At 42.5% G+C, this 72,089-nt stretch overlaps 1 pseudogene; it reads left to right on the top strand.

Moving 5' to 3' along the window:
* The first annotated feature begins 31,985 nt into the window (after nucleotides 1–31,985).
* Nucleotides 31,986–42,209, top strand: LOC128628199 (zinc finger protein 597-like; annotated as a pseudogene).
* Nucleotides 42,210–72,089: the final 29,880 nt, after the last annotated feature.

Genomic DNA, 72,089 nt, shown 5'->3' with positions numbered 1-72,089 from the left:
CAGTCAGGATCTAGCAGGATAAGGATGATACATCAGACATGGTAGGGGAGTCTAATAAAGGAATGATTTACAAAGGGAACCAACCTTGGGTCTAACAACAGCAAGGAGCTATCTACCATGTAGCTGAAAGGGCAAAGGGGTGGGGGGCATCTATCTTAGTCTGGAGAAAGTAGGTATTTCTTGATAGGAGCTGTGGTTATAGGTAGATGGACACAGCCAGCCCACAGCAACCTAGCAAAAAGGGAACTGAGGAAGTAGGTGTGCTGATCTTACTCTCCCCCTGCCCTCCAGTACACTGTAGCTGTCTCCTACTGCCGAATCCACTAGAAGACAGAGGGCAAGGGAATGAGAAACCACACACACACACACACACACACACACACACACACACACACACACACCGTCTTTGGACAACAGAGGCCACATAATTTAGAGGTTTTCTCTAACAATAAAGCTCAGAAAAGTAAAATTCTAACTCAAGAATAGTATTTCCTTCTATTTACTTAATGAGAACATGTCTAAATAAATTTAAATTATGATGGAAACTGGGCACCAGAAAGTCAGAAGTTCCAGAACCACCCCTGTGGCTCCAGAATGTCTTCGTCTCCACAGCAGAGCCTGGCAGGGCCCTCTCAGAACGGGCAGTAGAGGAGCCAGGGTGCCTCAGAGGCCTTTATGACCACTGCCGGCTGGTTTTCAGTGAGCAGATAAGAATGGCAATGGGCCTTTCATCTTTAGATCAGTTAAAAGCCCTGCATCACTAAGTCAAAGTTGAAAGCTGTTCCTTCTGCTGATGGGAAATGAGTGGGTGCACTCAGCCCACCTCTTCCCAGATGAAAGCTGCCTAACAAAACTACCTCAATACATCTGGCATGAATTAATCAGTGCAGATTCCTGTGGTGAGGGGAGGAGAGGCTTGGAAGAAGCTCTGAACTCCTAAGATCTGGGAAAGAGTATGACCCAATTATGGCAAAACTGAAAACAACTTACAGGATCTCAAAGCATTCACATTATACTGGTAAGTTGGGACCACATAAATATTAGCATCCTCTCTTTGTGAGTGAGAACCTTTTAATGGAGGTATGATATTCTTGATCAAAATGATAATGTTAAAGTTTTTCACCTGCTCAGTAGGACCCAAGGCTTCCAATATCCAAAAACTCAATTGGCTCTTTTTCTAGTTTTGCGTCAGGTGCTGACACAAACAGGCAGGTAGTATCTAGTTATAAAATCTTGGCAGAATTGTTCTGCATGTCTTCCTAATGACTGGTGCTAAATCATCACTCAGATCACCACTATCACAAGCCCAAAGGGACAGAGAATATGGATAAAACTGGGAGGCAAGTGAAGAACAGAGCATGGCTAATGTCAATGTCTGTCTGTCTGACAGGGGCAAGCCACGGGGCCACCAAGGAGATCAGTCTAAATAGATCAATGGTTGCCCATAGCTACAGGTCAGCAAGACCCAATGGGCTAAAGCACAGAACAGTCTGTTTCCTCTTGTGGGTGAGTCCTGTGGGAAATGAGGGAAGGGTCGAATGGAGGCGATTCCAATAGTAGACACCATTTGTTTATCCTGGCCTTTATTGGGTAAAGAAAGGCAGAAGACTTCACTGACTCATAAATCTTTTGTAAAATCCAGAAATTATATTGTATTCCCTCAATGGCATATTTTCTCTCTATTGGGGAGAATAGAGAAAGGATACTCAGGGAGAAGAGTGCCAATAAGGCCTTAGCAAAGTTTTAACCTGTGAGATGTGATTGTGTCATTCATTGAGTCCTACAGTTGATGCCAAAGATGCTCTCAGATCTGGCAGAAAATATCTATTGGTATTTTATTTGAACTAATCTCTTACTGAGTAGGTTGGAAAAGAGTGTTTATATTATGGTTTTATGTAAAATTATAAATATATACATAAATGCAGAGAGAGATGCCAGGAAGAATGTTATAAAAATGTGCACAATAGTTATTCCTGGATGGTAGGCATTCAGGGGGCTTCATAATTTTCAACATTTTTTAGTTTCTACAATAAAGATGTATTATCTTCATATACAAGAAAGACAATTAAAATTATTTTCCTTAAATTAGTCAGAAACCAGCATATTCAGAAATTTTATTATATAAGACAAGAGAGAGAACAAACATCTATTAAATGCCTCCCTTGCACTCAGGACTAGTTTTGGCACATACTCTGTGATTTATTATTTCTATTTTACATACAAAAAATGAACATTCAAAGAGTTTTACTAACTTGAGCAAGACTTCTACAAGTGTTATCATTCCTTCAGCAAAGCAGAAATCCTACAGCATCTACTTTTCCCCTCAACTTGAGAAAGAATCCCAGGCAAAGAGGAAGTTTGGGGTACAAAGCACCAGCCTGGGAACTAGCCCTCAAACTTTTTCGAGCCTCCCTCAAACTAATGGCAGAGTTGGGCTTTGCAGGTCCATCGACACAGAGGATGTTGCCCTCCTAGCAGAGATGTGGCCACAACAAATGAGAGCAAGATGCTTTGTGATCTTTGAATAGCAGTGGTAGCTGTGAAGAGTCGTGTGCCCCCCATGACACGTGTTCTGGGAACCATCCACAGCGGAGAAGCAGACCATTATCTGAGGTCCATTTGACCCCACATCAAAACACAGTGCTATGAATCAGGACACCTAAACTCCAGCCACCAGGATAATCATCTAACTAGCCAAGCTTCTCTGAGCCTGTTTCCTCAGCTATACAGCAAAAGGATTTCCTTAGAAAATCTTTAAAATCCTTTCCAGTTCTAGGAATTCAACCACTGCTCTCCCTTTCATTCATTAAACAATTGCCCTAGCATGTTCCACTGGTCTACCAGACATTGCTTTGGGGCCTGAAATTATGTGTGCTCATACAGAGATGCAAAACGTCTTTTGTAATCTGCATAGGATTTTACTACCTACTTAGTTTTGTTTCATAACCCATAATTATCTTTGAAAAGCAGACAAGTCTATTTATTCTCTTTCATCTATGTTCCAAATGAGGCCAGTCCCTCCCTCCCTCTTCTTAATAGAAAATCCCCACATCTCAGGTGGGTGTCAGGACAACTCAGGAGATTTGGCAGCACCAGCTCGGAATCTCTCCCACTGGATTCCCAAATGCTTGATTTCCTAAGAGCTCCTTTCATAAGGCGGGAGGTAAAAGGCTGAATTAATAGCTTGAATTTAGAGATGATTCTTGCAAATTAAACAGAATTTCATATCTGAAAGGCAGCTGGTAAGCAGTTCTGCACTCCTATATTATTTCCTCACAAGCAAAAATCCAAAAAGTCATTAGCAGCCCCTCGATGTGGCAGGTAGGCACTCTCCTATGAAAACAGGCCAGAAGATTGAAACGAACCACCCAGAAAATCATATATCCACCTCTTAATAACATTAACTGGGAAAAACCTAGGAGACAGTGATAAATATGGGATGCTGATGGGTGAATCATAATAGCCAAACTCAACTGCTATTTGGAAATATTAAGCCAGAAATGAATTTAAATATGTGGTTCAGAGGTCAGGTACTAGTATTTTGTCTGTTGCCACCCACATCCTGCTTTCCAGGGTAGGTGGGCAAAGACACAGTCTTTCAGGCAGGGGAGCTGCCTTCTCTGATTTGAAAATTCTGCATAGGCAGCATCAAGCCATCATCCAGCCTCCCTGGCATGTCCTTCTGTTCACTGCGAGGGCACCATGGGCAAGAGATCTACATCTCCTTCTCTTATCCTTTGCAGGACAACTTGTGGCCCAGGGGATAAGTCAAAAAGTTCCCTCTTTGTAGTCTCTGAATAGTCATTTTCAGTGGTATTTCCAGAAAATCAATTTTCTAAAGTCTATTCTTTATTAAAAACAATCTTTGAAACTCTCTATTCAGATCTATTTCATGCATTTCTATTGAGTCATTCATTTGATAAGCTATGTGTTATCTGCTTTTTAAAATATTAATTTTAGTTGGCTCAAGGGTATGTGTGTGTTGTATTTTGAGATAATTTTTATTGAGGTATAATTGGCATAATATTATATTAGTTTCATGTGTACAACATAATGTTTCAAGGTGGTTTTTTTTCCATTTCTAGAGAAGTGTTATATCTAAGGGTACATCTTAATTCAAATTAGTAAGAGAGTTCATTTATCTTCCCTGTCTTGGCATGTTCCTCCTTTTAAAGAGGCTAATGAGTGACTCATTTTTTGGCTGACTTTTTCTTGAATATCAGGTCTTCTCTGAGTAACTCACCTTCTACACAGATACTGCACACCCATCCACCCATCCCAGCTTAAATACTGTTTGTCCTGCTTCCTATGATAAGAAAAACTATTTGAATTCTATCTTCCCACTCACTTCTTGAGCTGAGAGAATGGGTGGGGTTGAAGAATTTGGTGACACCAGCTCCAAGAGTCATCTTTATTGTCTCTGCTTTTGAACTTGTCACCACTAAGCACCAGAGACCCTAATTCCACTTAAGACTTACTTTTGTAACCATGTGTGCTCTCAAACCTGATTCTAAATACCAACATAATGCAAGAAAATGAGCATACCCAGGTATTTAGGAAGAAAAGTCAGGAAACTATTGATAATTCCATGTATTTACCATATACTGCTTCTCGCTTCCTCACTTTGGCCGGTAACGTTCATCTTCCCCTTCATCCGACTACTCCCCAATTCCTTCATCCTTAAGGGTCTTACCTGCTCCAGGAAGCATCCTCTGGCCCCAACACTGCTCACCTTGATGATTTATTGCTCTTCTAAGGCTGTTTACATCTCTATCATTGCATTTAATTTCACTGTATCATAAATATCTGTTTATAGATCTATTTCCTCAATGAAAACAGGAACTTGTGTTTTTCATTTTCAGTGACCTATACTTGATCCAGTCTGGCACATAAAAGGCATCCAGTTAGAGTGAGTGGATTGGCATTAATGTTATTTAACAGTTCTCTGACTCGTTTAAGACTGTAAGAATTTTAGACTCAGAAGCAAAAAAAAAATGTATGCTATTAGCAAGAAAAATATCTGGAAACGCTGATATTTTTTTAAAGTAGCACACAAGACTGCTCATTCTCTGATGCACTGGGACATAGATTTCACTCTGCCTTGTATTAAGATTGCATATTTATACAACCCAGGTGATTCCACTAACTCCACCACCTTAGGTGCCACCATAAATATTTCCAATGCCAAGCCTACCACCTTCTCAACCTCCTGAACCACTCTTTCTACCTCCTCCATTACCTTCAGTACATCAACCCACCTCCACCACAATGTCCACTAATGTTTTCACCTCCTCTACTACCTCAATCACCTCCTTCACCTTTTTGGTCTCTATCTCTACTACTGCCATCCCCTCCTCCACCAACTCTTCTACCACCACCTCCACCTTCACTACCGTCATGACCATTTCCATCACCTCCACACACTATCCACCATCTCCTCCACCACCTCAAACATAACCTTCACCACCACTTCAATTATCACCACTACTTCCACCACCATCTCTACCACCTCCACCTTTGCTCTTTCTCCCACCATCTCTTCCCTGCCTTTCACCTCCAACTCTACCAGTTGTTCCATTCCCATAACCTCCTGGGTTACTTCCTCCATCATCTCCACTGCGTTCTTTACCTCCACCTAGACTTCCACACCTCCCTCTCCACCTGCACCGTCATCCCCTCCACCTACTACCACCTCCCATCACCACTAGTATTTCTCCTCTTCAGGGATCACCTTCCTCAAATATATTTGGGGAATATAAAGGAGACTGATTTTGTAATTCTTCCTGTTTTTCCCCTATCTCTTGCTTTCTTTTCTGTCCCTGCCACTTTTGTTCTCTTTTCACACCCCTGTGTCCCACAGGTTCTGCTCCAAATGGATCTTTGAAAATGAAATCAGTTTGCAAAGCTTTGCTAGAAGTTGAGGAAGCTTGGGGAGAGGTCAGAGAAGGAGGAGAATAATAAAAGTATATCTTCTCTGTCCTCTACCAGTGAACACCTCTGTCCCACAGTCTCAGACCTCTTTCTACTATTACTTTCAATCCATCACTAGAAAGAGTACCATCTGCTGGCAAGAGGATATCACGTAGGATGACTATTTCCTCTCTTTTAGGCCTTTGAATCCATATTCTATGCAAGAAGGTACAGCACAAGCTGTTTCACCCTCTGAAAATGACTTTAGTCAGGTAAAAACCACCTAGAAACAACATACAGCATCAACTGGTCATGCTACCTGCTCAGAGATAAAACTGGAATTTGAACTGCAAGTCTAAAAAATCCAACCACTCCCAAGTGATTGCGTTCCTTCTGTCATAGACACATGAATAGTACAGCAGAAAAAAATAGCCTTATGTGCACGTGTTTGGGTTGAATAAGAAAAACATAGTAAGAATTCAAGACATAGTGAGATATAAATACACAAAGAGAATTTACCTTAAAATTCCAACTCAGCAGGCCCTTTGTCTCCTTTAGGAGACTTTCATGGAAAAGCATGAGGATTTTTAGGTGTTCAAGTGGCCACAAGAGGGAGGTAAGTTTGAAGAATGAGCAAACCCTAGATCTATGTAACCCCCTGAAATAGACTCTACACAGATAAAAAGAACTTTCATAAAAAGTCACCAGAACTGCTAATTCCAAACCTACCAGTTTGGTTCCTTCTTGTTACCACAATTCTGAATCTTAGCTTTAAAAAAAAAAAAAGATGAGAAATACAGACTTTTTTCAAACAAATACAAAAGCTTTAGTCACTGAATGTCCACTTCCAAACTTAAGAAGATTCAGAATAATAAGTCATATTTGGCTGTTGTAATCTCTCACAAGGTGGGGCAAAAAAAAATGAACATATAAAAGAGAAACTTCCTCAAGTTATAATGATCATCAACATATTCTAAGAAGTGACATACTGAATGTTACAGCCCTCAGTAATAGATGTGACTGAGGTACACACAGGGAAAATCTTGTTTCTAAGGAAATTCTAGGTGTTCTTCATCTAATCTCACCTGGTGACCATGCCAAGAAAAACTTTTGTTTGTGTTTCCTTAATCTCTTTCGATTTAGTAATGTTGTTTCGAATCAAAGTTAATTCTAAAAAAAAAAACAAACGAACAAAATAAATAAAGAAGCAGAACAGAAACAGGCTCATAGATACAGAACATTTTTGTTGGTTGCTAGATGGGGGGTGGGTTTGGGGGAGTGGGTGAAAAAAGTGAAGGGATCAAAAAGCACAAACTGGTTGTGACAGAAGAGTTGTGGGGACACAAAGCGCAGCATATGGAATATAGGCAATAATATTCTCATTCCTAGGGTGTCAGATGGGTGCAAGATTTATAGGGATGATCACACCTAGTAAGTTATGTAATGTCTAATCACTGAGGTGTACAACCGAAACTAATATAATAATGTATGTCGACTGTAATTGAAAAATAAAAGTGATTTTTAAATGGGAAAATAAATAAATTGAATTGAATTTTTTAATCTGACTTTCTGTCTTTTAATTGATCACATTAACTCACTTATATTTGTTGCAACAATTGTTATATTGGCACTCACTTTGCTGTCTTATTTGGTGCTATTTGCAATGCTTTCCTTTTATGTCTTTTTTCTTCATCTTCTTTGGTTTCCTTTAAATAGTTTACATTTTGTTCTGCTGGCTTAGATGTCCTACTCCCACAGTCATTGTTTTAATGGTGGACCTAACTCATTAAGATCCATACTTACGTTCATTTTCCCTAACAATGCCTAACATTTATAGATATCTACATCCTCCTATAAACAAAAACTTAAATGTCTTATCTTCTGATTTCTCCCTATACCACTCCCCAAGTGTCTGATGAGTTTCATACTCATGCATGACTTATAAAATTTGTTTTGTTACTTACAAGTCATTATTCATACACATTTGAGTTTTAATTTCCACAGAATAAAACCTTAAACTTTGGAAATCAGATATATCTAGTCATCTGCCTAACCATTCCTTTCCTGCCAGGAAACATGTCCAATATAGGTGCATTATATAGAGTCAAATCATTTTTTACTTTCCCTAAATCCTTGAGTCTCTCTAAATGCTTTAACCAATCACCCCTCCAGTGCCTGAGGTCCCCTGGGATTCAGGAAGGCAAATAACAACTTCAGAACACTATGCAAGTTCTCTCTTCATAAGTTATTCAGCCCTAATTAGGCCAAGCCCAAAGTCCAGTGCCTTTCTCTATTTCCTATGCCCAGCCTATGTCCTGCATCTTATTGCAGAGGGGAAAGGAAAGGGCCAAATAAAGGACAGATGCCAGACCATGTCACAGATGCCAGAGGACACCAGGTGGCTATAAGGGTCTGCCTAGTGCCAAGCAGGCATAAGCTGGGGGACAGCTGCCCTGAGCCACAGAACAGAGAGAGTTAGCTCACCACTCTAAGCACTGAAGAAACAAAGTGAGGCCAAGCCCATGCTAAAACACTCCAGGCATTCAGCCCGCACAGCACCCCGGATGTAATTTCCTACCTCAAAGGCTGAAATGTTTCAAGTGCAGAGTTTGGGATGAAGTATGATGCCTGCGAGGTGTGGCTCAAACACTGTATTGGCCACCAACTATCAGTGGAAAAACATGGATGAACAAGACACCACCACTGTCCCCAGAATGCTCACAGACAATAAGAGAAGACAGATGTATATAAGACTACGAAATATGCATCGCGCCCTGGCTGGCACAGCTCAGTAGATTGAGTGCCGGCCTGAGAACTAAAGGGTTGCTGGTTTGATTCCCAGTCATGGCACATGCCTGGGTTGCAGGCCAGGTCCCCAGTGGGGGCCACATGAGAGACAACCACACATTGATGTTTCTCTCTCTCTCTTTCTCCCTCCCTTCCCCTCTCTAAAAATAAATAAATAAATAAATCTTTTTAAAAAATAAAGAAAAGAAATATGCATCACAATAAAAAAGTTCTCAAAACTCAGCAACTCCCAAGAGCAGTCACTGGGACTCATCATCCTAAGGGTACCAACCACTATTAGGGAGTTGAGAGGGAGAGAAAATACCTTTTCTTCTAGATCAATCCTCTAGCATATAAATCATTAGAATGGCTTTCCTTCCCCCAAATTGTGCCTTTCGCTTTTTCCTAATGCTCAAAATTTCTTTCAGAGCACACAAAGCCTATCTTTCTGCAATTAGAGAAAACAAGCTGAAATAGAACTGTTGTGGGACAGTAGCCTAAGTGGAAATCAGGTCAAACCCATGTGTGAATGACTCATATCAATCACTGCCCATCTTGATAGCAGACAGAGGTTAGTAATTCATAAACTCCCGGACCCTGGAGGGCCCAAGAACACCACTGAAACCAAACTTGAACACCAAATATGTGTAGGCATGTGTCACAATGCTTCTCCGAGTTTGCTCTGTCGATTTCTATTTGTGGGAAAACAAACAGAACCCATCATCTCTCTTTAAGTCACCTCAGAAGGACTCTGTGTTAAAATTCTAGGCTTTGTCTTATCTCCCAGCATCTGGCCTTCTGAATTCATATTATGAATCGTACAAATTATAAATACCTCTAACCTAGCTGTACCCATACCTCTGCCCATTTCCCTCCATGTTCTGGCTCCTTCCTCACCAGGCTAACTTGATCGTGTTATCTGCTGATCTACAGAATGGCCATTAAATTCCCTCCAAGGTGTCCATCGGTCCTTTGAGGACAATGATCCTCTCTCATGTCTCCCCTATGATTATCTGATAATTCCTTCATCATATTAACTTTACCACAACTGCTCTTACGATCCCCCTCATTTATCCCTTTCTCCAAACAATAAGATCTTCACATGGGTAGACAGTTGGGATAGAAGGTTTTCTAGGGGGAGGGGTGAATCTGCTGCCTTGCATGTGCCATCCGAGCTCAGGCTGGTTTAATAATCCCTGAGCACCACTTTGCGTGAGGCAAGGTATAAATATATGCTAATAGGAGGTCTGGCTCCTTGTCACAACACATTGCAGGCTGCATTCGTGCAAGATAGAATGAAAAGATTAGATGCAATCTCGAAGTCAATCAGAAAGCAAGAGGAAACCAAAAAAATGGAGCTCAGATTGTCAACAAGGAGAGGCAGAAAAATGACTTGAATCAAATTGCAGTTTATCTCGTTAAGCATTAAAGGAAACCAATTTCTTTCAGAAATTGGAAGGCAATTTATACATTTCTACAGTTTTACTAAACTTCGAAATTTTCCAGTGGGAAAAAAATGAGGTTTTCTTTATTTCTGCATATCTGACATTTTCCCTGTATTCTCAGGCTCCAGAAGGCCTTAGATAAGAGAATATTTAAGGTAAAGAGAGCACAGTCACCAACAAGGGAAAGAACCTATTAAAGAAATACTCACTTGATTTCTTTAGCCCTTTCAGATTCCATGCCAAAAGACCTAAGGAGACCAGAACTGTGTAGGAAAAAGCCAGGCTACAAAATCTGGCCTGGCTCTGGATAAATCACCAGGCTGCATTAATTGACAACCATAGAAATTACATTCAATCTATGAAGGTCAAATAAAATATATGAATTTCAAGGCCAAGCTACATTCCATTGAAATTGAAGACACCAAGGCCAAAGGCACTGTTCATAATAAATCTAGATCTTTATTAATAACCCCCTTTCCCCATTTCTTGAAGTATGAGCATACTGACAGTGGCCTCTGCTTTGCAAACAGCGTGATTATTACTGCTCTTTTCCATGCTGAGTTGTGTAATTCTCTCCAACTGTTGTATTCAATAGAAGTCAGTAACTAAACATCATCTTTAGAGTTAAAATTAGGCCTTTCCAACCCCAGAGTCCATCCGGAAGTGATTTGCTGACCAACAAAAGCAGACTTCTTTTTTCTTTTCCTATGTCATCCTGGGCAATGAGTTCTCAACGTTGTCTGAAACACCAGGACTTAAAGGATACGTACACTGTTAATGGCCATGACCTCAGGAAGAGAATCCATTAGATTAAGCATGTTTTACTCAGCACACAGGTATTGTTTGAATCTTTTACAGTGAAAAAGTCAAGTACTTCTCCTGTGATTTTTTAAAAACACACTTTAAGGTATTCTGAGATGAATATGCTAAGACTTATTTCAAAATAATGCTCTGAAAAACTGCCAAGTCCAACCTCTAGAGTGAGCTAAATGTGCACTTCCATTGTCAGCGTTGGTATGACCTGGACAGATCTCCAGCGTAACGTGCTGCCACATGGCTTTGTCTGCATTCCTTCCTTTCCTTACACATTCAGTCAACAAACATTCACTGAGCACTTACTACCTTGTGGACTGAAAAAATAAAGAATGATATGAAGTTAAATTTATTTTTTCTTAATAAATAAATAAGATAACAAATGGCATCTAGGGTGGCCAGTCTTCTATTATTATGAAAAACAAATCTCAGATGGATTTATCAGGGAGAATATTCAGGAACCAAATAAGTGCCTTCCATGGTTTCTCACTTCTACTGACAACTTTTCCCTTTCAAGAATTCGTTATGTGCCAGGAGCAAACAATACGAAATCCATTCCTAATGAGCAATAATTATAGCTTTAAGAAGCTGTACAATCAGTGTTCAGTGATTTCATTATTAGATAGTACCATAAATTATGCTAATGCCGATAACAGTTCTGGATGAGAGAGGTCCAGATCCAGGAGACTGCACTGAAATTATTTACATCCTCTATTTCTGAAACAATAGACCTGGCAATTTGAAAATCAGATGATCCAATTTTTTTCTGGCAGGACACATGTGTAACAAGTTGCATCAACCATGAAATTAAACAGGCTTATTTTCTTTTTTCTCTTTCAAGGTTTTCCCCTCAGTCTTCTCTTACCTTGCATATTACCAGTCTCCTCTGAGGAAATATTTATGATTATTATAAATCCTGTTTCTAAAATTACTCAGTGATAGTGGTTGATGATGTCGTGTGACAAGGATAGCTTTAGCACATCTGTGATCATAGGAGCTAAGGCCAAGAATTCAATGCCTGAAAAGTCACAGCTGCCTACCTGGGTGCAGAAAGGGGGTACGGGGCCTTGGCAATAGGAAACTATTACCTCTTTAATCAACTTTTAAGGGTTAGATGTGAAAGGAAACATTCCAAATGGATATGAGAAGCCTGGGTCTCCCAAACCAGTTCTCCTGTTTAACCCTTCTCTTTGCAATTTTCTTACTCTGGTAGTATTTAGTAACACAAACTACCATTTTTTGAGTACTAATTATATTCCTGGCCCTGTGCAAAAGGGCTTTATGTACACTAACTCATTCAATCCTCATAAAACCCCTGTGCGATGATTCTATGATTCCCTTTCTGTAGATAAAGAATAAAAAAGCTCAGCAGGCAAAAAGGAAAAAAATACCTTGCCTAAGAGTGCAGTTAGTAAATGGAGTAGCCAGGCTTCAATCCAGGGGAACCTGGGACTGCTGCCCTTGGCAGGGAATGTGAGGAATCCAGCACAAATCTGACTACAAAGGCAGGGTCTTTCCTAAAGCTTCATAAAGGGCAGGAGAGGGGGAAATGGCATTACATGATGCCCAGAAAGACTTTCTTAAAGTTCTGGTTCAGTGTTGCCAATGACATGGAGCAGCTGGAGCACTTGAGACTACTTCGGGGGATGCCAATTGGTACAGTCACTTCGGGAAACTATTTGGCATTACCAGCTAAGCTGAACATACTCTTATACCCTGTGGCCCGTAATCACGCTCTGTGGTGGATGCCCAACAGAAAGGACGTGTGCAGTATCGTTCACAATGGCACTATTCAAAATAGTCTCCAAATCAAAAGCAACCCAAATGTCCATTAACAGCAAAATAGGCAAATTATTGAGGGATGGTCATTCAGTACACAAGAATAAAAAAGAATAAACTATTGATAGACGCAGAAACATGTCTGAATCTCACAGACATAATGTTGAGTGAAAGAACTTAAATACAAAGAATACATACTATATGCTCTCACACAGAGAAGTTTAAAAAGATGTGCAACTACTCTATGGAGACAGACACCTAAATAATGATCACCCTTGGGCTGCTCTCTGGGAGCGGACTAAGGAACTCAGCCTCTAGAGCGATGGAAATGTCCTATATCTTGATGTGGGTGGTGGTTACAAAGTATATTCATATGAAAAAATGCACTTAGCATTTGTGTACTTTATATGTTATATATCAATTTTTTTAACAAATAAAAATTCTCATTGGCTATCTCTGTCCTCCAGTTGAGTCCTCAAACTTTTTCTCTACTTCTTCAAACTTCAACCCCTCCCACTGCTCTCTCCTCCTGCCTTGTAGATTTATTGTCTTCTGTCCCGCTGGCAACTTCATGTCGTTTCCTATATAAACCAATTTCACTCTCTCCAGCACCTTCCATTTCTCCTCTCTACTCATTACCCTAATCAGCACAACGATAATCCCAACAGTTAGTCAGAACAAACAATTCTCTTTAGAAGACTATTAGAAGAACACAGAGATGGATCTTAATCATTTATATCTATCTCCTCTGAAGATGGTTACATTCACTAACAGTGGGGGTATCTATTCCCATATGCTCAATAAATGTGAAGTTGTATTAAATAGACATTTAAAATTTTTTTTTACAAATTTAATTATATTTAGAGAGGGGGAAGGGAGGGAGAAAGGGAGGGAGAGAAACATCAGTCTGTGGTTGCTTCTCGTGCACCCTCTACTGGGGACATGGCCTATAACCCAGGTATGTGCCCTGACTGGAAATCAAACTGGTGATGCTTTGGTTCACAGGCCAGCACTCAACCCACTCACTGAGCCACACCAGCCAGGGCTAAATAAACAGTCTTACTGAGTGCTTAAAGTTTTAAAACCTAGGGTGTTCACAAACTTGTCATCATCCACTCCAGAGCCAGCAATAGATTAAGGTAATAAACAAGGACACTTGGAGTTGAGGTCACAAAAGTGTGTGTCAGAGGCATTTGCCTTAGAATTACAAGAAAAATACAAAATGGCTGACTTTAATCATCTTTGGTCATTTACATTACTCTTCATCTTTTCATCTCTCTCTATCTTATTGACTTTTACTGACCACAGTTAATCAGGCAATTCCATGGTCAAAAAAGAATAGAATAACAATAATTCCCTTACAATCTGTGGAGGAGAAAAGAAAAGGCAAGAAGTTGAAGCACGTTATTAAATTGTCTGACCTCTGACACATAAGAAACAGGCCAGGAAACCAGACTGGTGCCTATTTTCTTCCCTTTGAATACAGAAGAGCTGAGAAGGGGGATTAGTTCCCATTCATTACGCAGGTGAGTCATTCGTCTCTCTTTTCGGGAAGGTGCTCCATGGTAGGCATCTCATAAGAGTAGTTGTATCTTTCAAACTTGGGGGGCACCAGCTGCAAATCGGTGACAGAACCTCAAAGTTCAAAACCAGGAGTTCAAGAGGAAAAATAAAGATAGAAGGATGAATTCAACCTGATACTAACCAAGGAAGAATGGCTTGCTTTCCAGTCCATTTTGAAAGGCCAGGGCAGATTTAACACAGAAAAAAAGAAATCTTTTGTTCAATTCCTTCACGCAAATGTAATTAAATGGAATAAATGTGTGAGGTCATATAAAAGGCCTCAATGCTTCAGCTATCAAAAGCCTTTGGGCAGTACAAGCCATTTTTCTGAGGATTGATATATTGCAGGTGTTTATGGAGAATCATATCAGGCAAAACATTTCCATGTTTGGAAAGGAAATGTGCCATTCCTTCCTGGTTCCCACAGGACAGCCACCTTAAGTGGATGACTCTTATATAAATACAGAAGTTAGCTGCTACGAAATGCACCTTCACTTCTTAGAAAAGTATTCCTGTGTTTATCTTTTGGTGGAGCTGGGCTTGCTAGACATAGAACCATTCTTCACCAGCAACAAGTCGAAGTTTATTTTGTCGTTCATAAAATAAACCAGGACCCAGCCAAAGGAAACGACTCTTGGAGGCGGCCTTGTCAGAGAAGTGCTGCGGAGGTTACAAATGGCTCTGTGGCCCAGGCCATAAACAGTCTTTAAGAAGGCTGGTGCTGAGCTGTTGATATTAAAAATCACCTCATTAATTATGTTTGTAAACAATGCAGCTGTCTGTGCTTGCAAACTGGCTTCCTCAGCATAATGATATTTGTAACAATAATAACCATCATCTCAAGCATAGCAATAAATAGTCAATCCAAGAAACTCAAGCGAAATTGCATCTGGGAACTGCCACCTGGTCATTCAAATTGCTTCCCCAGAAGGTAGGCTCAGAGGGCACTTTATCAGGATCAACTACTCTGCTGGAATTGCTCCCACCTCACTTTTTGAAAGGAGCAGCTCAGTAGTCAGTGTGAGAAAAGTAACCACCCCAAGAGAAAAGCTGAGAGCCAAAAGAAGTGGGAGAGTGAGCCAGGAAAAGGATGTCATGTGATAGAACCACCAGAGAGGATGATGGGAAAGGGGCCCAATTCTTCCTCTGGTGAGAGATTGGTGGGGTCAGAAATGTACCTCAGCATACCAGTAGCCAGCCATACCTCCCCAGCACTCACTCAGTTACACATTTTTTCTTATTAATGTCATTGCTTTATGTTTAATTATATTTTATTGATTATGCTATTATTGTTGTCCCAATTTTCCCTCTCTGCCCTTCACCACCCAACCCCCTTTCCCTCAGGCAATTCCCACCCCATTGTTCATGTCCATGGGTCATGAGTATAAGTTCTTTGGCTACTGTATATCCTGTACTGTACTTTGCATCCCCATGGCTATTCTGTGACTACTTATTTGTACTCGTTAATCCTTTTATCTTTTCACCCAAGCTCCCCACCCATCGTGCAACCATCAAAATGTTTCCTGTATCTATGATTCTGTTTCTGTTCTGCTTGTTTATTTTGTTTTTTAGATTCAGCTAATAGATTTATATTTGTTGCCATTTTATTGTTCATATTTTTTATTTTCTTCTTCTTTTTCTCCTTCTTCTCCTTCTCCTTCCTTTTTTTTTTCTTCTTCTTCTTAAAGAAGACACCTTAACATTTCATATAATGCTGGTTTGGTGATGATGAACTCCTTTAGTGTTTTTCTAGTCTGGGAAGCTCTTTATCTGCCTTTCGATTCCAAATGATAGCTCATTCAGTTACACTTTTATCCTACAACTATTTATCAAATGCTTGTTATGTGCCAGGTGTATACCAGGTGCTGGAGAAAATTCACAAGCAAACATGCACTTTAGATACCTGTTGGTGATATAATTGGGATGTACCTAGCAAGCTAAGTAATTACATAATCCAAGTGACCTAGCATTTTTCTTTAATGTCATATTCATGGAGCACATATTTCTAAAGTTAGCCCAGCAGCTGTAAGCCCTTAAAATTGTTTTTAAAAAAAAACAGGAGAAAAATATGTTTTCTGTGTAACAAAGGTAAGCTAATATAACTAGACCTCTTTCCACACGAGAGGTCAACACCTTCATACTTCATGTATGTCTCCTCTGCATGTAAATTTTGATCCTGAACTTCACCAGAGAGAGATAAATGTGGTATCCAATTCCAAAGCATTACCCATTTTCTCTGTTTCTGTCCCTCTCTTTCCTCTCTCACTCTGTGTATATATTAATTTTATAGATCTTTTTATTGTCTGAACTACACTGGTTGCGTGAGAAGCAGAACAATGGGCCAAGAAGTTCCATTTCACACATGCCATCCTTATAATTCAAATAGGACAATAAAAAGAGAGAGAGAGAGACATCTATAAACTGGTGATAAATCAGTGTCTTGAACCAAATTAACCATCGAAATAGATTATCGTAAAAATAATACCATGAAAAATATTCTTCACCTTCCTGGTTCAGCTGCCTGTAATGGACAGAGGGAGGGTAAGCGTTTGTGACAATGCACACAGGTATACACGCCACACACAGAGACATGCACACAGATCACACACACACACACACACACAGATCACACACACACACTGAGACACCCAGCGGCCATGCAGTTCGTACACGCCGCCTGCCCCTCCAGGAACAGCCGAGGGCTGAGAAACCCAGGACTGACCAGAAGCATTTTCCAGTGTCGATAGTTCAGTGTTCCTCCAACCTGGTAAATGACAATATCGTGAGTCAAGTGTTGTGTTAGACCCCGAAGATATAAGATTAACTAAAGAGAACACAACACTTGTCCTTCTAAAACTTCCAGTCAGGGCAGAATAGATAGCCATTAACCCGATAACTACACAGATAAAATTTTCGAAATTATAAATCCTGATAAGTGCTTTTGAGAAAAGGCACTATAAATCTTGAGAGCATGTACCAGGGGAACCTAATCTAACGTGAGATCAGGAACAGAGCTCTGAGCTGTGGAACCGTGGGGCTTGGAAAGATATAAATGGCCCACCAGGAAGCAGCATCCTGCATCAGCAGGAGGAATGAAGCCCTCTTTCTTTCACAGAAGAAAGCTGAGAAGGAAAGGCCAAGGAAGCGTGAATGGGTCCCAGAGGCAAAGACAGGAGGGGGGCTGTTCCAGTCAGAAGGACCACATCTATAGAGACTCTGAGGACAAAGGAGAGGTGACATATCCCCAAACTGAAAGAAGGTCACAAAAATCAAGGGCAGGGTGGTGCCACCTGAGACAGGAGAGGGGGTGGGGTAGACAGAAGCCAGATTGTACAGATTACTAACATGTGCGGAAAGGGAGGGTCATGAAAGGAGGTGTTGGGTTTCCCTTTGCAAAAGCTCATGTTGTTTCGTGTGAAGAAGGGATTAAGCTGAGGGAAGCGAGATACTGGGAAGAAGTTGTCAGTCTCCCTGCCAGTCTGCCATAGGAGTCTGGGAGAGAGATTAGGCCTGACTCTAACGCTAATTAGCTGTGTGACCTTAGATAATTTGCTTCACCCCTTTAAGCATCAAATTCCCCACCTGTAAAATGGCAGTAATAATGGTTTTAGTGGGGATTAAATGCGATCATGGCTGCGGAGTGCCTGGCCTGCCATAAGCCTTCAACAAATGTTAGCTGCTGGTGGTTCTGGAGATGCAGAGAAATAGGTTAGAGAGATATAAATAGTCCACCCGCAAGCAGTCACCCCACCTAACCACCTCCAGAAGGAGTGAGGCCCCTTTTCTCTCCTAGGAGAAAGGGGGGGGCGGGTAATGAGTGAGGGGAAAGCAACTGGTATCACTACAACAAGCTTCCCAAATCTGAAACAATTCGTGTCCTTATTATAAGTACTGCCAGTAATATGTAAGCCATGAAAGGTATCCAAGGCCATTTAGAAAAATAATTACTAAAAACCGCTCTAGTATTATCTTAAACCAGCTTTAGGACAACAGCAAAAAAAAATTACAGAAATATAAAAAACTTGCCCAAGGTCATAGGGCTGATATTGGCTAAAGCCAGGAGCTGAACCCAAGTTGAACTCCATGATTGTGCCTCTTCCAGGGTGGGAGGGGGCATGGCCTCCTGAGGAGTCCACACCCAGCCTCTTCCTTCCAGAAGCTTTCAGTCTAAGCAATTGTTATTTACTTTTAAAATGAGATGTTTGATGGGCTATTTACATATTCAAAATTTCTAATGCAGTAAGAAAAAAATCCTCCTGGGTATTAAGCACAGCCTTGAGAACGGGAGACTTCCTTAAGTCAAACAAAAGCTTTAGGTAGAACCCACTTGTGGGAAGCTTGAGGTAATTGATTCTGAAATTAAGCATGCATTTAAAAGCCGAACATAGGACTTTTGGTGTACCCCCATTAAAAAAAAGCTCACTCACAAAAACCAGAACCAGTTTCCCCTAGCTGATCCTTCAGGGTGTCCCCTTTAAACGTGCCAGCCTCCTTCAGTAGAAGATAAAATCATGCAGGGGTATGGATTAGCTATCATGTCATTATAGCAGGCACAGCCGTCTGTTGCAGGTAAATTGCTAGGCAATGTAATAACAATGCAGTTTATTTACTGTGCAGGGTGCTTATCTACAGAAATGTTCCCGACAAACAAAGAAAGGCGCAGCTAAATGCTCTTTCCTTAGAATCACAGACTGTAGCTATGCCAGCACCTTCAGAAAATAAAAATGCTAAATAATCCCTGTATAAACCTAAAAACCCAAAGTCTTTTTTTCCTAACACAGAAAGCAGAAAATGGCAATTGGCAGATGGGATGTCCACAAGGTCTTTCCCATACTCCCGTTACTGCCCAACAAATCGCACCCCTGGGGGAGGAGACGTGGGGACCAAAGACCAGTCAGGCTGATTCCAGACACTGAGCACTCACTAGATGATGATGATGATGATGATGATGATGATGATGATGATGATGATGATGGTGGTGATGATGACAACAGTGAGGTAAACTACCATTTTTTGCATGCTTACCACCTGTCATTGCCCTTTTCAACATTATCTCTTTTACTCAGCAGAACATCTCTAGAAGTTTGGTCCTGTTACCCCCATTTAACAGTTAAAGAGATTCACAGTAAGGAACTTGTCCACTAAGCTGTTAACTGAAGATTTGAAAGCAAGCCTGCCTCCCTCCAAAACTGGGGCTCATAACCTAATACTGGACTGTTCCCAAGAACTCAGGGGAGTCCCCTGAGGCTGGGCTCTGCATACACGTAGGACTCCCACCCTCGCCTGCCACTGGCTCCCATCTCGTGCACACATCCCACCCAGTGGGGCATCCGTGGGACTCCCACCTGGTGCTCCACAGTGACGGCTGGTAATACAAAGTGCACCATTCTGCTGAAAACCAAGTAGATACCTTTTTTAAACATACAGCCTTCCAGATTAGAATAAATGAACTAATGAATGAAAGCATGAAGAAACCCAATTAAGGAGTCTAAGATGCAGTCCAGAGAGACGTGACTGGAATGTGCTTGCTCCAAAAAGAGAACTATAACTTAATCAATAGTATTAATGTATCTGAAGAAAGAATGTATCCACAGAAGGAAGGTGGTGTTCTCAGAGTTCAGAACAATGGAGCACTGTTGAATGTGGCAGAGTTTATCCACTTGTGCCCAAGGGAGAGAGGGAGATAAACCAGGATTGTTTATTCACTTCAATAGGCTCTGTGTGCCTACTATGTGCCCGGGTGTATAACAGATGCTGTGATTAAACACACACACAGTCACGGTTCCTGACACAGAGGAAACACCAATGACAGTGACGGAGACCAACACATAACCACGGTACGCTAAGGGCTACACTGGAGGTATGTGAAGGGTACCACGGAGCATGCAGAGGAAAACCAAGTCCAAGGTCCAGAAAACTTCCCTGAAGCAGCCCCTGAGCCACGTTCCAATGAAAAAGCAGGCGCCGTCTAAGCCATAAGGGACACAAAGGAATTCCAGGCAGGACCCGCTGTTCACATCACAGCAGGCTGGGGGTGGTGTCTGTCCAGTAGCCTGAGATTTATCACTAAAGGATGTTAGCTGGAGCGTGACAAGTTCAACTTGCACTCAGAAAGATCATTCTGGCAGGAATATAAACAATGGATGTAAATGGAGGAAAGCCAAGGAGGCCTGGAGACCAGTTAGGAAGCTGTTGTCAAAGACCATGATGAGGATACTTCCTAGGTCAGTGGTAGCTAGGATAAAGAGGGGAGGTGAGAAATCTAGGATGACTGCAAGTCTGGCTTCAATGATGGGCAAGATGGGAAGGATGAGGGGAGGTGAGGAATCCAGGATGACTCCAACTTTCTGGCTTGAATGGCCAAGTTAATGGTGATATCATGAACTGAGATAGGAAATACAGGAATAGAGGAAGAACAGCATTTTTGCATTTGGAAAATGAAAAAAATAAGTTTGGTTTTGAACATGTGGAGTTTTCAGTGTCCCTCGGACATCCAGGTGGAACTGTCCCGTGGGCTGTTGGACTGATGAATCTGAAAATCAGAAGAGTCACCAGGGTTGGAGGTACATAATGGAACATCATGAATGTGTAGGTGATACTTAAAGCTATGAGAGTGAAAGAGATTAACCAAAGACGGGTAGAAAGGTGAGCGTCTGGCCGGCTGGCTGGCTGGATGGTTGGATGGATGGATAGACAGGAAAACAAGTTAATTACAGTGAGATACACAGTCAAGTTTTAAAACTTACTTTCAGTTGAACTTAGATGAAAAAGAAGCTAAAGAAGGTGAAGGAAAATAAACTCCAGATAGAAGTTTCTTTGCTATAAATGGCACTATTTCTTAGCAGACCCCTCTAGGTTAAGATAAAAAGATTATTTAAAAAGCATAAAGTGACGAGTTATTTTTAAAAAACCAACCTCCTGCTAAGAAGGATGAGAAAGATGGTGAAAGTACTCTGTCACCTACACCCCACCCCCTGGTGCAAATTTACCCCTAGTCCTCTCCTGACCACTCCATTCCTGAGTCCTTAGTTTGGGTTTACCTCTTACATGGCTGAATCTTGTCGCTGAATACTTTTTTCCCCAAGAAGTTTTAATGCATTCTGTATTTCTTGAGTGTGTTGGTGTGTGATAATGTTTACCTGCTGTCTTTACACTTAACCAATACTTTGGCTGGGTATAATATTCCTGAGTAACTTTTCCCTCAGAACTCTGTAGATATTAATTATTTTATTGGCTTCTGGGATTCAGTGAAAGTCCAAAGCCAGCCAAAAGTTCCTCTTAATAACTGACCAGCAAAGCTCATGTCGTTAACCAAATGGCAGGGGGAGGAAGACTCAAAGGGTCTCCCTCAGCAGGCTGGGCTCCTTCAGCTTTTCAGGCAGACAAGGCTCTTCCCAGGTCATAATGAAAGGCAGTGTTGAAAGCTACAAACCCATCTTTGCCTCATTAAATCTTCTCACCCCTGGACACTCTGCTCACATGTCTTCTGCCACACTTTCAGGCTTTCCTCTCCCTCATTTCTAGGCAGAACTATATTTCTATAGCAGTCATTACATTTATATTTGTAGGTATACCTCCTTCCCCACTCAATTATAAACAGCCTGAGAGGGGAACCACATTTTCTCCCTTACAACCGCAGCACTTATCACACTGCTAAAACCAATAGGGGCTCAAATATTTACTGAATAACCTACTTAGTCTCACTTTTTTTCACAGATACTTGCAGGATCCTTTAGAGCAGTTGGCTAAAACCTGAGCATGCATCAGGGTCAGCATCACCTGAGGACTGGCTAAAATACAGCTTCGAGGGCCCCATCCTGAGTTTCTGTTTTAGGAGGTCCAGGTGAGGCTTGGGAACTTGCATCTTGCTCCGAGCTCCAGGTGATGCTGACACAGCTGGTCCAGGAACCACACATAGGGGGCCATTGATTCAAAGCACCATTAGAAACGGAAATAAATTGAAGAAACCCTTACAAACTAAGAGTAAATAAGGTTCAGATAATAAGCTTATGTGTATCTCCCAAACCATCAGAACCTGCTGGGCTAATTTACTCTGTATCATGGCCTAACATAAGCCTAAATAAATATATAGAGTATGTGGCCCCTGAGAAGAGATGTCTCATGACATTTCACTTAGTTTTTCTTTCTTGATTCATTTTTATCACTCATGAATAAGTACCTTATAGCTATGTTACTTAGCAGGATTCTCTAACTCTTATAACTATTAACTACATTAACATTAATTCAATTCAATGGCCACGTGAAAGTATAAATCCAGAGAAACTTTAAGTACTCCAGACCAAATTCTCCCTCAAAATAAAATAATAATAATAACTTTAAAAACATTATCTCACCTTCTCTGATTTCTCAGGCTTTTCTTTTTTCTGTCTCTGCTTTCTAATCTCCTAGGAACATGAGATAGTTGTGATTCTTAACTAAAGTGTCAAAACTGCAAACCACCACAAGGCACATACTCCCTTCTATGCCATCCATGCAATTTTGTCATTTAGTGCCCAAATAAAATGTAGTCCCAAGGCCTCTGCAGCAACCTCTAAGTGGTGACTTTTGTACTTGTTTTCTTAAAGTATTTAACTTTTCTGAGCACTAAATCTTCCCTGGTTTTCTGCAGGCTAACAGGCATTGCAGTGCACTAATGTTGCACCACAGTGCCACCTAGCGTCTACTGCTGTTAGAGACGGAGAGCTAACCAATTCTGTGCACTCACCACCCGCTGGCTGGTTAAAAGAAGATGCAGTCGCTCTGGGTTCAAATGAACCCTGGCTCAACAAGAAAGTGTTCAGTATAAGGTCAAGGAGGTCTCTCATCTGGAGCTTCCATATGGAACTATAAATTGCTAAATCATCATTTGAAATGATGTCATCAGCTTAAATTTTTACTTCGCATTAGGATTTTAACTCTGAAGTTTTGTATATAAACATCTTCATGGCAAGAGATCTTCAGTGGTGACGGTATGCAAGGGAGCAACCAGCAGCTTCCAAGGCTTTCAGTTCTGCTTCTTGTGGCTGCGGCTGCGGCTGTGGCCGTGGTTGAGCTTCACTGAGATCTGTAGGATAAACATCAGCTGGGCCCGGCCTGAAATGGAGCTCTGTACACTATGCATTAAGCAAGCAGCAGCCACATTAGAAGCAAGGGTCCATTAGCTCTCATTTAATGTTCTTTCTCAAGCAGATAAGTACAGGCATCAAACACCCCGGCCCTTTTATGACACATAAATCACAGGTCAGTGCCTTCCACAGAGCCTCTTGTTTGCTAAGTGAATAGTTAGGCCAGGAGCAAAGAAGCAACATTTCAGCGCACTGAGGGGCCCATGGAGACGAGCTGATTGCACAGGGCAAGGCTAGAATGTCTCTCTGCAATTTAATGATTAAAACCTTTCTTCTGCTTGAGATAACAGGCACATCACTCCAGACCTTCCACGGGCAGCAGCTTGCATGAAGGGCTGCTCTTGGTCCCAGTTCTGCCATTGACTTCTTTCCCAGGGAGTTGGTTTCCACAGGCCCTACAGAGTGGAGCGCAGGCTGTGAGACCCCATGTCTTGGCCCACCACTAATTGGCCTGAGGTGGACCTTCTTCCACATTCAATCCACAGAATCTCTCTCCTCACAATTTATGCCGAGAGGCACAGACACTGAGGGAGCAGGCAACAGAGCCATGTTAATGATGGGGCCCGAAGGGAAGGTCCATAAAATTGGGCTGCTGAGGTCCTCAGAACTGCCCTTTCTTCTGCCTTCCTACCACTGTGGCTTTTCTGTGGATTCCATGAGTTTTGCACCTAAGACCAGCCTGAGTGGGTTCAGCTTTCTTTTACTGAAACTGCTTTCTAAGAAACCCTGAATCTTAGAACATGTAACAGACACAGGTTAGGACTTCTGCTCCCGACTGCACTCTGTTGTAAAGAAACCTCCACAGCCCACACTGAGCCCACCAGTGCCCCTGTCGGTCAGTCAGCCAAAGGCAACAGTGGGCTACTACCATGGGCAGGCGACGGGCACAGGGAGGCAGCAAGTGCCAGTGTGTGGTCTGCAGACTGCTGCCGGCCCGCGGTCTGTTACTGGTCTCAACAGAAAAGTACAGAAACTAAGTAAGTGTTTTATAATTTTTTTCAGAGTAATTTAAGATCTATCAAATCTAATAAAATCAGAGCTTATATTTTGTATGCCTGGGGTTTTGTTCCTTCATTTTTAGTGTTTGTTTTATTCTACCAGAAAATACCAATTCACAAAGATTGGAAATACAAAACAAGAACAAATCGCACGGGTCCTCCGCTGCCAACAGGGCGAAGAGCATGGCTCCAGACCCCCACCGTGCTCTCCTCCGGCCCGGTGCCCACTCAGCTGGCCGCTTCTCGCCTAGAGAAGACAACAATACCGCTGTCTTCTCTCCAAGGAAAAACTATGGCACAGAGGAGGGGCACTGTTCACACCTGTCTATGAGAAGGACCTGTCCTTCACTCAGCCTGGTCAGAGGCAGGGCCCCAAACAGCCCAGGATAGAAAACACCTAAGACGCGCAGCACCCTGAGGGAGTTCAGACAAAGGATTCCAAGAGGGCCGGAAGCACTGCTGAGGGCAAACCTTGGGGCTACATCCAGATGTGAGGTAAGTGGCCCAACTGGGCTTGAGGGACTTCTAAGGCCTTCATACAGTACTTTTCTGTCCCAGCTCCCCAGGGACCCCAACACACACACACACACACACACACACACACACACACACACACACACACACACCAGGCAGCACCACTTTCCCTCACAGCCAGTACCGTGCACAGACATGGAAGGTGCTGGGCTCCCGCACCTCCTTGAAGACACCCCACCTGGGTCTTGGCTTATCCTGTCCAAGGAAAACACAAAGTCTCCGGGGACATAGGGTGGGCCCTTAGGCTGTGCCAAAGCCTCCCAACTCTAAATTCTTTCTGTGTGTGTCCAGAAAAAGAAACATGGACTTGAAAATACCTTTTTAAAAAATGGTGTTCTTTAACATGTGAAAATAGAGAAGTGTAAGAAGAGGAGGAAGAGATACACGGAAAGGGAGCTAGAAAAGGAGGAGAGAAAGGAAGGCAGGCGGGAAGGCCTGCCAACTCCAGGCAGCAGGAGTAGTTCCAGCACCCAGCACAGCGCAGGTACCTAACGGCTCTCAACAAGCTGACACAGGAGCAAGAAGGGAGAAGTCGCTCAGGTGGCATCCAGCCACCCAGGCTCCTGCTGTCCTGCAGCCCTGGAAAAAGCAGGCAGGGGTGAGGGGTGGCCGTGAGGGTGTGGGCGGCTGGGCAGGGGGACGGCTGTACATGGACCGCTTCTCTGAAGGCAGACTCCTTGCTGCTTCCCTTTTTTTCTCTCTTAAAAAAATTGTTTTGATGCAGGGAAGAGTCACTGATTTCATCTGAAACAATTCCCAAACAGGATATAGAGTCTCAAACAGCTTCTCGGCCCTTGGCAATTGTTATGGGCAGGTGTTTCTCGTGAATGCCAGGCCGCACGTAGGGCGCTGAGAGCCCGGGGGGCACTGGGAGGCAGCGCCACTGGAGGGGGGCGGCCGGGGGCCAGGGGGCTCGAGGGGCTGGTGGCACCGACCCTGCCTCATCCCCTGCGGTCCAGGAGTTAGACCCCCTCCCACCCATCCCCATCGCCCCCTTGCTCACCTCACTTCCAGCCCCCAGTCTTTAATGTAATAAGAATTGAATTTTCACTCTTGTCATTTCTATAATTTGTAACATAAAAACAAACCACAGTCTCGGAGAGAAAAATTAACTTGCAGTGAGCAAAATGGAAGAATGGAAGAACGAGGAGGGCTGCTGCACAACGACACACAAAACCAGGGTGGGCTCCTGCCTGCTCAGGCTAAAACCAACACGTGCACACTCATCAAGTTGAATCAAAGTTCAGCAACAAAAATCAGTACACACACACCTATTTTCCATTCAAATTTCTAAGAGTAAAATAGAAACGAGGATTAAGGAAACATGAGGAATTCTCCAACAAGTCCAGGTTTATCAGTAGCCCTGGGAAACAGTTAAACAGAGTTACCTCGTGACCGGCAATCCCAGTCCTAGGTATAGAGCGTACCCAGGAGAAATGAAAACATGCGTCTGCATGAACATTTGTACACAGACGCTTATAGCAGCATTATTCCCAACTGCCATGAAGTGGAAACAACCCAAACATCCATCAGCTACTGAATGAATAAATGAAATGGGGTATATCCACACACAGGTGTATTATTTGGCAGTAAAAAACAATGAAGTCCTGATACATGCGTAACATGGATAAACCTGAGAACATTAGGCTAAGTGAAAGAAGCTAGTTACAGAAGATCACATATTATATGATTCCATTTATATGAATTGTTCAGAGTAAGCAAATGCATTGAGACAAAAAGCAAAGGAGTGATTGGTTGTGTGGGCAGTTTGGAAGAGGGGGATTGTGTAAGCAGGGTGGGGTGTGACAGCTAAGAAGGGCGGGATTTCTTCTGGGGTTAATAAAAATATTCTAAAGCTGACTGGAGTGATGACTGCTCAGCTCTGCAAAAATAGTAAGAACTAGAGTCACACACTTCAACTGGGGGAGGTGCATGAAATATGTCCATGTAAAGAAAACTTAGAAAAGGAGAGACAGGTCATTTCCCAAGCAGAGAGGAGAAGAGGGATGTGGGGGGAGGTGCATGTCTAGTGGCCTTATTAACCCCTTCTGGCATGGAAAGGGTTAGGAGACTGTGCCAAGTCTCTGAGTACCAGGAGTGATTCCTTCACACTCTTTTCAATCCTCTCTGCTGCCTCCAAGGCTTCTGCCCCAGGGCTTCACCCAGAGGGGCCTAGGAAGCAGCCCCTCCCCCTTTTCCTGTGTTTTCATAGTGGAAAGAACCGGTAAGTGTTGGCAGGGTTACCCTCCTACGGATCTTTCTATGTCCATGTTATAGTCATAGGAACCTAGACTATTTGAGCCCGAGGGACAGTCTCCGCCCCTGGACCTCTGTGTCCTGTGGGCCCTTTCAGGGCTGCTGACCGGAACCCAGAGGAACAGAGGGGCTGTGAGAGGGGGTCTGGGCACGCCATTTTTTTTCACTCCATATGATTTAATAAAATGTTTGGGGTTTAAAAGATAAATAAACTCTTAGCCATACATGAAGAAGAAAGTATTCCGAACAACACAGCCCTGAAGTTTCCAAACAGAAGGCGGTCAGCACGTCGGCAGCCGCCTTCGTCCACTCCTGGACATCACCCCAGACCCTTCTCAAGGCCCTGCCAGATCTGGTGTCCCCTACGGTGCTCCTCAGCCCTGCCTGATGCACGGCCAGCTGACCCAGGGCAACAAATGGCCCAGGGCAAATGTGCACCCCACACACGGGTCCCCTGGAAAGTTTGAATCAGGCCTTGGATGAACCTGTCTCCAGTGCATGACGGGTAACAATTTGCTTACATATTTGGGTCAGGAAAGGGGCCAAGAAAGGGGCCAGGAAAAAACCACGGCTAAGTTTGTCCATCACACCAGCCATATTTCTCATGCACAGAAAAACAGATGGCACAGTAGAATCCTGTCACTTACAACCAAAAGACTGAGACCGCTACATGGCACTAGCTGCTCTGAACAACACGAAACACTACCAAGAAAAAATGTCTACCAGGTTTTCTTGCACTTCACTAAGGCTCAGAATGATGAACTTGACTGAGGTACCATCAAAAGCCACAGAGAATCAGTCCCCGGGAGGTCTGTGGTTTCTATTTACATTTTTTCATTCGAATTCTCTCTCATCCAGAGCCAGGACAGCCAAGCCCTTCCTCCGAGGCTGCCTTACCGAAATCTCGAAGTGGTAACCTAGGGCCTAGCAAATGTTTTTGTAAACTCCGGGCCACTGGAAAACACGTCAAGAAATTGATGAGTTAATTCACTGATGGGAGAATTAATTAATTACTTCACAAGTAAAAGAGCTTAGAAATAAAGAATGGTAGAATTTGGTCATCCGTATTTTTATAATCTGTCACCTTACTCGGGATGTTCTTAAAGTTGGACATACAGCCTCACAGAGCGTGGAGGGGACTTAGACACTACCTCTCTGATTGACGTCCAACAGCAATGCCCCTGGGGCCAAGGAGGATGGCATCTGAGATTTCCATTCCCATTTAGGTTAGGATGTCAGGGTAAGGCTAGCTACTATGATAAAAACTAAATAAAAAATTAAAACCTCAACTTTCCAGGGGCTTGACGACGCAGAATCCCGTTTTTTGACTCATACAACCATTTGATGTGGGAGGGTCTGGCCTGCAGGTGTTTGTCCTCCACAGGAACCCGGCTCCTCCCGTCCTGTGGCCCCACTTCCCCTTGGGCCCCAGCCAGGAGACCGGGGACGGGAGAGGAGAAGGAGCACGCCTGCTTCTTCCCCACCTTGGCCTTGTGATTAGCCAGGATCTTAGCAGAAACGTAATCAAGCCGGGTAATCAGGAAAAAAAAAAAGAGAGACCCCTTCATATGGGCAGTTGCAGGAGCTGAAAAGCCAAGCAGCAGGCATTAGGGAGTCTAGAGATGAGCAGCAGCAAGGAGGCACCCCCATCCCGGGACTGGAGGAGCCAGCCCACTGGCCACTTTTGAGCCACAGACAAGATTGCTGGGCAACTGAGACATGGAAGAGGGGCTACTAGAGGCTGTTAGTTAAGAACTGAGACCACAGAGATGTCACCAAAGCAAAAAGATCAGAGCTGAAATATCCTGTCTTCCTCCTGTTTTTTCTCCCTCCAATCTCCTGCCAGTTCCCCTAGACAAGGGGCAGAAAGCCTGAAAAATTGCTGTTGGCAAGGGACAGTCCCCTAGAGAATAAGCAGAGCAAGGGACAGGCAAGGAAGTGGATCTGAGAGCAAACAGGCCAGTGACAAACAATCCATAAGGGACACAAAACTTGGGCTCCCCTTTCATTGGCAAGGGTCAGTTATAGGACCTTGCCAAGAAGCAAGGGTTGCTGGGAAATGTAGTCCTTGGCTAGACAACCACTTACCAGTCACATAGCAGGAGGAAGAGCACAAACTGTTGGAGGACCATTGGTCTCTCTGCCACAGTTAGATTTGAATAGATTTTCTGTCCACCAGCAGCTCCATTTTCACATGAGGCCCACGAGGAACAGAGCTATAGGAAAAAGACCCTGGTGACGCTACTCTTATTAGGATTTCCTTACTGTCCTAGTAAGTCAGCTTTACTGTTTCCCCCTCTTCGTGCCATCCCTGAAATATAAAAGGCTGGTGGGAAGAATAGGAGGAGAAGTTAACAGCAGCTGCTTGGTGCTCCTGAAGGAAGGGGCTGAAAGGCCAGAGAGTACTCAGCTCCTTCAGTGAGCTGCTGATGACAGAGATGCCCTCGTGGAACTGCGGGGTGCACTGGGGATGCTAAAGCATGAAAGAATCAGTAAACAAGACAGATTTGGCTCCTGTCTTCATGAAGCTCGTAGCTGCACTTTATTAGGAGTTGCACAGGAAGAGCTCAGTAGAAAGAAGTGCAGCCCCAGGATGAAGGATAACAGACAGTCTTGCTCTGAGCATGACTTAGACTTTAGCTCCAAACATTTATTTTTAGGCAAGCTCCTTCTGTCATAATCTTAGAGGTATGCTTACATTCTTAGTTTCTATATTTATATTCCAACTAATACAGACGACTTCCCACATCTTTCATCTTCAAACACTGCAATCCATCCCCACGAATGGCTTCACTCCTGGACTCCAAGTATGTAGATTGAGGCCACCCCCCAACATCAACCAGAGCAGTTCGACTCACACCTGTTTTATACATCAGGCTACTTACCTAACTTGGATAAGAAGCTTGCAAACCATGAATCCAGTGTAACTCCTCATTTTATGTGTGAGAAAGTGAAAGTTCAGTGGGAGAAGGAGACTTGTAGAGACTGCACAGCTAGTGTGTCATGGAGATAGGCCTAGACCTTGAGGTCCCATCCCCAGCACAGTGTTCCCTCTGCCATCTCCTTAGGACATCCAAACAAGGGTAGTGTCGCAAACACATCTTGCTTGTGGAAAGTGCCAAGAATTGCTCTGCTCCTGAAGATTATACTCATGGGGAATGTTTTCTTTCAGTGTTGTGCAGAGATGCCCATTTTCTCTTTCATTAGGGCCCCTTTGATGGCAAGTGACAGAAATCCACTGAGAATGCTGAGGCCAAAAAGAGGAACTTCATTATATGGAGCTCAGGGAGCTCAGTGCAGGAATGAGGCAGAGGGCAAGAATGCAACTGGGCCCCAGGTACAAGTTGGAACCAGGGATTCAGACAGCTTTAGAAATCGCACCACATCCTGCTTTGTCTTTTCTGTGCATCCACTCCATCTTCTTTCTCTGCAGACCAGACTTTGCTACTTTGCTATACATGTGGTAGAAGATAGGGCCGATCCGCTCTCAGGGTCTGTGCTCCTCAGCTGCTAGCCCCCCACACGCTCATTTTTGCAGGGGTCAGTATTAATGAAGTACCAGTTACTTAAACTTTATTCTTTGTTAAGTATATACTTCATGAGTTTTGGCAAATGTATACAAGTATGCAACCACTACCACAGCTTGAATATAGAACCTACACATCACTCCAAATAGTTCCTTTGGGCTATTTTCAGTTAGTCCCCTCCCCGACTTTCAGCCCTGGCAACCACTGATCTGTTTTTTATTCTAGTCTAGTCTAGTAACCTTTTGACTTTTCTAGAGTTTCATGTAAATTAAGTCACACAGTATAATGTTTTTAAGATATACTCACACTCTTGTTATGAGCGGTTGTGGTTAGTTCCTTTTTGTTACTCAGAAATACTGCATTGCACAATTATACCACAGTTTGTTTATCCATTGTTGACTGAAGTTTGAGTCGTGTCCAGTTTGAGGCTCCGGTGAGGACGGCTGCTCTGAACACTCAGTACAGGTCTTTGCGTGGATTCATGTTCATGTTCTCTTTTCTCTTGGGGAACTATTTAGGAATGGGACTGCTGGGTCCCGTCTTAAGGGTATGTTTAGCTTTATAAGAAATTCTCAAACTGTTTTCCAAAGTGGTCGTACCATTCCATTTCCACTAGCATTGTGTGAGCAGCCCAGCTGCTTCTTACCCTTTGGAACACTCAGTGTGGTCGGTCTTTTTTAATTTGATCCATTCGAATAGGCGTGCCATGGTATCTGACTGCGGTTCTTATTTGCAATTCCCTAGTAAATAATGACGTTTGGCATCTTATGTGCTTATTTGCCACCTGTAACTTTTCTTTAGTGAAGGGTTTAACTCTTTTGTCAATTTCTGGAGAATTTTTGTCTTCTTCTTGAGTTGTAAGGGTGTTTTAATATTCTACTTATGAGTCCTTTATCAAATAATGTGTTTTTACAAATATTTTTCCAAGTCTATGGCTTGTCTTCTGAGTTTCTTAACAGTACATTTCAAAGAGTAGCTTTTTTTACTGTATAAAGTCCAATTCATGAAATTTTTCTCTATGGTTTCTACTCATTTTTGTCCTATCAAAGAAATCTTTGCCTAATCCAAGGTCATAAAGATCATATCCTATGTTTTCTTCTAGGAGTTTTATAGCTTTATGTCAATGATCCACTTTAATTTTTACCTACAGAAACATCTTTCACTTGCCTTTACTCACACTCTTTCTCCTTTTCCCCAAACCTAATTCCCTGGGGCAGGCCTCTTTCTGGGAGCTCAGGGCAGGTGTCCATGCCTAAACCAATCTCCGTGGTCAGAGGTGGGGAGAGTGTCTGGCAGCTGCAGCTGGATCGCATGCCTGCTCAGGTCGGAGCACAGTGCTCAGGGCCCCAGGGCAACATGCGGCGCCACTGGGACTCGTGGGGCTGAGCAAACACGGGCAGATCCATAACTAGAGAAAGTGCATGTTTTATCTTAGACTGGAAAGATAGTACGTGTCTATAAAGCCTGGAATCTGGCTCTACCTACCTAATGCTTATATTTTAAGCAATTGATTTGAAATACAGGCTTCTTGCTATTAAGTTAACAGATCTTAACCGATACTCAAACACAACTTTCTATATTGCCTGACAAAGTCCAAGTCATCTTTCCGTGCCTAATCTACTAAAATGCCTGTTGTGAAGCCCCGGGGAACTCCTCAAACCAGGTGAGCACTACTATGGCATTTGTGGAGAAAACACATTGGTTTTCTCCAACCAACTGTGAGCTCCTGGTGAGCAAGAACATTATCTTGTTTGTCTCTGTCTGTCTCAAAGACTAGCTTAATTCCTGGTACATAACATTTTAGTACTTGCTGAATATTTGGTCTGTCCTACAATTATTTGTCAAATATTAATTAGATAATGAGAGAAAGACAACTTTAAAGACTCTCAAGAGGTGAAATTACCTTGCAGAACTTTTTACAAGAAATATCCTCACTTGAGATTGATGGCCGATTCGCACTCAGTGAAACAAAAACAGAGGTAGAGAAGCTAAGATCAATCTCGTTCTGCCTTTTCATCCTTGCCCTGGGAAAACATAAGGTGCAATGTTGAGCCGAGGCCCACTTACTGAAGAACAGTTAGCTTCGTCACTGAAGAGCCCTCGAGTCGGCGGGGCTACTACATTTAATCTCACTCACTCTATTCCACAGCACAGCTGCTACTTTGCTGGCACCGATGCTCGAAGAATAGCAAATATGAGAAAGGAAGTCTGTGGTGACGAATTGTGAAAAATAAAACATTCTGGAAATTTTACAAAGAAAAGTGTGGTCCTCAAATAGAAGTTTCTGGATAGAACTGAGAGCAGAAATTGCCAAGAAGCAAAGTGAGAGCTAATTGGGTCAAGGTAATCAGAAATTCAAATAAAAACTGCTGTTAAGGATATTTATCTGAACTCTACAGGTATGAAATATGAGCTTAAAGGCTATAATTGTCAAATGTTCTTTGATTTTTTAAATAAAACAATTTCTGGACATTTAGAACAGATCCTTTAAGTAAAGGAACACATTTGCGTGAAGAGGAGATTCCCATTGTAAAACCTTTACACAAGTCTGGAGCAGTGGGGGACAGTGCGCACCCTGCTTCCATTTCGAGTGCCCGCAGAGGCTCTTTGAAGGACACAAATGTGTGAGGCAGAAAGACAGCCTTTCCTGGGCCCCTAGGAGCCTCTGTGAACCCCCCCACCCCATCATTCCAGAGTCCTTATGCCCACAGCCTCCCTTCCCGCTGAGCCTCTCTTCTCCCAGGGTGCTGCACATCTGAGTCATCCTGCGAAGCCCCGCTCTGCACATGAAGAATTGTGAATGGTAAACAGTTCAGTGAGAGCCAGGGCTGAGAGTCAGGGAGGAGACTCTGAATATAGAAAAAAAATTGATCACCAGGCAACTCAAGAACCTGGATAGGAGGCAGAGGACAAGTAGAGAAAGACTCTAACTGTTTGGATTTAGTTAAAATCAAGGGCTGGATGATGCAAGTTGGGGGGGGGGGGGGTTCTATCTGAACTAGGATGGAAGCTGGCAGCCAGGGCCAAGTCTCACTTCTTCATGGGAAGCCACTAGAGAGCAACTCCACCACTATCTGGGAGCTCCAGGACTTTATTTTGGACTATACATACCACCCTAGGTTGCAATGTAAACTAGGGACTTAATTATTTTTCTTGTTTACACATGGGTTATGTATTTAATTTCTGTTTTTTACGGGTTTTCTGCGAGCTTGGGGGAGAGACAATAAATTCTAAGCTAATATAACAAAAAAACATGCAACAAATTCTTAAGAACGGAAAATTGTATATGCTTATTACCACACTAACTTTGCCATTTTACTTATAAACTTTAGGCTCAGCAGGAAGCGAGGCTGTGGGCATAAGGACTCTGGAATGACAGGGAGTTCACAGAGGCTCCTAGGAGCCCAGGAAAGGCTGAGTCTTTCTGCCTCACACGTTCATATCCTTCAAAGAGCCTCTGCAGGCACTTGAAATGAAAGCAGGGTGCGCACTGTCCCCCACTGCTTCAGACTTGCGTAAAGGTTTTACGATGGGAATCTCCTCCTCATGCATATGTATTCCTTCATTTAAAAGACCTGTTCTAAGTGTCCAGAAATTGTTTTATTTTAAATATTTATATATCTATTTCTAGATAGAAGGGAAGAGGAGAGAGTGGGAGAGAAACATCAATGTATGGTTGCCTCTCATGTGTCCCCTGCTGGGGACCTGGCCTGCAACCCAGGCATGTACCCTAGACTGGGAATCAAACCAGCGACCCTTTGCTTCACAGGCCCATGCTCAATCCACTGAGCTACACCAGCCGGGGCTGTTTTATTTTTTAAATCAAAGAATATGTGACAATTATAGCCTTTAAGCTCATAGTTCATACCTTTTTAAGGTATGAACTTAAAAAAATCTACCATTTTTTAAGTTCAAAAAATGTAGATTCCTGTTTAAACAATTAATTTTGTGCAAGTCTTCAATGCTTACTAAAATTTGCTTATTTTAGCACCATTTGTGAATATTTTTGTCCTCTCTATTAACTGGTCCAATTATGTACTGTTCCAATTGTATAACGTAGATAACTTATGTATAATAGTATTTCCCACACTGCGTTTTGAAATTTTGAGAGGTTTCTGGAAATCAGACCCACTGAACAACCAATAATTGTGTGACACTGGTGTCTTTGAGACATCCGGGTGGGCGGGCTGGCACTTCGGTTTCTAAATAAGAAACAGCTGCCTAAAGTTTTTGTTTTTTCTACAATCCAGCACCATGACACACCTGCCTCTCTCCTTCCTTGCACGTCCACTCCCTTAATCATTAAGCCCTCGGGACAGTTAGGTTCTGGTCAGCATTAAACAATCGTAAGGTCTGTTGACCACAGAAACAGAATTTTGTTCAAACTAAAGATAATACCTAGGTCTGACTTGTGTTTCGACACCAGACCCAGAAAAGCAGAACGACCCACCAACCACACCCTTGAGAAACCAGACAGAACAACTGCATGGCTGACTTTAGAGCTAGATGAAATGGCCGACTGCCCCCCACCCTGGCTCCAGCTAATCAGTGGAGACTATGACCCTAACTCCCTTAGCCAACATGATTAGTAATTTTTACACTATGTAACCCATCCCCTAGAACGCCTCAGGGAGCCAGGTCTTACAGCACTTGCTCACCTGTTACTCCAGTCTTGGTGCCATTTCCTTAAACAAGCCTTTACTTTCTTTGCTGCAAACTCCTATTCACATTCAACTGGGCTTTGATGTGTGCAGGAGAATGAGCCCCTTTAGTTTGGTGACACAACCATCAAATTCCTCCTATTTCACACCAAAAGTTAAGTGCTGTGGCTCAAAAAATGAAATTTGAGGAAGAGAAATATGATTGGTCAACCAGTTCTCTTGTTTATTTGCCCAAACTTTGCATCTATCCTATAAAACCCAACTCCAAGTGACTCAACCAAAAGTTAATTTCATAGAGAGAAACTTAGCCAGAAACAATTTGTTTAAAAGCAAATTAATCAGTGTAAAATAATTTAGTAGTTGCTATAAAAATTTGATTGCAAAATATTGACACCAGTTTTGATTTTTTTCAAATATTACTAACTTTGAAGCTACTCTCTTAGATCTCTTTCTGAAAACTATCAAGAGTTTTTCTTTTCTTACTTTAAAATATTCAGTCAATAAGGATATTGTGGCATTGAACAACACTTCAGATCAAATAGACTTAATTGATACATACAGAAACTTTCACACCAAAGAAGCAAAATCTACATTCCTTTCAAAAGTACATGGATCATTTTCAAAGATAGATCACATGATAGGACACAAAACAAGCCTCAACAAATTTTTAAAAATTGAAATCACATCAAGCATCTTCTGAGATCACAGTAGCTTGAAACTAAAAACTAACCTCAGTGAAAAAACTCAAAAATATTCAAATACATGGAGACCAAATAGCACATTATTAAATAATGAATGGGTTAACAATGACATCAAGAAAAAACCCAAAAGTTTCTGAAAACAAATGAAATGAACTCACAACAGTCCAAAACCTATGGGACACAGCAAAGGCAGTCCTGAGAGGGAAGTTCATAGCTATACAGACCTACCTAAAGAAGACAGAAAAACATCAGATAAACAATCTAACCCTATATCTACAATAACTAGAGGAAAAACAAACAAAGCCCAGAGCAACTAGAAGGAAAGAAGGAATCAAAATCAGAGCACAATTAAATGATATAGAGACTAAAAAAAAAAAATTGAAAAGATCAATAAATCCAGGAGCTGGTTCTTTGAAAAAATAAACAAAATTGAAAAGCCTTTAACCAGGCTCATCAACAAAAAATGAGAGAGGATCCAAGTAAATAAAATCAGAAATGAAAGTGAAGTTACAACTGATACCACAGAAATACAAAGGATTGTAAGAAATTACTATGAACAACCCTATGCCAAGAAATTTGACAACCTAGGTGAAATGGACAAATTTCTAGAAACATACAATCTTTCAAAACTGAATCAAAAACCAGTAGAAAGCCTGAACAGACCAATAACAACCAGTGAAATTGAACCAGTAATCAAAAAAACTCCCAGCACACAAAGACCCTGAACCAAACAGCTTCACAGGCAAATCTTACCTAACATTTAAAGAACCCCTATCCTTCTCAAATTATTCCAAAAACTTCAAGAAGAAGAAAGACTCCCAAACTCTTTATATGAGGCCAGTATTATCCTAATTCCAAAACTGAGTAAAAACACAACAAAAACTACAAGTCCATATCTCTGATAAACATAGGCACTAAAATCCTCAACAAAATATTGGCAATCTGGATGAAGCAATACATTAAAAAGATCATATACCGTGATCAAGCGGGATTTATCCCATGGATGCAAGGATGGTACAATATTCACAAATCAATACATGCAATACATCATATAAACAAAAGGAAAGACAAAAATCACATGATCATATAAATAGATGTGGAAAAAGCATTTGATAAGGTACAGCACCCATTTATGATAATAACAGTCAGCAAAGTGGGAGTAGAGGGAACGTTCCTCAACATAATAAAGGCCATATATGAGAGACCTACAGCCAACATCATACTCAACAGGCTTTCCCACTAATATCAGGAACAAAACAAGGGTGTCCACATTCACCAGTTTCATTCAACATAGTATTGCAAGTTCTAGCCACAGTGATCAGACAAAAAAAGAAATAAAAGGCATCCAAATTAAAAAGGGTAAAGTAAAACTGTCATTATTGGCAGATGACATGGTAGTATACATAGAAACCCTACAGTCTCCACCAAAAAACAACTTGACCTAATTAGTGAATTTAGCAACATTGCAGGAAATAAAGTCAATATTCAGAAATCAAAGGTATTTTTGTACACCAACAATGAAATATCAGAAACAGAAATCAGAAAAAAAAAGCCCCATTTACTATAGCAACATAAAAAACTAAGTACCTCGGAATAAATTAACCAAGGAGGTAAAAAGCCTGTACTCAGAAAACTACAGAACGCTGAAAAAAAGAAATTAAGGAAGATTCAAATAAATGGAAGCATACACCATGGTCATGGATTGAAAGAATTAACATCACTAAAATGTCATACTACCCAAAGAAATTTATAGATTCAATGAAATCCCTATTAAAATACCAATGGCATATTTCACAGATATAAAACAAATATTTCAAAATTTTATATGGAACCATAAATGACCCCAAATAGCCTCAGCAATCTTGAGAAAGAAAAAGAAACTAGGAGGGATCACAAAACTTGATATCAAACTGTATCACAAGGCTGTTGTTATCACAACTACCTCATACTGGCATAGAACAGACGCATAGATTGACTGAACAGAACAGAGAGCCCAGAAATAAACCCAGGTCTCTATGTTCAATTAATATTTGACAAAGAGGGCAGGAGTATAAAATGGACTATAATAGCCTTTTCAACAATGGTGTTGGGAGATCTGGACAGCTACATGCAAAAATGTCATACTACCCAAAGAAATCTATAGATTCAATGCAATCCCTATTAAAATACCAATGGCTTATTTGAAACTAGACCACCAACTTATACCATGCACAAAAATAAACTCAAGATGGATAAAAGACTTAAATATAAGTTGCAACACCATGAAAGTCCTACAGGAGAATATAGGCAGGAAATTTTCAGGCATTCCATGCAGCAATATTTTCACTGATATGTCCCCTAGAGCAAGGGATATAAAGAAAGGAATAACCAAAAGGGACTACATCAAACTAAAAATCTTCTGCACAGCTAAAGAAAACATCAGCAAAATGAAAAGGGAACCAACCACATGGGAAAATATGTTTGCCAATGATACTTCAACAAGGGTTTGATTTCCAAAATATATAAAGAACTCACACAACCCCACATTAGAAAGACAAATAATCCAATTAAAAAATGGGCAAAGGTCTTGGCTGACGTGGCTCATTGGATTGAGTACCAGCCTGCAAACCAAAGGGTCACTGATTCGATTCCAGAGCACGTGTCTAGGTTGCGGAGCACATGCCTGCATTGTGGACCAGGTTCCAATAGGGGACGCACAAGAGGCAACCACACATTGATGTTTCTCTCCCTCTCTTTCTCTCTCCCTTGCCCTCTCTCTAAATATAAATAAATAAAATCTTTTTAAAAATATAGGCAAAGGACCTGAACAGACACTTCTCCAAGGAGGACATACAGAGGGCCCAGAGACATATGAAAGGATGTTCAACATCACTAGTTATCAGAGAGATGCAAATTAAAACCACAATGAGATACCATTTCACACCATCAGAATGGCCATCATAAACAAATCAAGAAACAACAAGTGCTGGCGAGGTTGTGGGGAAAAGGGAACCATAGTGCACTGTTGGTGGGAATGCAGGTTGGTGCAGCCACTGTGGAAAACAGTATGGAATTTCCTCAGAAAACTAAAAAAGGATCTGCCTTTTGACCCAGCAAGTTCACTGCTGGGACTATACCCTAAGAATCCTGAAACACCAATTCAAAAGAGCCTAGGCACCCCAGTGTTCATAGCAGCACAATTTACAGCAGCCAAGTGCTGGAAACAGCCTGAGTCCCCATCAGTAAATGGGTGGATCAAAAAACTGGTTCATTTACACAATGGAGTGTAAATTTCTACACAGCAGAAAGATAGAAGGAGCTCCTACTTTTTGCATCAGCATGCATGGAACTGGAGAGCATTATGCTAAGTGAAATAAGCCAGGTGGTGAAAGACAAATACTATATGAACTCACCTATAAGTGGAACCTCATGAACAAAATAAACAAATTAGCAAAATAGAGCCAGAGGCAAGGAAACAAGGAACATAGATGGACAGCAACCAGAGGGGAGGCAGGAGGGAGATAAGGGTGGGAAGAAAGGGAAGGGACTCGTGAGGAACATGTATGAGTGACCCATGGACATGGACAGCAGGGTGGGGATTGACTGCAGTAGCTGGGGGTGGAGTGAGCACAGAAGAGCAAAGGGGAGAAAACTGGGACAAGTGTAATAGAACAAAAATAAAATATTTTAAATAAATAAATAATTCGAGTTCATTTTTTAGTCAATCATTCCTTCTCTGTTCTGTCTGTGATCGTGAAAGTTTGTAATAACCTAACTCTCTAACGGTAGGAGACAAGTCCCTCACCTGAGCTGCTACTAACATCTGACCAGGAGAAAATTCTGAGATGCTCTAAATTAAATCGCAGTGGCCAGAGAAGGAGAGAGGTAGAATTGTTAGTCTTTTAATGGGTGGCCAGCCAACAAGACTGCTCACATTCCTTCCACTGCCTGTTGGAATTTTGGATTAATCTCCAAGTGGCTGTTTCCACTTGCTGGGTCAAAAGGTTATTTTAGCCAGGAGCCTCGCTTGTTACACCTGGGCCTCCCGAACCGCTGCCCACAGCTTACGTGCAGGAGCAGACATTTCTTTACACTGGCCCTGTGCTTACCCCTGAGACAACTCCACTTCACCTTCCCCTACCCATTTTCTTATAACTACTGTCAATTCATTTATATGGCTTATATCTTTCTTCCCACTTCCCCCTATTGATGATGCATAAAAATGCTTGCAAATTCCAAGATGAGAGACATGGCATCTTTTCTACCTAGCCACTCTGCTGGGGCATTTAGACTCCAGGGCCCAAGTCTGGTCTTCCTGTGGTTAGCATTTTGGCCCAGTAAAACCTTACTTTAGAAAAGACTTCAGTTGTAGAAGTTACATTGTTTTTGTTTAAAATACCCATTATCTCCATCCTTATCCAGCAAACCTTCACCTTCTCCTCAACCCACCCAACTCCACCTCCTACCCTCACTCTCAACAGATGGCTTTGCCTCCTTCTGTGCAGAGCAATTAGAAAATACCAGACATAAAGCCTCCCGTTCCTCCATTACCACCCGCAACCTTATCTGTATCTTTGTCTCACTAACAGAGACATCTGCGCTTATCTAAAGCTGTGCTGGAAGTTGTGCTCTGGGCTCTAGAGTCTCTCTCCCTCCCACCTCTCCCCACCCCCAGCAATCACCCGCTCCCTCCCCTGTGCCTTCTTCAACCTTTCCTTTTTACTCAATCAGCATGTAAACAGTCACAAATCTCTTCATCCTAAAAGCCAATAAAGGCTCAGCTTGGTTGGGGGGGACAGGAGCATAAAAGACTCACAGTGGCCTTGACTCTCAGTCCCTAGTTTCCACTGGGGGTCACTTTCTGCTGCTTGTACCTGTGCAATAGGAGTTTTTCCAGAATCATTAGTTCTGGAATGCTCTGACCAGAAGTCCCTGTGGTGTCTTGAAGGCACTCCCACACCCAGATGGCATCTAGGCTCCCAACAGCCTGGGCCCAGGAGGGGAAAGCAAAGCTGAGAATAGTTAGCAGCTAAGTCCAGACTCTAAAGGACTTGAAGAGTTTCCTTGGAGAAATACTCCACTGACATGCCCCTTGTCTGTTACCCAGAAACATCCTCTGAGGGTAAAATTGGGGTTTTTGAAAGGAAAATGTCAGGTGGAATTTCCGCTTGGGAGAAAAGGTTCATAAGCCTCTTAGTTAACATTGAAAGCTCCACCCCATTAATAGAACTACCTGTATCCCAATGTTTAGGAACCAGAGTGCTCTCTGAAATTCTTGCATTTCCCAGGGAAGAAGCCAGGAATTCCAATTCACACAAGGGTCCTGAATGTGACCAAAGCTTCTGTGATAATTCATCCCTTGTTTTGCATCAGAAAACTCACTCAGGAGAGGAAAAAGTGTAAGTATGAAGCCCATGGGAAGTGGGAAGATTTTCAGTCACAGAGCAAACCTGAGGACGCACAGGAGAATCCACATGGGCGAGAGGCCCGGTGAGCTTGCCGAGTGCAGCAGCAGCAGCTTCCGCCAGCGCTCACATCTGCCTCAGTACATGTGAGTCCACACAAAGGAGCAACCGTCCCGTGGAGCATAGGCGGAAGAGGTTTTACAGGATTCCCAGATTAACACAGCATCAGAAAAACCCACACTGACCAAAGAAAGCCTGTGCATGTACCAACTCTGGTAAATATTTTGGTCAGAAAACAAATCTTGATTAGCCTGAGATTATGCACACATCAGCCAGCCAGTTCTGGCACACACGGTACACAAAATGCTTCAGACAGCCCTGACATCTTGCCCTCCCAAGAAGGGCCCTGAGGACAACTCTGAACACTACAGACTGTGGAGAAATTTTGCTTTTGTTCTCACAATTCAAGCTCTTAAAATACCCTGAATGTGCAATGCACTTTCCTCATACTTCTGAACTTACTTCTCATCGGAGCATTCATAAAGAAAAAAGTCCCACACATGCCAAACATGTGCAGAAAGTTTCATTTCAGATTCAGAGCTAACATGCCAGGAGAAGAGCCACACAGAAGAGGGACTTTTTAAATGTACTACGTGGGGAGGAAGCTTCAGGTTGAATATGCTTGTCGGTAGTCACCAGAGAACTCATATGAAAAATGCCATGTAAATGCAGCACATTGTCACTCAAATAAATAAAGACTCTCAACTGGACATTCCCTTGCAGTTCCCCTTCTTCCCCTCCACAGCCAGACTCCTCATGGAGACGTCAGCTCTTTCTGCTTCTGCCTGTGGTCTTCCCATTCTCTCCTCTACCCACCCCAGTCTGGCGCTGGCTAAGATCATCAGTGCCCATGGCCGTCATGTTGTCCAGTCCCAACGCACATTTCCCTGTGCTTATCATACTTGACCTCTGCAGCACTGGCTGCCAACCTGACCCTCCTTGTCAAAGTCCCATTCCCTTGGCTGCCACGACAATTGCCTTCCGTGGCAATTCCTCCTTCTCCTCTGAGGATCCTTCTTTTCCCACTCACCTTTTAAAGACCGCTGTTTTCCCAAGCCCCATGGTTCAAACTTCTGCTCTTCTCCATCCAGATGCTCTGTACCCTGAGGACCTTTGGTAAAGCGTGATGGCTAAAGATGTGGACTCCGAGTTTGAATCCTTCATCCCATCACACACTAGCTCTTTTCCCTCCAGCAAGTGACTCTCTGAGCCTCAGTTTCAGCATCTGTAAAATGAGAGTAATGATTCCTTTGTCATAAGGTTATTTTGATCATGCAAATGTGGTAATGCATGGAAAACAATAAGCACAGTGCTTGGAAATATACTAATAAGTCACTCAGGAAATGTTATCTATTATTTTATGTCTTGCCTTAAGCTCCGAAACATCTGGAAGGCTATGAAGGTATAGCTTATTACCAGAAATAAGGCAATCTCACTACTAGTTGATGGCTGAGCCCAGAAGATGGTGCCAGGCATCTTGTCCCTCTTTGGTACTTTCCAGCCCACACACAGTCCAGCTTGAAATCTTCTTTCCTGAACACACGATATGTTCTCTGTGTGCTCTCCAGTGCTCTTCCCTTTCCTACTCTTCTGTTCTCTGTCAGGGTCCCAGCTCCACTTCCGGCATAAAACTTCACAACCTGAACCATTGCTGCTCTCCCCTAGGGGGCGCCTTCCATACCCCTCCACAGGAGCAAGCCTAGGTTTTCAGAGTCTTCCAGAGAGGTCTCCCAAACCTGTTTCTAGCTAATAATGACTGCCGCTCACAGCATAGTTTGATGCTCTGATGAGAACTGAATGGGACAAAGAAGGTGGAGGGACAGAGAGGCATATTCTGGCAAAACATTATGAATTATTCTTATTCTACCATAATTCATAATAAGTATCAAATGTTCAGAGACATGCATGTAGATATTCACCTGTACTAGACTATATTCAAACTAGAAAATAGCCAACCTAACAGGCACTAAAGTATCTTATTAGACCTTAAACTCAATATGCCTAATAGTCCATTAAATATTTTTTCCTCCCAAAACTATTCCTTGTATGGTATTCACCACCTACCCAGATGTCCAAACCAGGATCCTGGGAAGCATCCTAGCCTCCTCCTCATCCCTTCTCCCCCTCATCCCCTCCCACCTCCTAAGTATCACCTGCTCCCCAGCGCCCTGCAAATACGGACAACCTGGATCCCACCCCAGTGGTGCCCTGCACTGACTCATTTCTGAATTAGATGACCCAGCTGACTCACTGCAGTAATCTCTACTTATCCCTATGCTGGTACTGTTGTGTTGTGGTGTAACGGGGGCCTCAGACACAACATCATTATGCTCTCAGTGCCTAGGAGAAGGCCTGGCATCTAGTAAATGTGCAATAAATACCTGTCAAAGGAAGGGAAAAGGGGAAGGAAAGGATGGAGGGAGGGGAAAGAGAAACAGGAGTCAACAGTTCATCTTAAAACTTGTTTTTGAGGGCTATTTATGAATGTAAATTCAGCGTGCCCAATACTCATACCCACGCATATTCTCGGCTTCACATGTCAGAGTCAGTTTGCTGTAAGGGTGAGGACTGCAGAGCAATGCAAACTCCCGTGGCCATTGACAGCTTATGGGGAGAGGGTGATAAGTGTCTCCTAATGCTTCTCTCTTTACCCTAAATATTTCCTACTCTAACTTCCCCTTTAAGGCACCGTATTCCTGCAGGTTTTATTGGCCTTCCTCCTGAGCTTCCCCTTGGCTTCTTATTTCTCCACAGGGAAGAGTCTAAAACAAGGACAGAAGAGAGGTCAGTGTTTGGAAATATTCTATTTGTAACAATGGAGAAAAACTCTCCAGGGAAAGAGGGCAGCAGAGCGTTTGCAGGGATGCGGGGCAGGTCTCACCAGGAGACCCAGGAACTCTCATCCTGTCTCTGCAAACCAGCTGCCCCTCTGCTGCCGCCACACTTTCCTGCCTTTGATAGTAAGATTATTCTACATTGAATTGCTTAAAATATCTCCTTAACAAGCCCAGTAAGTTTCCAACTATTCATAAACTATTAAAGGGGCTTGACCCTTTTTATTTTTCAATATTTTAATAACATTCAAAACAAATCAGAATTTTTCTTTTAAAAAAAAAGCATACAATGTTCACCCACTGGGGTCCATGGATCACCAACACTTGTCAGAGATTTGGGAAGTAGATTAGGTGAAGATGGTACATTTTGTGATTCTTTCAACAAGCAACATGTACAGCGGTGATCTCCTTTCAGAAATAAACTTGACAGTGGTAGAGAGAAGCACCATGACCTTTAACAGTCACTTGCCTAAAAACAGAGGCACTTCGCTTCCAGATATGGCAGCCTACGCAATATTGCCTTTTCAATGCACACATTTTTTAGCTTTAGACATGATCTCAATATTTCCTCTGAGTTTTTATGGATTCCCCTTTGCCCCTTGTGATTATGGAATGGGAATCTAGTTTGGACCTGTGCATATTCTTACACACACACTCACATGAAGCTTGTATTGCTCACAGCAATGGAGATATTTTTTTACTGGAGGTTTACTACCATCAGGATCTTGGGCACAGACACCTTTTGAAACGTTTAGGTTATTCTTGCAAGTATGGACTTGCCTCAGTGAAGGCTGAGTGAGCAGATCAAATCCCATCACTGTCCAGGGATCACCAGTCACTACACAGCTGCCAATTTTAACAGTCTCACCTCAGTCCTCACCTTTATCAACAGCCCCTGACACAGCTGGCAACTACCCCTTTCTGGAAGGTTCCTTGACTCTTGGCTTAGATGGCAGCACTCAGAGAGTTCTATTCCTACACGGAGCAGAAGCCCAGAGAATTTAGATGGCACTGGATTTGGAGGTCCTTGAACCTGCAGCCCGTTCGTGTAGGAATAAGAGACATGCCTCTTCTGGTCCAGACGGCACCCTCAGGCCTGCATCAGGAAGCCGGACACCATGGAGTCAAATCCTTCCCCTGGGAAGAGGAATGCAGAGAGAAAGAGTTAATATTCTCATCCCCAAGAATGAAAGCAGATGGCAGGGATCGGGGGAAATTCCAGTTACTACTTCAACAATGGAGTTAAGAACACAGACTGGAAGTTAAAACCATATGAATTTTTTAAGACTCTGTTTTATGGCTTTGTGAATTTTGTTATTCCCATTACTTTAAGCAGTGATTAGGAGTAAAAAATATTTCAAAAAATAAGCACACAAGTAAATAAAAGGATCTGGTTGCTTGTCTTCAAGGACCTAGAGGGATTGGAAGATGCTGGGGACACCACCTCCCTCTGGGAGACAGAGCGTCAAGAGGGTCAGAACTGGCAATGCCAACGCCCAGGAGAAGAGGAAGCAGGTTTCGCGCCAAAGATCGGTTGCGAGGATTAGAGGACAGAGTAACAAACTTGTCTCCTTTGCAAGTTTCTTATCCTTTACCTTCCTCTTAAATGCTTAAGATTCTTTGATCCACACCCCCAGCCATTCCCTCTCTCTGGGCCCCAGACCAGCCTCCCCAAGGACCCACTGTATACCCACAGGCATCCCTAGCTCAGCATATGCAAAGTGAACTCATCACCCCTCCCACCCCACCACGCATCTGTCCCTTCCCCAGTATCCCTGATCTCAGTGGAAGGCATTGCCATTCTCCCATGCACCAAGGCTAGACACGCACCTTCTCAAACTGCCCTCCCCTCCTCCACAAGCCACTGTTCATCGAGGCCCATCAGTCAGATCCTATGTATCCCACCCTTCTACTTCTCACCGTCCCTGTCCTGAGGCCCTGTCTACTCTCACCGGACTATTGCAATTGCCCCTAATTTCAATGGTTCTATTTTCAATCTGTGGCAAGAATGACTTTTTACAGCGAATCCCACCAACTCGGGTGAATTCATTTCCATAGTGAATTGTATTCACTCTTGCCCCTTTATTTCCATTGATGGTGGAAAGAGTTAAACTTGTCAATTTAATGCAATCATCTCTGGTTTAAATCCCTCCCCAATCCCACACTCTTTTCCCCAGGATCATCTCCCAAAATAACCTACTTACAGACAAGCTCCCGTCTTGTCTGAGGCTCTGTATGCTGGGGGAACCAGGCCAAGCCACCTTCCTACATTCTGAAAAGCTTCTAAGTCACATTTCCCCTCCTTTGTGCCTAGTGTACTACTGCATGGGACCTACGTTCTATGAAGCATCATGAGTTTAAGGGCCCAATTGGTCCGTGTGGGTGATGGGGACACAGAGAGACATGTCCATGTCTCTGTTCTTCTATAGCAGCTGCGCCTGAGGTTCCAGTCTCCAGTCCCCAGCTCGGAGGTGCGGAGCAGCAAATGGGCTTCCGTGGCGTCGCATCAGACCCATCACCTGACGTGGCTGGAGTTGCCGCAGCCATGCTGCTCCTGGCTGGGTAGCTCCCAAACTCAGTTCTCTGGTCTTCCTGGAAACTCCAGGAGCCGCTGATTCATACACTGGGACAAGTTCCTTTCTATTAAAATGAGCACCTATGGTTCTGTTTTCTGAGATGAAGAATCCTGATACAACACAGTTATTTAAACTCTTATTAAATGACAGAGATTTTAATTTTTTAGATAAGGGAAAAGTCATCACTTTACACTTTGAGCAAAAATATCATGCCTTGAAAGAAATTTTTATACCAGAAAGTTTTGTTTATAGCTCTTACATTCCTATGAAGATTCACTCAGATAGCATTAATCAATGCCCGGTTATTAATCATAAAGGCAAGAGTTTTATAAACCTTGGATATATGTGGTCCTATTAACACTTAATGTATCTTAATAATAATAGCTACATTTTTAATGCCTATTATGTGTCAGTTACTGATATATTCTCATATCTGACTAATCCTTACACCACAGAAACTGAAGTTGAAATCACACAGATTGTAAATGACAGACTCAGTTTTAACCCATCTTTCTGACCCCAAGCCTATGTCCTCTCCCCTATGCTATGATTCTCCCTGATAAGATCCCCCACTATAATCTGAGCCACACACTCTGGTCAGGGCTCCGGCCTGGGGTTCACATAGTGCTATCAGCCAAGCTGCCAGGGGAAGTGCTGTGTTCAGAGAACACACATGCTAAGTTCAGGCACCCTCCTCAGGGACAGACTGTGCTCTGCCTAGTTGAAGCGAAGCAGCAAAAAATTCCCCTCAAGTTACAGTTGCTGTATAAGTAAGTTAGAATCAGGTTCAGCTATAATAGAATAATCCAAAACAATTATAGTGTAAACAAATCAGTTTATCTCCCTCTTTCAAAAAGCACTGAGGTTGGTTAGTCCAGAGCTAGAATAGGATTCCACTCTCTCAGGGACCCAGGTTTCTCCTGTCTTGTGGTTCCCTAATAGGTGGCTTCCATTCCCCAGGTTACTTCATGGCCCAAAATAGCTGCTTAAGTTAAGCTTTTACATCTGCATCCCTGCTGACAAGAAGGAGAAAAGTACTCAGTCCCTTTTCTTTAAAGACTTCTCTGGGAAGTTGTAAGTTTTACTCACTACTTCCACTAACATCCATTAGTCAGAACTCAACTAACATGAGTTCCATGGATGGAAGAAAAATGGAATGCAGTCTCTTTTCTGGACATTCATGTGCCAAGCTGAAAATCTGGGTTTCTGCTATTGTGGAAGAGGGGAGAGCTGGTATCAAGGGACGACTGCCAACTCTGCAACTAGTGTCTGGTTTAAAGGATCCATTTTGTTTCCTTAAGTTCCTAGGGTCCCTGCCGAATCCGAGACTCAGCAGGGACCTTCAGGGCATGGGGACAAGCAGAATGGTCAACTCAGCAACCAAAGCCCAATGCCCAGCAGAGGTGACAAACATCTCAGTGTCCTAGTGCCATCATTTCGCCTCCATGAAATGACTTCCCCTGACCATTCCCTTCATTGCTCTCCATTCTTTGTATGTCTGAGTCATAATCACTCTTCATGGGCCAGCTCACTCATGATTCAATTACTGAGCATGCAGCATTTTTCAGGGACTTCCTTAGGGAAGTTCACCATGTATGGGGTGGGACGGACTGCTGGACAAAAAAAAAATTGAAATTATGTGGTAAGTGCTGTCTAGACGAATAAAAATGTCTTGTGAGAACTTAGAGGATCCCGTAAAGTTGCTAAGTAGGAGGCGGCATTGTCGGTGGTTCTTGATTGATCTCTGAAGCACAGTGCCAGAAATACAGTAATATTTCCTGAAAAAAACCTTAATTATCCATTAACACTCGGTTCCCATGATCTTTATTATGAGAATGAGACCATTCTGTAGTTCTACAGAAATGAAGCAACTCTTCCCAGGGACATCCAGGCAAGTGGCGTTCTCCCCGACACACACACACACTCACACACACACACCTTACACACACATGCACAGCTTCTCTGTCCATTCTGTTTGAAGACTCTGTAAAACCCTGTTGCTGTGTTCGATCATTCTTGTAGTAAGAACAAATTGAAAGTTCATACATCTGAAATGAACTTCTTCTCTCATGCTGTAATTCTCATTCATTCCTGATTTTAAAACCTTCTAAAGTACAAAAACAAAAAGGGTTATAAAGATTTGTTTGTGGGTGGCTGGGGTTACTTAACATATGCTATTTCCTTTCCATTCCTTAGCTAAGATCACAGTCTGGTCAAAAAAATAACTTGGTTAGAAATGAATAAAATTTTCCCAAATTTTTTATTACTTTTCAGAATCTTCTGGGGAAAAGAGCAGGATGTCTCTACTTTCTTTATAATACATTTCAGCCCATTGTGTTTACTCTGAGTTTCTTATAAAAATGGTAACTTAGAAAAAATAAATGTCCAACAGAAGGGACTTGATTAAAAAAATTATAATAAGTTACACAATGGTATGTATAATATACACAAAAGTTATAACAATAAAACTGATTATTGTAAATTGAATTTTCTGGTATTTCATAAAATTAAAGTATGAAATTAATTAGCTAAAAATTAATTAGAACATTTTTTTAAACCCTAGAGCCTTTTGTTTTACTATTTTCAGGGCTCTTTTCTTTAATACAAAAACAATGCACACTCATTTATGTAATTTACAAGAGAGTTTTAAAAGGTAAAGGTACCTCATAATTACACATCTCAAAAATAACCAGTGTTAACAAATTGGTGTATGTCATTGCCTCATACGCGTGTGTGAGAGTGAAATCATTTGACATAACCGTTTTATAACCTCCCAAATATTATGTAGTTACTCTCCCCTCAGAAAAGACACTAGCATGTTGACATAATTAATGCAATAGTTTTTCCTCAGACAGAGTTTTAAGAAAGGATAGAGGAAGGCGGTGAACTACTGGAGTCCTGTGACAGATCGCGGATTCAGCCTGAGTCCGGATTTTGAGTGTGATTCTGCATGCTGGAAGGATTCTGCATTCTAGGAGCGTGCTGGAAAAAAAGGCTCACTCCTTCTTAGCCTCCGTTTCCTTGCCCATTACGTGAAGATAATGGTGCTTGAGTCTCACAAAGACTATGACAAATAAGGTCAACTTTTCAATGAGCTTTGAGTTTCAGAAAAATAGCATCGTAGTATTTTATGACATTGTTGTCCGTTTATTAGGGGTGGTTGTATTATTGTTATATTTACCTGACTTTGAATTTTAATCTCTCCTTTTTAGGATACCTCTGTTGATTAGCCCCATGACTCACCCTGGACTCTGTTGTTTAAGAGTTTTTCCATTCTAACTTACTTGAATAAACATTCTTAAATCTTTTTTATTTTTAACAGCTTTATGGAGGCTATAGCTGACATATGATAAACAGCACCTATTTCAAGTGCACAATTTATTAAGTTCTGACATTTGCAGGGCATATGTACACAGCTGGGAAACCATCACCACCATCAACATGTCTCTCATCTGTAAAAATTTCATGTCCCTTGGTAATTCCTCCCTTAACCTCCACCCCAACTCCAGGCAACTGCTGATCTGCTCTCTGTCACTATATTTTAGTTAGCATTTTGTAGAATTTTACGTAAATGGAATGTCTACAGTATGTGTGCACTCTCCAGGGGGCACCTGGCTTCCTTTAACATGATGGTTTTGAGAGTTATCTGTGTAGTTCCAGGTATGAATAGTTTCCATTTTTCTTTTTTTCTAATTGCATTTTTCCATCATTTTTAGTCCCCTACACCTCCCTTCACCCAACAATCAACACACTGCTGTCCAAGTCCATGAGCTCTTCTTCCTTTTTGCTCAATCCCTCTACTCCCTAACCTCCCCCCCCACCCTTAGCTGTTCATCCTGCTCTCTATGAGTCTGTCTCTATTTTGCTTGTTAGTTCAGTTTGTTCATTCGATTCTACATATGAGTGAAATCATATTTGTCTTTCTCTGACTGGCTTATTTCACTTACATAATGTTCTTTAGGTCTATCCAGGCTGTCACAAAAGGTAAAATTTTTCTCTTTTTTACGGCCAAGTAATATCCCACCGTGTAAATTTCCCATAGTTGTTTTACCCACTCATCTACTGATCGACACTTGGGCTGCTTCCATATCTTGGAGATTGTAAATGGTGCTGCAATGAACACAGGGGTGCTTATGTTCTTTCAAATTAGTGCTTCAGGTTCCTTCAGCTATATCCCCAGAAGTGGGATCACTAGATCAGAATACAGTTCCAGTTTTAATTTTTTGAGGTATCTCCATACTGCTTTCCACAGTGGCTGCACCAGTCCGCATTCCCACCAACAGTGCAAAAGGATTCCCCTTTCTCCACACCCTCGCCAGCACTTGTAGTTTGTTGATTTACTGATGATTGCCATTCTGACAGGAGTGAGGTGATATTTCATTGTGGTTTTGATTTGCATTTCCCTAATGATTAGTGATGTTGAGCATCTTTTCATATGCCTGTTGGCCATCTGTCTGTCCTCTTTGGAGAACTGTCCATTCAGGTCCTCTGCCCATTTTTAATTAGGTTGTTCTTTTGGTGTTGAGTTTTGTAAGTTCTTTATAAATGCTGGATATATTAACCCTTTCTCAGATGTATCAACATGTATGTTCTCCAATTCTGTGGGTTGTCTTTTTATTTTGTTAATGTTTTCCTTTGCTGTGCAAAAATTTTAATGGACTTTTTTTTTTTCCAGTAAATTCCCCTGAGGAAAGTTTGGTGCCTGGGGATGGGGGCTGGGTTTTACATTGCTTTGATATTTCCTGAACCATCTCTCTGCTACCCACCAGTCCCACTCCACAGTGATATTTGCAGTGCACAAGTCCACGGTGGGTTGTTTGTGTTGCGGAGGACACTGCTGTCCCACACACGTGTTCCTTTGTGGAGAAATGGGAAGTTCAGGCCCCTGGGCCACTTGTGGGAAACTGTCCAGAGGGGAATTTGCAGCACCAGGCTTTGAGTTATGCTGCCACCGGGGGCTGTCACAGCCTATAGCCCCTTGTTGATGGCTGCCTGAGGCCATTTCATGAGTATTTGGAAAAGGCCAAAAATGAACTTACACAATCTTATCTGCAGTTTCTGACTGAGTTTATAGTGTAGAGTCCTCAAATGTCAAGGGCATGGGAACCTTTATTGAAAGCATGGTCATTCCCTTGCTCTTTTAAGCCTAATTCTCTTTACCACATGCCAAGAAATGCACTTGTGGACACAACCAGCATGTTCTTCTAAAATGCAGGTGCTAGTTTCCTAATGACCGATAGGATTTTTCTAAACTAAACACATTTTTTTGTTCTTCTAACCCTGTGTGTGTTTCTCTTTCTTCTAATTTTGATGTTAATTCATCTTCAAAATCTTCTTGTTCTCATTTGCCATGAATTCCTTTTTTCATGAAATGAACAGAAGGCACCTTCCTTCACTAAGAAAAAAGTATGTGAACCGGGCCCAGACTCACTTGGGGACTCAGGGGCAGGCGCTGAGATGCCGGGGTGTTGGTGATTTCTGCCCCTCGGGAGACAGGCTTGACCCTCTGGCCACCTTCTCCTCACTCACTACCATTCAGGACTAGCCGGGGATCTGAGCTTTGAAAATAACAGGCGAGAAAACAGGTGTCTTCCGGAGAGCCCAGTGCTTCCCAGATGGAAGAAGCGATAAGGAGAACAGGAAGTGCGACGGTTCCTCGACAAAGTCAGGGACAGATTGAGAACTGCGCTGTTCTGATTAAACTACCAAGGTCATTATTAAATGGTTGGAAACTATTGTTCGTAAAAAGCACTGGTACAAACGCAAAATGCTCTTAACAGTCCTGTTTAAATTTATCCCAAAACAAAGGGCTGTCAGTGAAGAGTTGGATGCTTCCCGACCAGGGCTTAACTACACACAAGCCCCTCCCCCATGACTCTCCTCGCTCTTATTCTGGGAGCTCCAGGGGTAGCAGCTGACATCTCCTCCCTGCCCTTCCCTCGCTGTGTCCCCAGCCCTCAGAGATCCCCTTTCAAAATACACAAAAGCTAAAAAAGCATCCCCACCTTGGAAACTAGTCTCTAATTCTCCACTATGGAACTTTAGGAACAATGATAAAAACAAAATTCCTAAGTTTATTTTCCTCCAGGGCTCTGCGAGGGCCCAACCCATTTTGAAATATTTTCAGTCACCTTCCTGCCTTCTCCTTTTCCAGGGTGGACGCTTCAGTGCACTGACCTCACCACCTCCCACTGGCCGGAAAGCTTCCTGGATCCCTGGGGCACCGCTGGGCCCAGGGCAGGAAGCCACACCAGGTCTTGCGGATGGAAATCCTGGCCTGGTCTGGATTACTCACACTCCCTCTCGAATAGATTGCGTGTTACAGAACCTGATCCCCAAGCTTGGGCCCCACAGTGACCCCCCACCCACAACACCTGGGTGCTGTGAAAGGCTTCCAGGTGCAGGAAGCAGAGAGAGGTTAGAGTCTGTGCTTTGAAAAGATCAAAGAGACAAGTAGGGCCCAAAGATGACAAAGTAGATCTAGTGCCAAAATCCATGACAGTGTAAATCAATATATGTGGGGCTTTTATATAATCCCCACATACTGGAAAGGTCTCCATGTGTTCACACTCACAGGCTGGAGATATAATAGCTCTGAGGGTCCTAAACCCAGCTACCCAACAGAACTGACTGAGGTGCTTTTTTGAAACATAAATCTCTAGATCGTCAGAATGAATGAATCAGAATTTCCAGGAGTGGGGCCTGGATGCTGAATTTTTCAAAGCTCCCTGGAGGGACCCAGCTGCAGAGCAGGGTTTGGAAATCACTGCACAAGATGGTCTTCCAGGAACCCTTCCCCAACCCTAGAGACCTGTACAAGTTGCCACATTACCCTGGGAGGTAAGGCTTGCCCACACACTCCCAGAAACATATACTAAAATGCACTTGCTTGAGAAAACAAGAGAAAGAAAATGACAAAGCAGAAACACAAATTTATTATAAGTATAAATAAACCCGATACAGCCCTGTCCTCTATTTCTACTCAAGACAACTCTTCCCAGCTCACAGGGCACGACTTTGAGGGGAGAAAGAAAAAGGCAGTTAGTTACAAAGCGGATGCGTGAGGCGGGGTCCACTCTGCTGACCTGTGCCGTAGACGTGCATCCCCTCTCCATGAGCCACTGTCGGCGTGGGTACCTACATAACTCTTGAGCTACTTAACTTTTGATTAAGTCTGCAAGAAACAGCATCGCCCTCTCACCTCCTGCGATCCGGGAAGCGGAGGATCTATACGCTTATTCCCGTACGTGCATGCTGTGCTCAGCACAAAGGGCTGGCCTCCTCAGAACACTTTTCTGGTGGGACTCCCTCAACTATAACGCCAACCTGTACGGTCCCCCTGCTACGGCACCCTGACTTCAACCCCAGTTCACCACCATTCAAGACCCAAAGGGCGGTCTTAATGTATGCTTTACAGAGATCCATATAGTTTATGCCCAAAGGAAGAACAGTAATTATATCATTTTCAAACCAAACTCGATCCCTTCTTCTGTCCTCCAGGCAAAGTTTATTTCTCAGGCCCTCCTCCTAAAAGATTTTCAACAAAGTATATGCTATAAATATAAAAAGGTGATAGACTAGAAGCCAGAGCAGTCCCTGCCCCTTCCCTCCAGGCGCGCACTCTGACCTAACACACACATGCTTGAAGCAACTGTGCAGAAGATGTAAGACCAAAAAATATTTTTATGCCCCATCTCTTAAAAAAGCAACAGAAAGTACGGCAATAAAAAATATTTGTATTACCCAACTCGAACAATACAAATCAAGATTTATCTATGAATTGATCTGAACATTTAACCAAAGAAGAACAGTAATAACAGTAATTTCCTGACCTTGGATGATTCTATCATTTTGTTCTGTGATAGCAACTTGAAAAACAAATTACTTATAGACACCCAACTCATTACGAATTACAAATTGAATATTCATTTATCTATATGCTCCAAACAGTACCTATCCATTGCCACCACTTAAAAACACATTGCCCTTCTTTCTAGCCTTGTTAATTTCCAGAGGCTAATTAAATTTAAACTCATAAAAGTATCTGCTTAACATGCATGTCAAGATCATCCTTCAATATCCATTACCCACTGTGCATCCTGGCACGTTCGCCCACTCCTTTCTGTTTGCTCTCTCAGGTAGGTTTCAAGCAACAGACTGGAAGTTTAACCTGAATTCTCTCTCCCTCCCATTTCCATTCTACCCGGGTTGTCCCCTCAGCTTGAGGCCTCTTGTGAAGCAACATCCTTTCAAATTAGTGCTGAGAATGACTTCCAAGTAACAGTACTTAAGTATGGAACAGGATGATAAAGAAATTCTGGGGGAAAGCTCAATTTCAACCCCTCATCACCAATGTAACTCAAAAAAAGAAGTCTAGGTCTCTAGAGCCCCACGGTGACTAACTGTGCAAAAAGGCTGACAGTCTGAAAACCGCGTAGACCCTGAACGGCACTGCTCGGGACTAGCGTCTACATAAACATGCTACCCCCCCCCCCCGGGGTGTCTCAAAAGCCTGGGGGAGGGTTCGAAGAATCACCCAGCAGGAAGTGGCAGTCAGGTTGTGTTTTCTCACTAACAGGAGTTCTCACGGACAGGGGAACAGCAGAAATGAGAGAAGAGCTCTGCCTCCCGACGGCCGGTCCCCCAGCCCCCTGCCCCCGCACCGCGGTGGGCCAGTCTGGCCTGCCTTCCTCTGCTGGGGAACTGGCCCTGGGCCCTCAGGAGTGTCTGTCCCCCCTGAGGACGCCCGCAGTTCCACACCCGCGCCCACTCGAACAGAGAAGAAGAATGTGACGCCACAGGCACAAAGCATTGCTCTCTGCGTGGGTGTGTGAGCCAAGGCTTCATGAAGACAAAAATCGACCGTGGTGCGCACCTCACTTTTTAACCCAAGGAAAGGAGAAATGAACACTTCGAGTCACAGTCCCACAACAAGGGCGCACCCCTACCTACCCCTCCCTGGTGAAAGGGATACGACCAGGTAGAAATTCAGTTTTACATGAATAATTGAGAACTTCCATAAAAAATAAATATAGGGATAAGCACATAAGGAGCATTTTTCTTGTTTCTTCACTTTCTTTGAAGATAATTAACTACTCCCTCAACATATGAATGGATAAGGAAACTGTGTTATATACATACAATGAAATATTATTTAGCCTTAAAAGGAAATGAAATTCTCATACATTCTATAACATGGATGAAGCTTGAAAATATTATACTAAGTAAAATAAGCCAGGCACAAAAGAACAAATAATGTATTATTCCACCTACATGAGGTACATAGAGTAGGCAAATTCAGAGACAAAGAGTACAGTAGACGCTATCAGGGGCTGGGGGAAGGAGGTAATGGAGAGCTATTGCTTAATAGTTACGGAGTTTCTGTTCGGGGGAATGAAAACTTTTGGAAAGAGATGGCAGTGACGGTTGCACCACATTGTGAATATACTGAAATGCACACTTAAAAAGTTAAAATGGCAAATTTCATTATATGTATTTTATAATTTTCCATTAATAATGTAATATACCAAAAACCATTGGCTTGCATACTTTGTATATGGGTAAATTTTATGATATGTAAATATGCATCCCAATGAAGCTGCTTTCTTAAAAAGGCAATTGATGATATGATACAAAAAATAACAATGTATTTTGCTGTCTATAACAGATGAAGAAGTAAATTGTAATATTACACAAAGGATCGAAGGGGGTAAGTGGAAACTTACTACAATAAGATTCTTATGTTTAAGTAGAGTAAATGATATCAATTAAAGGCAGACTGAGAAGTCAAGGAGGTACATTGTAACCCTTGGTGCAATGTACATATTTGCATGCATACATAAGGTGTAACTGACAACAACAAAAAAATAAACAAAAGTAATGAAAAATATGTTTCCCAAACAACCCAGGTTCAAGAAAGTTAAACTTTGTCCTGGAAGGTACTTTCCTCCTGAATCGCCTCCCTCAGCTGTTCAGGAAGCATTGTACAGATGTCTGCGAAGGCAGAGCTTCCTGGCCAGAGCTCATCAGTGTGCCACAAACAGGTTAGAGAAGTTCTACAGGACATTGGTGCCCTCAGTCTTGGAGGTGACAAAGGAGCATGAAGGGTGACGAAAACCCACAGGCAGGTCACCTCTGCCCTCCAATAGCTTCGTCTGGGGGCCAGAGGTCCCTAGTGGGCCACACGGCCCCTGCAGCCAGCAGTCTCGGGGAGTGCTGGCTAGACCGCACCTACCTGCTAAGAGGCCCAGAGAACAGCCATGGAGGTGTCCCGCCCTGGCTGCCTACAGAACGCAAACCCGCTGCCTGCATATCTCTGTCACAGCGGACGAGGCGCTCTGAAAGCTAACGGAGAACTCTGTGTTCCGGGTCTCCAAGGGATGCAGCATGCAAGCACGCAGCCCAGGACACGGCTGGGCAGTGGGGGCAGCTGTGGGGCCCGGGGGCTCCTCAGAGGCACAGATCCAGCAGTGGCCCCCTCTGTCTTTGCAAACATGAGCTTTTTCCCACCATTTCTGGCTTATATGCTGTTTTGACTGTCCAAGTTATCTGGTTGCTCAAACCATGTGTGTGGTTGACATGCAAAAGTTCTATTGGACTAAAATCCTTTATCATTATAAGAAACTTAAACAATGCACTTGTCAATAAAAATAAAGGAAGAACAGATGAACCTTGTAAATATAATTTAAGCTGTGATAAAATGACTGTTGAAAAAGCTTTTAAATGTTTCTTTACTTACATGAGCAAACTTTTTCCTAGTGACTATCATAATTGAAGAGATTGTGATTTTAAAGCCTTGATTTAAAATTGCATGCAACCAGGACTTCCGCCAAGATGGAGGCGTAGGTGGAAGCACTGCGCCTTCTCACACAACCAAGTTTAAAAACAACAAAGTTTTAGCAACAAAAACACAGCCAACCCACAGAAAACTGAACTACATGGAAATCTGACAACAATGAACCCTTCAGCCAAACTGGTAAGAGGGGCAGAGCCGGCGCCAGAGCAGGGTCAGGCAGGAAAGAGCCACTGGACCTACCCAGGCATGCGACACAGGTGCGCCAGCAGCTGTGGGCGGATCCCAGGTGTGGAGAAGCGGGTGGACCCACTGAGAGCACAAGGTGTTGGACCCACTGAGGGCTGATCACGGTCACACATTGGTGCGCAGATAAACCAGTGAAGGAGCTAGCAGTGAGATAGACTACACAGGCCCCAGTGGTGGGAAGTGGCAGAGGGAACCGCCATTGTCCCTCTCTGACCCCGCCCCCACATACAGCATCACAAACTAGCTCACCTGGGTGGCCCCGCCCTGGTGAACAACTAAGTCTCCGCTCCTCATACATAACAGGCACGAGCAGAGCAAAACATGGCTCAAGAACAATTCAGAGCCCCAGAGCCAATAAATCTAAGCAACAAAGAAATAGCAAAACTTTCAGATGCACAGTTCAAAACACTGGTGATCAGGATGCTCACAGAACTGGTTGATTTTAGTCACAAATTAGAGGAACATATGGAAGCTAAACTAATTGAAATGAAGGGAAATGCACAGGAAAGCAATAGTGATGGAAAGGAAACTGGGACTCAAATCAAGGGAGTGGACCAGAAGGAAGAAAAAAATAACCAAACAGAAAAGGATGAAGAAACAATTCAAAAAATGAGGAGAGGCTTAGGAACCTCAGGACATCTTTAAACGTTCCAACATCCGAATTATAGGGGTACCAGAAGGGGAAGAGGAACAACCATGAGTGGAAAACTTATTTGAACAAATACTAAAGGAGAACTTCCCCAATCTGGCAAAGGAAATAGACTTCCAGGAAATCCAGGAAGCTCAGAGAGTCCCAAAGAAGCTGGGCCCAAAGGAACACACAAAGGCACATCATCATTACATTAGCCAAGATTAAAATGAAAGAGAATCCTAGAAGCAGCAAGAGATAAGGAGACAGTTACCTACAAAGGAGTTCCCATCAGACTGTCAGCAGATTTCTCAAAAGAGACCTTACAGGCAAGAAGGGGATGGAAAGAAGTATTCCAAGTCATGAAATCCAAAGACCTACATCCAAGATTGATCTACCCAGTAAAGCTTTCATTTAGAATGGAAGGACAGATAAAGTACTTCTCAGATAAGATCAAATTCAAGGAGTTCATCATCACCAAGCCCTTATTATATGAAATGTTAAAGGGACTTATCTAAGAAAAAGAAAATAAAAAAGACGAACAGTGAAAGGACAGCAAACTCACAGTTATTAACAACCACACCTAAAACAAAACAAAAGCAAACTAAGAGGACAGCTAGATCAGGAGCAGAACCATAGAAATGGAGCACAGGGTTAGCAACAGGGGAGTGGGAGGAGGAGAAGGGGGGAGAAGGTACAGAGAATAAGTAGCATAGACGGTAGGTAGAAAATAGATGGGGGGGCAAGAATAGTATAGGAAATATAGAATCTAAAGAACTTGAGACACATGGTCATAAACTAAAGGGGGGAATGGTGGGGGAGGGGGTGTGCAGGGTGGAGGAGAATTAAGGGGGGAAATAGAACAACTGTAATGGCATAATTAATAGAATATAGTTTTAAAAAATGAAAAAATAAATAAAATAAAATATAGTATGAATTGCCAAAAAATAATAAAATAATAAAATAATAATTGCATGCAACCATTTCAAACATAAAAAAATGAAATGAAAATGCTACTTTTATACAAGCAAGATCAAGCTTCTCATTTAAAATTTTGAAGAATTTTTATTTGTAAGATTTATACAAGGCTTATATTTAATGTCTTTCCTAATATTTGTTATTGTCTTTTTTTTATGATTAGAACTATATGGATTTTTTCACCAAGCCTAAGTAGACACTCACAAGTGCTCCTAGTTAATCTCAATGCACTGTACAAATAACATTTCTGATGTTTGCCACCAGGTGACAAATGTTGGGAACCAGCAGTGAGGCTGTCCTGCCTGAAGCTGCTACAGCCTCTGGTGACCAGCAGGGGCGCTCTGGGGAAGGGGTAAAGGATGAAACTCACACAACGGAAAGCAGGTCCACAGCAGAGAAACCCAGATCCTATGAAACTTTTTGTGACATGTTAATGCATTTCCAATGCAAAACAAAGTGGTCATATCGACAGGAATGTGCTATTAGAGCAGTCACACTGCAGCTAGCTTCAACATGACTAGAAGGGCACACTGAGTTAGTTTTCTGTCCCTGACAACTGAAAGGGTTCTAAATTCCCAGGGGGAGGGGATATTGTAACATAGATAGTAAATACACTATAGCAGCTACAATTTGTAAAAGAATTTATTGCTTACATCAATGGTCAGCAATGTTTACATGAAAAGGGCCAGATAGTAATTATTATAGGCTATGTGGGCCCTGTGGGCCTTGTTACAAATACTGACCTCTGCCTTTATAGCATGAAAGCAGCCATAGACAACACATGAAAGGATGAGTATGGCTGTGTATCAATAAAACAATGAGCACCAAAATTTTAATTTGGTGCCATTTTCACATGTCACTTAATACTATTCTTCTTTTAATTTTTTTTTAACCATTTAAAAATATAAAGCCCACTCTCATCATGAGATGAGCCCAGCTCATCTCATGAGCTGTACAAAAACAGGCAGTGAGCAGGACTTCTCCCCACCGGCTGTAATGTGCCAAACCCTGGCTCAGACCCTCATCCCTAGGTGAAGTCATGATCTTCTTCTATCACCCCTGCCCCCCACCCAGGGCAGGAAAGGTGACAGGCCACACTGGCTTCAGTTACAAGGAGGGCAAAATGGAAAGGACTTTCTGGATTTCCTCCAAGGCTAAGATTGGGTAGGAGACTAGCCCAATGGGAACAATAGAGAAATGCCTTGCCTGACGTCTGAACCCTAAATGTGTTTGGGATCTCTATGAGTATGGTAGTGTTCTTGCTGCTAACAGGCTCTTTCTACTACGCCCCTCCAGATACTGTAGGGTTTAGAGATAAGATTATAATTCTTAATCCTGAATATTGTTGAGTGATATTCATCCCCATCTCTCCAATATGAAGACATCGAAGGGAAAAAGGCCTTTGTGGCTACTAGGCATCAGAAATTTCCCAAAGTGATGGGATAGTCTTTAAGCATAGGGGGAAAGTCTTGGGGTAGGTGGCAATGAGAGTGGTACATTCCTTCCTTCTTTAGGGTCCTGAAGAAGGAATGTTATCAGCTAAGGGGCCCTTCCGAGGCAGCTGGGGTCTTTGGGGGCTACAGAACTTTGACTGGATCAGAATTGCAAGAGGAATTGGGAGAGGAACAAAAGCAAGCCTGTTTCACAAACAGAGAGTTGACAGATTTAGAAAATAAAAATACACCCTGTTAAATTTGAATTTCAGATAAATAAAAAATTATTTTTAGTGTATGTCAAACCCTGCACCCTGTATTCCACCTGGCAACCCCGCAGGCTGTGGCAAGAGAAGGAGCTGCAGTTTCCAGCACTGTGGGCGCAGAGGGATCTGGGACTTCCGGAAGCATGGCTGGGTTCCTGGGGGCCCCAGATGGCTGCTAGGAGCTTCTGGGTTCTCCTTATTCATCCTTTTTAGTTCCAATTTCTTACTAATTGTCTAACCTTTATTTGGACTACCCATCTGTCACATTTATTAAAGACAACATGTTACTGTGAGGCTTTTGAACCACATGTGAAAAAGCTTACAGTCCCCAGCACCTTAGAAGATCATGGAACAGGAACTGTGGCCTTGGGCTCCACCTATTCCCTCTGTTGTCTCTCTGTCCTCCCACACACCCTCCTTCCCTGTGTGTGTTGAGTGTTTTGTTGCTTATTCTCTCTGCACTTGGGGTACAGTCTTTACTAGTTCCTGCTTAAATCCCTTCTCAAATAAGGACTTGAGAAACCTCACAAATGGACTACTTAGGTGGGTAAATTCTTTTTAATTCCCCATTGAGTTCCAAAGAACACTGATTCTCTCATTGACTGAAGCAAGGATCTCCCTTCCTCCAGCTCTGAACTAGCTATTCCCAAACTATAAATATTCAATCACATCCCAGACAGCAAATGAGCATTTTGCTGCCTCCGTGTTGTATATGTTCTGTGGTTCGCCTTATCATTTGCTAAATACACTTAGACACTCTGTTTACCTCTGGATGCAGCTCTCAGACCTTTGTGTGACTCCCCACCCTCCAGAAGCAGCCCAGAAAAATTGCTGCTCAGCCATGTAGCGCACAAAGAGAAGATTCCAATTTCCCAAATAGTGCCAATTCTTTAATGTGTTTGGCCGCTAGTGAGTTGTGGAAATGGTACTGATGGAGGCAGGTGAAGAACGCCATAAAGTCCCTCAGGTCTTGTCTGAGGGGACAGTCCAAATGCCCTCACCTGTTTTGAAAATGCACAAGCCTCCTCATCCTTCAGCTGGGTGGTGGGCAAATGAGTGTGCTCATTGTACTGCCGTTCTACATACCTTACACATGCATTATAAATGTCCTCGGCACCTATTCATTTTTTAATTTAAAAAATAAAACATTTTTTAAAAATTAAAGAGCTGCCCTGGCTGGTGTAGCTCAGTGGATTGAGCGCGGGCCTGCAAACCACATGATCGCGGTTGGATTCCTAGTCAGGGCACATGCCTGGGTTGCAGGTCAGTTCCCTATAGGCCAGTTCCCAGCAGAGGATGCACGGGGGGCAACAATACATTGATTTTTCTCTCCCTCTCTCCTTCCCCCCTTCCCCTCTAAAGATAAATAAATAAAATCTTTAAAAAATAAAATAAAAAACCCGCTCCCCCACACACCAAAAAGAAAATGTCTTAACATTTACCCCAACCGGAAAAGCTATCACTCTGCAGAAAGCGACTCAGAGCCTGAGATTATCCACAGGTGGTTAAATTCATCATGTGTCCAAGAGGTAGAGGGTCGCACTATGAAATCAGAAACTGGGTTCTAATCCCACCTTTGCCCACAGATAAGGCCATTAGTCAATAAGTTCCTCAAAGATAGCAATTGTGTTCTGTCCGCTCTTTCCCTCTAGCAAATTTTTCACAAAAAAAATTATACATCATCTATTTGCACAAAATACATAGTATCATAGACATAGATGAAACCCCTTTCCCCACCAAAAACCAAGAGAAAAACCAGGAGGTAACTACTATTATAATCTGCTGTCTCCCTGTACTGGGCTGTTTACCTGCACCGCAGGAAATATGGAGCGTTGATTTTTAGAGTGCCTGTAACTGTGCAACTCACTCTTTTCACTATACAATATCTTTTCAACATCAGGCCATCAGGCAACATCATGCTGACATGGATAGCTCTTAATTTTTCCTTCTGAATTTCTGTGTAAAATTCTACCATATGAATACACCACGTCCCATCTATCCACTCCACAGACATTTAGGTTGCTTCCAATTGTTCTTGATCAAATGATTTTAATAGATTCTGTCAAAGTCCCCTCCAAAATCAGGGGTCATTTTACCATCTTCCCCACCAGAAAGAAAGGAATGCTGCCCTTTCTTCCCACAAGTCAGCATATGGATATTAATAAAATTTTCATTTTTGCCACACAAGTAGGTAAAAATAAAGTTGCATCTTGTGGGGATTCTCATTTGCATTTCCTCACTAGCTCATGTGAAGGTGAACATCTTTCTCAAATGTTTTTTAGGTTTTTATGTTTTCCCCTTCTGTGAATCCCATGTTTATATCATTCACTCATTTGTCTGTTGATTTATTTGTTCTTTTTGTATTGATTTGTAGGGTTCTTTGTAAAGTCTGGATACTATGCCTTTGTTCTTCAGGCTGCTGCTGTTTGCTTTTTGAAACTCCAATACATAGCTGAGGGTCAGGGGTAGCTGTGACTCGCTGACAACGTGAATGCGAGACGGTGGCATAAACGCCGTGCACTGGCCAGTCACTCTGTGGTCCACAACAGGCCTGTGAAATTTTCATCATGGAGCTGTGAAGACCAGGCACGTGGGTACCTTAAATATGAGCCACTAAATGGTGTACCCTAGTCATCCCCAGTTCTTAGGGCAGGGCAGGGCCTTCGACAGAATGGCTGCTCAGTAAATGGGTGAATGAATTAAAGACCAGAATGGAAGAAATCAAAAGAGCCTCCTCCTTCCCACACGCCTGAAAGATCAAATTTCCATTCCACAATAAGCTAACAAAAAAACTGTAATAAAATCTGGCACGTGCCCAATACACCAGAATGTATTCCATCTCTGCGCTGCTCAAAATCTCTTGATCTCCACAGCAAAAACGGGAAATTAGAGCCAAAGTGGATACCTCACAAGAAAAGCAAATAAAAACAAAATGAATGCTTCAAGCCACTTGACTCAACGTAGGGAATTAAAGTTAAAATCTGATTGCCTCCTCTGCTGCTCCTTCCACTGGGGACCAGGGAAAGGACTGAGGGGTCAGTCACTTCCTGCCTTTCCTCCCCCGACCTCCCCATCTCTCCACATCATGGTACTCCCTTTTTCCTTTCCAGGTTGTTGTTGTTTTTTATATGGTTTGATCCCTAGATTTTCCTGGGTTGTCATGATTTCTGTTGAGAGACTCTTACAGCAGAAATGCCACCCACATTTATATACATATAAATATGTTTCTTTTCTTCTGCTTTGGAGCTATTTGGTTTAATTATTTCTGGCACTTTGCCCATCAAAAAGTGCAATTCTTCAAAGGGATAGAAATGACAGTGAATCTGCCTCCTCCCCTCCTGAGCAATTGAGGTTTTTGTTTGAATTCTGTTGTCTTGGAAACGAGAGAGTTTCATTGAACATACACCTACCATAATGGTTCAAACATCAGCTGGAGGCGGGACCCCCCCTGCAGTCCACTCTGTGTCTTGCCTAACTGTAGGCCGGCTAGCTGCTGGACTGGAAACAGATGGTGAGCCCTGACATCTTACTTCTAATCCTGTCCTCATGGTTCTAGGCATGTCTTATAACCTTTAAGAGCCTCCATTTTCTTATGAAAAAAAATGAGAAAATACCACTTCTTTTATCTCAGACTCATTGGGAAGACTGAAAGAGAAGACAGATTTGAAAAAGCACTTTGGAAACTTGAAAAAGCAAGACACATGTAATTACGTACTTGAACTATTATTTTCCCCTTGATCAAAACAAATCATGAAAAAAAAAACAAATCATGAAATTTTAGCTCAGCTATGTATAAGTTCTCTGGGTATTATCTTTTCCTAATGGTAAAATGGGTTACCTTTAAAGGCCTAAGCACCTGAGAGCTGTAAATGATTATTGATGACAAGTGGTCACACCAGTCATGGCTCATTCTGCTAGGTGAGCAGTAACCCCCACAGACAGAAGGCAGAGCTGGGCCTGTTGCTGACTTCTCCACTGTGTAGTACTAGGAACAGCCTGAACTTGCTTGTTTCAGTCATCTCAGGCTGTGTACCAAACCACCCCAAAACTTAATGGCTTCAACTGTGCTCACAGTTTTATAAATCAGGAATCCAGAAAGGTCTGGCCTGGAGCAGTTCACCTCTGCTATGTGGGGTGTGAGCCTGGGCTGAAGGGTGCACTTCCGAGAGAGCTCTTCACTCACATGTCTGACGCCTCAGCACTGCTTGTCTTCTCTTTCTCTCCACGGGGTCTCAGCCTACAGCACCGCTCCACAGGGTTGAGGGCTCTCTAAGTATTGTGGTGCCAGGGTAGGTGCTCTTATCACACGGTGTCTCACCTCCAAGAGGCAGGAAGCAGAGGCTGCGAGGCCAGTTAAGGGCTATGCCTGGAAAGTGCACAGCACCACTTCTGCCACACTCTGCTTGTCAAAACTGAAACAGAGCCTGTCTGGGTTCAAGGGGATGGAGAAATACAGCACATCCCTTAGTGGGAGAACGGCAAAGTCACGTGGCAGAAGAGCAACCGTCTCTGGAAGATGTTCTCTGCCATAACCGCCTTGGCATTTGTCATCCCTAGCAAAGCATCCCCCATTCAGCCACACCAGGATTAAAAGTAAAAGGTCAAAAAAGTGCCTTCTGAGACTTTGACCATTTCCAGACCTTACAATCAGAGCTTGGCACCTTCCAGGAGGGAAGGAGCACCCACAAATCAGACACAGCTTCCTGGGAAACTCCAGGTTGGATCATTCACATCTGGAAGCCTCTCACTTCTAAGCACATTTCAAGGAGCACCTTGAACACAGGAACAAACCAGGTGCCATAAAAAACATGTCAAAGGCCACGTGTGTCTTGCTACACACATTTAAAATGCCTGTCACCTTGGGTTAATTACATAGCTTCCCTGTCTCTCAGTTTTCTCATCTGGACAAGAGAAAATTTATAGCTCTACTAATTTACCTCCCCACAGCCATTAAGGTTATCAAATGAAATAATGTATGTATCATGTCTTTTTAGTGGTATAGCATTATATCAAAGTCAATTATTAAATCAGAAAAGCAACAGGGGCAGATCCTGGTTTTGTCTCTTCACAGATGTGTGACTTAAACAAGTTTACTTCACCATTCGGTGCCTCCATTTCATCTTTCATTCCCATGTAGCAGCTTAGAGAGAGTTCTGGAACCAGACTTCTGGGTTCACATCCTGACGCACCTTTGATCAGCTGTGTGATCAAGTGCAGAATACCTAACTTCTGGCCTCTTTTTCCTCATCTATAAAATGGAAGTAATGATGTCACCTACTCATAGGGTTGTTGTAGGAATTAAATGGCTCAATGTACTGAAAACAGTATGTAAAAACATAATAAGCATTGATAAATTATTCACCTTGGTCTTTTTCTATCTTCTACTTATTCCTTATGGTCACCCTGCAAAAGCAGGAGGGAACCCCCCGCAAAGTTGAGTCGCAGTGTCAAACTGAAGACACCAACAACACACATCCAGAGGGTATGAAAAGGTTTATTACTCACATGATTGAGGGCTCTGGGGAAGAAAGGGGAAGACTCTCAAGCAGGCCTGAAATCACTTCAGAGAACAAGGAAAGGCTCTGGGTCTGGGTTTTTACTGTGGTTTTGGCTGTGATAGGGTTTTGTATACATGTTATAGCACAGAGAATGGGGCTGTCTCCCACCAGCACAAAAAACAAAAAAACTTTCTTAACAGGTTGCCCAGATGTATGGTACAAAGAAAAAAAAGAAAGAGTAAGGCTTAAAGCTCTCAGAAGTTAAACATCAAAAAATAATTAGGTTCCTTACTATAACATCATGTGGAGCCTATACGTATCTTATTAAGTTTATAGCTAAACATAAGGAAAAGATTTTGTGATGGCCACCTTTATCAACTCTATTACTACTTTTAATAGCTTTTTAGCTAACACTCTTGGGCTTTTAGAATAGACAACTATGCTATCTATAAATAATGAGAATTTTCTTTTTTTCCTCGCTAATAATTATACCTCATTTGTGTTCTTCTTGTCTTAATGCATTGGCTAGAATACACATAATTAAATAATGAATAATAATAAGTGACAGTGAACATTCCTACTTTGTTCCTGGCTTTTATGGGAATGCCTTTGGTATTTTGCATTAAGATAAATTTAGCTATTGGTTCAAGATTGACTTTTTCTACCACATTAAGAAAGTCTCCATCCATTCTCTTAATTAATAGATGTTATATAAAATAAATATCAATTTGTATTAAATGTCTATGCAAATATCATGATGAACTTACATTTTAATGAGTTATTATCTTGAATACAGGATTTTCCATTAATGAATGGAACATTTCTTCATTCAAGTGAATATTATTGAACCTAGAATATTAGAAACTTGATCTTCAATCTTAGCTGTATGTATTTTACTCACAGATGCAAAATTTAAAACCCTAGTGTATTATTTACTAGGACCAAACTGAGGAGAATGTTTTTCTTTGTAGCATATTTCAGGTGAGGGGAGAGCCAAAAGGGACAAGAGACATGTATTTTAGACCTTTGTATTACCTATTGTGGGATCCAAATGAAAGTTTCTTATTTTTAATTCCTAATTATTCCAGGATTCTCTTGAAGGATGTTCACTCAGATTTTAATAACCCGCATAAAAGTCTTCTTAAAGTTTTGCTCCTTCTCACTCTTTAAGTGTTTTAAAAGCTACCAGCAATTTCATTATCTCTTTTGTTTCACATAAAAGAGGCCCCTCTTGCCAACATAAATGCCATGAGTGTGAACTAAGAACTAATACCATTTACTGACGGTCAGTTGAAGTCATAATATATGGCAGACTTTTTTTATTAGAAAGAGTTTGCTGAAACGCAAAACTCTTTAGTATCTTCAGCCAGGGTGTAATGAGGATCAGAGACAGAGTGAGCACTGGGAAGAGATTCAGATTCTCAGCAATGTGGGACACAGAGAATGAAAATGAGGCTCAGAGAAGTTAGTAACTTGCCCAAGGTCACACAGCCAGTACAGAGTCGCACCAGAGTTGGATCACAGAATTAGCCGACTCTAAATTCACATAGATGTCATGCCAGGCTGAGATTAGAGGACTCAAGGGACATCTACCAAATGTTCACTATCAGGGAACTCAACTGTTTTGTAACACACGACACCTACTGTTTTATTTAGGATGTTTTCAGTTCAAAGTAGCAGAAAACCCAGGTATCAAGGCTTAAGCACAGAATCTGAAGTAAGGCAAGTGTAGCCCTGGTTCATTGGTGGTAAACATCACCAGTCTGTCTGTAATCAACTTCTTGGTGCTTCTTCTGGCTTTCTGCCTTGTGATCAGAAGAAACAATACCTAGCACCAAATCCTCACCCAACAACATCCAAAGCAGGAAGGAAATCTCCCAATTGCGACTTGCACTAAGTGAGGAACCTTTTGAAGTCCCCCAGCAGTATCCATTTATATCTCCTTGACCAGTGTCAGGTTGATGCTCACTCCTAACCACCCACTGGCAAATAGGATGAATTACTAAGATTGATTTGGACTAATAACTATTCTCTCCCTGGAGCTAGGAAGAGTCCCACCATCGCTGGGGTATGGGGCTGCCCAGTACCTTAGCAAAGTGGGGCGTATTGGCAGGGAAGAGGAGGAATCGCTGGGGTGGGCAGCCAACGGCGTTGCCACATCCTCACCACTGTCCTCACCCACAGGCATCCCAGTGGTTTCCCGTACTCTCCCTGGACTTTGTCTACTATTGACGTCTGAGAAGTGAATCCATTTCTCGTAACCAGTGGTGAAGAATCAACTATGTAAAGAGGAACAATAGAACTAAATGAAGGGGGCATGAAAACAATTGCATGCAAAGATAAATTCTTTTAAGAAGTTACAGTAAAACAAGCAGAATACAAGCTACTGGGGAACCAAGAAGCTCTGAATCCAATAAAGCTCTGAATTTATCACATAAATCTAGGCAAACTCTATACCTGCAGGAAAACTTCTCCAGGTTTATATAGTCTGGCTAGGTGTGGTCTGCATTTTTGTAATCAAGACACAAAGAGTGAATGAACACAGGGAAAGGAAGAATGATTTGAAGCCATTTCATTTGTATTACAATTATATTCAATTAAATTTAATAAGCACTAAGCATCCACTAACCCCTTCAATACCCCTAGCAACAGGCCGAGCTGTGCGAGACCACCAGGCATGAATCAAACAAGGCTTCCCCCTTCAGGGGTCTTATGGTGAATAAATCACAGACTTGTAGAAAAACTTGTTTTAAGCGAATTGGTTTCTTCAATTGACTTTTGGTGAATTTAATTTGGCTAAATGACTTTGGGGAATTGATCTTCAGCAAACTAATCAGCTGCCCATGTAAGCAACTAACTTGAGAATGTCACAAATGGTATAAAAGGAATACAAATACGCTGCTTTGGGAGCAGAGGGGTAGGAAGAAATAATTTCCAAAAGGGCATTTGAATCGGTCTTGAGGAATGAGTAGGAGTTTAACCGACATGGAAGGGAAGGGAACAGTGTGACCGACGCCGTAAAGTGCCAGGCCAACTTTGTGATATTAAATTCTAACAGTCGAGCAGACACCCTACCCATGCTTCCTCAGATGGACAAAAAAGTAGTGTAGTTCCTGCTCTTATTGGAAATGACTGTTCTAAGCAACAAGCACACAAAACAAACTCATAGACACAGACAACAGGTGGTGGTTACCAGAGGGGAAGGAGGGTCCGGGGAGGAAGAAGTTCACCCTTCATCATCAAAGGGGGTCAAACTACGGTAACAGAGTGGGACTAGACTTTGGGTGGTGGACACGCACTGCGACATAGAGTGAGGTACTATAGAATTGTATGCTTGAAACGTATATAATGTTATTAATCAATGCCACCCCAATAAACTTAATTATTTTTTAAAAGACTATTCTAGGTCCTGGCTGGTGTAGCTCAGTGGATTGAGCATGGGCCTGTGAACCAGGGAGTCACTGGTTCTATTCCCAGTCAGGGCACATGCACGGGTTGCAGGCCAGCTCCCCAGTTGGGGGCCTGTGAGAGGCAAGCACACATTGATGTTTCTCTTCCTCTCTTTCTCCTTCCCTTCCTCTCTCTCCAAAAAATAAATGAATAAAATCTTTTAAAAAAAAAAAACAGACTATTCTGGTTGGCCAGAAACAAGCAAAAGAAGAAGGCCTGCCAAATTAAAACACCCTCTCAGGGATTCCAGTGGACCCACTGTTTGCCATCCTGGGATGGCATGTCCTTCTCCGCTGTGCCCCCCGCTCCCAGTGAAGTCAGGAGAGCATGATTGGCAATCACAGGCACTTGCGAAAGTCCCTCAGATGACCAGCAAGCCCTGCCCCAGCCCACGCAAAGACAGTAAAATAGCGAGACCTTATCATTCCCTCACTGCCCCAGTTTCAGGAAAGCTCTTCACGAGCCATGCTTGCGATTCCTCTTCCCAGTTTTTTGTTGTAGTCGTAAAAACAACTCTCTTAGAAGGAACATGGCCTTTAAAGAGAAAAACTGTTCACTTAAAATTATGCAAAGTTTGCCCTCTGTGGCCTTTAATCAGAGGAAGGTATGCAACAGCCAGACTCACCAGCCAGCTGGCTGAGGTTCTGAACGCCGGCAGTTTATCATGTTGCTCGAGTGTATCATTTTTTTTCTAAATACTTTTCTTCTCTTTCTCTGTTTCTCTCTGCATTGGAGCCTCCACCCATGAAATTGAAAGATTTCTAGTAGAAATTCCTTTGTTGCATCAGCTTTTGGAAATATGGATTACAGTATTCTGTGAAAAACATTTATTACCCTGAACTGTGACTCAGACATTGTTGCATTTCTGGGGTTATAGATTTTCTTTCAGCTAAACTAAGGCTCTAAGTCACAGTGACAGTTGTAATGTGTGTAAGACCACAGTACCAGATTCTATTACACACATATTTTTGCTAGAGGTTTACGATGTTAAAAATATTTCTTTTTTCCAATACCTTTCGGTACCTGTTGTGTAAATATATTAGAACCTATAATACCAAAGTCAATTTCCAGATGAAATGTGCACAACAGCAGCAGTTTGTCCTTTAAAGAAAAGGGGGTGGGGGCTGCTGCCTACAAGCTAATGATATTCAAGCACAATATTGAATTGTAATAAAAGATGAATGAGAGAAAGTGCGTGTCATTGTGAGGGATGGAGAAGGTTACAGGAAGCTGAGGCCAAGAGAGGATTTATCATGGCTGTTGCTGCGGGCCTTGTGTTAAAAAAAAAAAAAAAATCTCAGACTTATTTGCAAGTGTATTTTATGGGAAAATAGAGCAGTCTACTGAGGAAAGAATGGCTAAAGATTATCTTTTATACAAGATTAAGATTAAATTTAAGCAATATGTGAGAGAAATCTCAACTGATTCTCCAGGGGGTGGAACTTCAAATTTATCAGCAGGCCCTGTCAACTCCATAAGTGCAGGAAGAGGTCTTTGTTCCAGTGTCGTTGGTGCTGCAGTTTTTCAAGGCAGGTTAAGGAAGGCACCCGTGGAACACGGAAGGGGACTTAATTAGCACAGCCACTTAGAAAGCAGTAATCTGTTAGAGAGTCATGCCAACAAACCCTTCCACTTTTCTTTAGAATCCAAATTTTATTTAACACTCACAATAGTCCTCTTGGGTATTTACCCATATTTCTGTCCTTCTCCTAAAAAAAAAAAAATCAAGCGTGACTAATGCTTATATTGGGGGCAAAAAAATCTGATTGCCATTGACTTAAATTGTCAGAATCAGAGAGCAAAAATATAACAAGAATAGAGATATTTTTTAATTCCTTTTTT

This window comes from Artibeus jamaicensis, unplaced genomic scaffold (assembly GCF_021234435.1).
Source record: "Artibeus jamaicensis isolate MK-2021 breed Jamaican fruit bat unplaced genomic scaffold, CSHL_Jam_final contig_588, whole genome shotgun sequence".
Taxonomy (NCBI): domain Eukaryota; kingdom Metazoa; phylum Chordata; class Mammalia; order Chiroptera; family Phyllostomidae; genus Artibeus; species Artibeus jamaicensis.
Note: the sequence above shows the minus strand (reverse complement) of the source record. Positions and strands in the feature narration are given on the sequence as shown.